The sequence below is a fragment of the Sus scrofa genome, chromosome 7, assembly GCF_054392235.1.
Source record: "Sus scrofa isolate SSC_HxYL_T2T_F1_AM1 chromosome 7, Sscrofa_HxYL_maternal_Yorkshire_Landrace_v2.0, whole genome shotgun sequence".
Taxonomy (NCBI): domain Eukaryota; kingdom Metazoa; phylum Chordata; class Mammalia; order Artiodactyla; family Suidae; genus Sus; species Sus scrofa.
In genome coordinates, this window is record NC_139389.1 from 21386883 (window position 1) to 21458971 (window position 72089).

The window sequence follows — 72089 nt, forward strand, 5'->3', positions numbered from 1 at the left end:
CTTAGAAGCAAAGGGAATACTTCCTCATTCTATTATGTCAGCATTACCATACCACCAGAACCTAATAAAGACATTTATACGAAAAAAAAAAAATTATAGGAGTTCCCATCGTGGCGCAGTGGTTAACAAATCTGACTAGGAACCATGAGGTTGCGGGTTCGATCCCTGGCCTTGCTCAGTGGGTCAAGGATCCGGCATTGCCGCGAGCTGTGGTCTGGGTTCCAGACGTGGCTCGGATCTGGCGTTGCTGTGGCTCTGGTGTAGGCTGGCAGCAACAGCTCCGAATGGACCCCTAGCCTGGGAACCTCTATGTGCCGCAGGCAGCGGCCCTAGAAAAGACAAAAAAAAAAAGAAAAAATTATTACAGACCAGTATTTCTCATGAACATAGATGTAAAAATTCTCAACAAAATATTAATAAATTGAATCTAACAATATATGAAAAGAATTATAGGAGTTCCCGTGTGGCGCAGTGGTTAACAAATCCAACTAGGAACCATGAGGTTGCGGGTTCGGTCCCTGCCCTTGCTCAGTGGGTTAACGATTCGGCGTTGCCATGAGCTGTAGCTGTGTAGGTTGCAGACGCGGCTCGGATCCCGAGTTGCTGTGGCTCTGGCGTAGGCCAGTGGCTACAGCTCCGATTCGACCCCTAGCCTAGGAACCTCCATATGCTGCGAGAGCGGCCCAAGAAAAATGGCAAAAAGACAAAAAAAAAAAAAAAAAAAAAAAAGAATTATACACCACAAATAAGTGGGGTTTATACTAGGTATGCAAGGCTAGTTTCAATTAATGTCATCTATTATATCAACAGCCTAAAAAAGTAAATCAAGTATAACAAAAAAAAATTTTTTTTAAGGCCTAGAAAAGAGAATCTATATGATCACATCAATAGATGAAGAAAAAGCATTTGAAAAAAAATTCAACAACCATTTATGATTAAAAACTCTCAATAAACTAAGAATAGAGGGGAACTTTGTCAACTTTATAAAACTATTTTTAAAAAATCTCCAGCTAACATCATACTTGAGAAATTTTCAGCTTCTCCACTAAGCTCAGGTACAAGGCCAGGATGTCCATTCTCACCACTCCTTTTCAAAAATGTATTAAAAGTCCTTTCTGGAGTTCCCACTGTAGTTCAGTGGGCTAAGGATCCAGTGTTGCTGCAGCTGGGAACTTCCATGTGCCGTGGACATGGCCAAAAAAGTGCCCTTTATCTCTATCTGATTTGTTCATAATGTGCTTGCTTCTTTTATTATTCTATGTGCCATCCCATGAAAGGCCACAGACATTGTAGCCTCAGTCCCACATGAACCCTATGCATGGCCAAAGCAGGTTCCAGAGAGCAAGAGCAATAACTTCGTCTCTATCCTAGTACTTACTACCAGTAATGAAATTACCTTTTTGAGTGTATTTCCCTTTACACTCCCGAGGCAGGAATCAAGCTTTATCCATCTTTACATCCCTCATACCAACACTGTACCTAGCATATGGTAGGTGCTTGACAATGTTTGCTGAACTGAAGAACTGTGCTGAAATTTGTATTGGGTTCATAATCCAGTTTTTAACACATTGGATTCACATATTCATTCGGCTCTGTATTAAGGATCTTACAGGTAATGGGATAAAACTAAATCAGGCCCTGTTTCCAAGGTACACTATTATGGGTAAAAGGCTGATACGGAAAAATGGGGTCAGTCGAGGTGATCGAGGCTTCAAACATTGTCTCAAACCGACCTCACCATACAGGCCCAGAAGCTTTCTTCCCATCTTCTCACATAATGCTCCTTCCCCTGTGTTCTCCTCTCACCCTTCGAGATGAAGAAAAGGAAAGTGATCTTTCCTCAAATTCAGTCTTCAGACCACTCTCACATTCGATCTTGTCTATTTCTTACCTCTCTCTTATTGCAATGTCGTCACTTCCACCTTGCTGTGTTCTGGCTGCTGTGACATCACAAAGGCTGTTCCCTGTACTACTGCTGGTTGTGTTTCCTTAGTGACCCTGGGCCTCCACCAGACGAGTCCTTGGTCCGGGTTGGGGGTGTCCCCTTATCCAGTTTGTGGCTCTTAGAAAATCGCCTCTGCCCCTCCTTGCACACCCAAGTTTCTGACATTTGGAGGCCAGGCTGGGCCTCGTATTTTATTACCAGGGCCCGCCAGCTGCCATCTCTCTCAGGATAATCGCGTTAGTGCCAAGTTCTTATGCGCAAAAGCTGCCCCAACTCCGTGGCTCTAGAATCCCCGATCCTGCATGGCCTCGAGCCACACAGCAGGTCAGACGGCCTGGAGGGAGCGTCCTGGTTTCCCCAAGCGCCCTTCGGTGGTAGAGACAGCCGCAGGTAAAAAGGTGAACCTCTGTCCCTACCCACAGCCCCGTCCTTCTTTAAGAATAAGGTCCACCCCTGCCAAGCTTTAGAACCTGCAAGGCCTGACCAGGAGCTAGGGGAACCTCAGATTCTCAGCGCACTCCTGGGAGCCAGGACAAAGGGCTCCCTGGTCCCAGAACTACGCCTGCGCGCCTCTAGCCTTTGCTGAACCCATTCTCCCCCTGCAGACTACATTTCCCAGGAAAGTGTGCGGCTGATCGGATTCACCCGCAGGGGTGTGCCTGGATCCGCCCCCTGTGATCCTAATTGGGCAGAAATAGGCGTGGCCACAGGGCAGCGGCGGTATCCCGGGGTTTTCCCAGTATCTTCCAAATTTACCTGACATCTCCGCTGTGACAGAGGTTTACGTGAATAATTTGCATGCAGCAAAGTTCTATATTACAGCACTGACTTTTTTCTAAGTAACCAAAGGACAAAGGCAGGTTCCTATTATCTTTTTACGACTTAAACTACCTATTAAAAAAAAAATCACAGTTCACACGAAAATTACTCTCATTTTATAATAACCATAGCCAATGATTATTAAGCACATCCTGTTTACCAGGCACTCTTATTATAAGCACTTTATATGTATGCTCTCATCTAAAAAAGCAAAAATCAGCCCTGCCATTAACCAGACTTAGATGACACTGATAAAGCCAGCCTACGTTTCCCCAAAATCATATTGCAGCTGTAGTGTCATAATGATCCTTTTTAAATACTACTTTCTTAACTATGACACCCCTATCTTTGCCTTGCTACTCCACTTTAAAAAAATACTGAGAAATATGGTTTGCTAAAATCATAGATTGTCAAACTATTTGACATTCTGTAAGGTAAAATGAACATCTCCCTCTTACCTGGAAGATCAGAGCTCTCTCTGACAGAAAAACAATCTCTATTTCCAAACCAGGTGCAGAACTTCAGATACAGCATTTTCAGAAACGACATCATAACTTTGAGATTTCTAATGAAAGAGGTCCCTGAGTTCATTTAAAAATCCAAATTGGGGGGTTCCCATTGTGGCTCAGTGTTTATGGAATCTGATTAGCATCCATGAGGATTCAGGTTCAATCCCTGGCCTTGCTCAGTGGGTTAAGGATTTGGCTTTTCCGTGAGCTGTGGTGTAGGTCGCAGACAGGGATCGCATCTGATGTGGTTGCAGCTGTGGCTGTGTCGTAGGCAGGCAAACTACAGCTCCGATTCCACCCCTAGCCTGGGAACCTCCAGGTGCTGCAGGTGCAGCCCTAAAAAGCAAAAACAAACACAAACAAAAACAACAACAAAAACCCCAAAGCCAAATTGGCCTTGCAGTGAGTCTATCAAAATGCTGCTTCACTCAATCCTACCAAAATCATACCCTTCCTTAAAACCCTACAATAACCCTGGTCCATCCTTTGTGAGATGCCCTATGGTTCTGCTGGTGATACTCTACCTGGTAGCAAGTGAATAAATCCAATTTTGTCGGACTACAGGTTTATCCTTGGTAGTCTTTATCAGATGTTTTGACACATTTTACTTCAAAACAGAAGCTCACAGATGGGAACATTATAATCAAATGATTCTTTTTTTTTTTCTTTTTAGGGCCGCACTTGTGGACCCAGGCTATGGGTCCAATCTGAGTTACAGCTGCCGGCCTATGCCACAGCCACAGCCACATCAGATCTGATCCACATCTGCAACCTACACTACAGCTCACGGCAACACCAGATCCTTAACCCACTGAGCGAGGCCAGGGATCAAACCGAAACCTCGGTTCCTAGTCGATTCATTTCCACTGCGCTAGGACGGGAACTCCCTCAAATGATTTTCTAATGAATGACTGAGGTAATTATTATTAATCTCATTTTACAGATGAAGAAATAGGTTCAGAGAGGCTAAGTAACTCACCCAAGGTCACGCACGTGGTTGGGCTACAAGAGCTCATATTGCTAATTGCTGTGTTTTCTGCCCAACTGCTTTCCAAATACTAAGAAACATGCCCAAGATGTTACTTGATCCTGTGATCCTAATTGGGCAGAAATGGGCATGGCCACAGGAGAGCAGCTGTATCCTGGGGTTTTCCCAGTATGGTCCAGATTTACGTGACATCTCCGAGGTGATAGAGGTTCACGTGAATAATTTGTAAATAGCAAATGACAAAACCATGGTCACGATGGTCCTTATATGATCAGTCGAGTTCTTTTCCTACTCTTCCTCATTGTGGTATTTTTTGGATGTGTATATTTGTATGTACACTCTAGCTCATTTGCCAGATTTTGTATAGACTTCTGTATATCAAAGATGGTATCTCTGAGATCCAGGACCCTCATATTTAAAATAGAAAATATACCAGGTGCCATCTGTTGGTAATGTATGGCCTTGATGTTTGTTGTTCATTCTTTCTTTAAACATTTTTTTTTGTTTTTTTAAATTAAAGTATAGCTGATTTACAGTGTTTCTTGTTCATTCTAACGGTGATGAAAGTTAAGGCAGCTAGTACTGAGACACACAAGTTAGCAATGCACAGAAAAGTACCGTGCCTGGTGTTGAAAAAGGGCTGTTGTGTTTGTGTCACTTAAAATGTCTTAGGCTCTTCAGTTCCTTCCTAAATGGATAAGCCTGAGGAACATCAGTAGATTTAGGGGACTGGCTCTCTACATTTATTGATTCTTGTATCTAATCATGCCTCTCATAGCTTTTGATTAAGAATGGACAGAATTTGAGGCTCACAGGGTATGGTGTTTTCCCACAGTAAATCTTGGAGATTGTTCCCTAGTGGTTCCTAAGGTGGTTGTGAAGATTAAATGATTTAGTAATGTAATGTTGCTAAGTACACAGCTTGACAAATGACACAAGGAGCATCTCAAGGAAATTGGGAATAGTTAAGGGAGAGTTAAATGGAACTCAGAATTAATTATCTAGGACCTCAGTAAAAACTTCCATGACTATTCAAAATAAAGCAAAATAAAAATACAAGCAATCCTACCTGGAAAAATTAGAAAATCACTGTCAAAATAAAACAGGCATGATTAAATTTTGTGACCTTTAATGCTGCAGCAAGAACTGGAAATATGTATATATATGTGCATACAATGTGTGTGCAGACCAAAAAAGAAATGGATGCTGCTGAACCTAAATCTGGATCCTGTAGATTTGCAAATCTAAATAAAGGTCTAGCTTTACAAACTTCTAAAGAATGTTATAGGTTTTAAAGAAAAAAAATATCTGAAAGAGAAATAATAGAAATTCCCTTTAAATGAAATTTTTTCAAATATTTGTTGATGTATAATTTTTAAGTATACAGGTAAAATGACTTGACAAATGTATACACTTGAGTAACCATCTCTCAAGTGATAAGAGAGATATCTCCCTACAGAAAGTTTCTCTGAGAACTATAAACCATTAATCAAGGAAATTAAAGAGGATTCAAAGAAATGGACAGGTATTCCATGCTCCTGGACTGGAAGAATTAATATCGTTAAAATAGCCATACTACTCAAAGCAATCTACAGATTCAGTGCAATCCCTGTCAAATTACCCAGGACATTTCTCACAGAATTAGAACAGATAATGCTAAAATTTACATGGAAGCATAAAAGACCCAGAATTGCCAAAGCAATCCTGGGGTGGGGGTGGGGGGACAAGCAGGAGGCATAACTCTCTCAGACCTCAGACAATATTAAAAAGCTACAGTAATCAAGTCAAAAAATACAGTTGAATCATAAGTCCTATAATGAAAAATTTATATAGTACTTTATTTGAAGTTATGTCACTTGGCAGTTGCTAACTGATTTTTCAAAAGAAAATGGCATTATTGACTTTTATATACTCAAACTGCCCAAAATACCAGTTGTTAGAACTATACTAAAATAACCACAATGTCATTAACCCACTAACAGATAGATTAAATTTAAGTTAATTGAGGTTTGGCTTGTATTTATTATCACTGAATATTGGCCTAAAGATTTAGAGAAATCATTTTTGTATATTGCCGCTATTTCTGTTGTCAATGTTTGGCTGTATTATAATTATCGCAGTGCCATATAATTTAGAATATATTTTAAGTTGTATTTGAACTTACACAAATTAATGGTCAGCTAAAACTAAGTAGACATGAATTTTAAGGAGGAAGCAGAGAAATTCTGTGAATTTACCTGTGAAGTAACAGCAAGAAGTAAACCAAATTTTCCAGTTCTACCATTTTTAGGTGATTTCTGGTTCTATTCTTCTATGTTATAGGTATTTCAAGGGAACTCAGATTTACTATCATCTTACCTTTTTACCTAAGGCCCAATCGCTTAAAAACAACATGATGCTTTGTAAACCAAGTGCCAAGTAATAAGAAACAGGCCTAGAGACATAGTGTATTTTGCCTTTCCTAACCTTCTACTTGTTCACTGGTATGTTCAAAGGAAAGATAGAATTCAAAGAGTACATGCCTACATCCTGTAGAAATTTATTTTTATGAATAAATCTTGAAAATCATTCTCTTCTCATATCTTTCCCCTTAGATAAAATCTTGAGGAGTTAGGGATGAGAACATAAAGAGAAGCATAGTGATGGAATTGCTCTGTTAAAGGGATTATTTAAAATGTATCCTCTTGCTTCCGTGGGTCCTCTGGTATTGTCTCTGTTATGGATGAGAAAACCCATATAATACAGGCATTCCAGACTTTTCTGAATAGAACTTAGAAATATAGAATTTGAGATGCTTTTTTTTTTTTTTTTTTTTTTGCCTTTTTGCCTTTTTGCCATTTCTTGGGCCGTTCCCGTGGCATATGGGAGGGTCCCAGGCTAGGGGTCTAATTGGAGCTGTAGCTGCCAGCCTACCAGCCTACCACGTCTGCAACCTACACCACAGCTCATGGCAACGCCAGATCATTAACCCACTGAGCAAGGGCAAGGTCAAACCCGCAACCTCATGGTTCCTAGTCGGATTTGTTAACCACTGCGCCACAACAGGAACTCCTGAGATGCTCTTCTTAATTAAAGGCATTTTCTCAATTTTATTTGGGCTCTTCCATTTCTAGTTGGGGCATTCCCATTTTTTAAAGTCTAAGAAAGCTTCTGTGGAAGAATACAACAAATCTGGCCAAAAATGTATTAATGATACAAGCACTTACTACAGAGTCTTTACAAAGCCCTAGTAAAAAGCTGTGAAGGAATATCAGAACAATACCTGTCCTCAAGTATCTTACAATATTTATTTAGTGGTCTCTTGCTTACAACATAAGCTTTCTCACCTTTCATGAAATGTCAAGTCTTATTTAAACTTTTCTTATGTTATCAAGGAAATCTTTGGTTTCTGATGATGACTGAAATTTACCAGAAGTCATTAGGACTCATCACATTCACAGAATTCCTAGACAGTGTGAGTTGGCAGAAGCTTTAAAGAATTGTACTTTGGCTGAAGGCTTTTCACACTGACTACATTCAGAGTCTTTCTCCAGTGAGCATTCTGATGTTTGGTGAGACTTGCACTCTAGCTAAAGACTTTGCCACATCCACCACGTTCATAGGGTTTCTCTCCAGTACGGACTATCTGATATGTGGTAACAGTGTGAACTCCAGCTGAAGGCTTTCCCACACTGGCTACATTTATAGAATCTCTCTCCAATATGAGTTTTATGATGTTTGGCAGGATTTGCACTCTGGCTAAAGGCCTTCCCACATTCATTACACTTCTAAAACTTCTCTCTGGTGTGTATTACTTGATGTATGGTAAGGTGTGAACTCTAGCTGAAGTCTCTCTCACATTCTTTAAACCTATAGAGGTTCTCTCCAGTCTGAGTTCTGAAGACTTTAGAAAGCAGAGTGGTCTCTTCAGGCCTTCCTGCAGTCAACACATTCATAGGGTTTCTCTCCATTATGAGTTCTCTGATGATGAGGCAGGGATAATCTTTAGCCAAAACTGTTCCCACACTCATCACATTCATAGAGTTTGTCTCCAGTGTGTATTCACTGATGCTGAATATGAGCTGATTAGTTTCAGAAGACTTTCTTACATTCTCTGCACTTAGAGGGTTTCTCCCCAGTGTGTATTCTTTCATGTTGGGTAAGTGATGAGCTCTGGCCGAAGAACTTCCCACACTTATTTTATTCACAGTTTCTCATCAGTGTGAGTTCTCTGATGTTTAATAAGAGAAGAAAAAGACTTTTTTTTTTTGGTCTTTTTGCCTTTTCTAGGGCCATGACTGTGGCATATGGAGGTTCGCAGGCTAGGGGTCTAATAGGAGCTACAGCCACTGGCCTACGCCACAGCCACAGCAACGTGAGATCTGAGCCATGTCTTTGACCTACACCACAGCTCATGGCAACACCGGATCATTAACCCACTGAGCAAGGCCAGGGATCGAACCCACAACCTCATGGTTCCTAGTCGGATTCTTTAACCACTTTGCCATGACAGGAACTCCTTTTTTTTTTTTTTTTTTTTCTTTTCTTTTAAGGCCTCATCTGTGGCATGTGGAAGTTCCCGGGCCAGGGGTCGAATTGGAGCTGCAGCTGTTGGCCTACATCATAGCCACAGCAACAGCAACGTGGGATCTGAGCCATGTCTGTGACCTAAACTATAGCTCATGGCAACGCTGGATCCTTAACCCACTAAGGGGTGCCAGAGATCAAACCCACATCCTCATGGATACTAGCCAGGTTCTTAACCTGCTAAGCCACAATGGGACCTCCAAAAGAAGAACTTCTGCTGAAAGTTTTCACACAGGCACTGCACATGAAGAGTTTATCTCCACTGTGGATTTTCTGATGCTGAGAAAAGGTTAAATTTCTCACTGAAGATATTCAATTATTACATTCAGAAGATTTCTCTCCAAAATGAACTAATGAAGGGTGAATATTTGGATAATTATTAAGAATAGTAACTGAAAGTTTTCCTACATTCTTTACATTTTTATTTTTTTTCCACACTGTATATTTTGTTTCATTAGTTCCGTATTCTGTTTGAAAATATCTTTAGTCATGTCACATTTATATGGTTTCTTTCCTACATGAATTTTTTGTTGTGTAATAAGAAATATTCCTATAAATTTTCTCTTGCCTGGTCCCTCTCTTTGTTGAGTATTTTCTTGCTAGCAATGGACATTTGATCCCATATTCTGCTGGTCTCCCTCTTGGCTCTCCAACCTACTTTTTACATTCCCCATTTTCTCCCAAGTTTAAGTTCCAAGGACTATCTTTGGTGGTTCTTTTCATTATTGCCCCCAAGCTTGTCTTATGCAGAAACATCCTGCTTTTCAATAGACTTTCTGGTCTCCAGATTATTTTCCCAGCCTGAAAGAAAAATTTTTAAACACATCTCTCTTGTGCTGAGTGACAGAAACTGGTGAAGATGAAGTGATATTGTGAAAATATATCCAGAGATACATAGGTTTTTACACACTGAAATATGTCTTTGTATAAACAGCACAGAGGAATGGGGAGGGAAAAAAGGTATACATAGGAAAGGGGGCCACATCAATCTAAACACATAATTCAAAATGTGAGGGAGGTGATCTGGTGAGACACATCATCAGAAATTAGACAGATGGACCAGACAAAAAATAAAAATTGTCATTCACTTTGTAGGGAAATAGTTGGGGGTGGGGGATAGAGGGATAGCAAAGAGAATACTGGAAAGCTGGAGACAAACCAATGGCTCAGATATTTTTGGACACTTATTTTACTTTTTACAGTCAAGTGAGAATATCACCTCCTGCTGGCTCTTTAATACCAGAATTAGGAAAGTCCAGTCTAAGTAAACATTTCTTTAAATGAAAGTACCAGAGTTCCTGAATAGTATAAAATTATGTGGTAAAACATGAAACTAAGCTTTGTGATCTGAAAACTCCACTGTGCAAAACAATGTCGTCTTCAGCTATCTGGCTTTTGTTGGGGGATTCTGGGGAATGTGGTAAGCCACGGTGGGATATGCTACATCTGCTTATGCTGTGTAGGACCACCTAAGTTTCAAGCTTGAAGATAGTTGGCAAATTAGTTTAGAAATTTGCAGGGTTTCTTTTTATTTGGTAGGAAAGCTCTCTTTCACTCAATCCCTAGTCCACTTGAAGCATGCATACGTATAATCCCTATGGGAAGGAATCTAAGAAAAAAATTCAGGTCTTTGTGCCTAAATTATGTTGAGTCTCCTGACTAATTGCATGGCTGGCATTCTTTCCTCACTGCAGCCATCTACACTCTCCCAATCTGTTCCCTACAATCTCAAGGTGACACTGTTTTGCACACAGTAAGGTATTATAACCATGGACCATACACAAGTCTAGGTAGGTGGTGAAGGCTGCTATAGCATTCCAAAGTGTAAGGGAGCCAGTTTTCTATCTTGTTGGTCCATCATGTATAAACTTGACCTCATAATACAAGATGGCTACAGGAGGACCAAAGGGATAAAGAAGGGCAAATATCAGCCATTTCTTCAAGAAGTTTCCCAGAAGCTTTCACCTGACACTTGTGCATATATCCCATTGACTAGAAGTTAGTCACATGGAACCCTCAGGAGCAAAAAAAGCAAAAAAAAAAAAACACCATTGCCTTTATTATTGCTGGATACATGGCTAGCTAAAATTCAGGGGTTCTCTTAGTGAGGAAGAAAAGGGATCTAAATATTGGGAGAAAAGCAGTCTCTATCATTGTGTTTCTCAAAATTCTGAGGTTTTTCAAATTCTATGCATCCTTCATGTCTAAATACAAATTTCATCTATCCTTTGAAATGTTCCCCAATCCCTGGCAGTCCATATACATATCTTCCATCTCAGAATTCCTGGAGCACTTTCTCTCTGCACCACTTCTTTCAAAAATACTAATTATTTACCGCCTAAGACAGCTACCATGGTATACTTTTATGTTTGATTTCTCATTTCAGATGCCACTTTCTGTAAAGGTGAAAATTCCACTTCTTCTCTAATATTTCCAAGAAAACATGTAGTGGATACTTAATAAATACTGCTTTAATTACTAAGTCTTCCATAAATGCATGGTAGGCAGAATTCTAAGATGTCTCCAAAGATTCCCACTCCTGTTGTATTAACTCTGTACAATCTCCTCTCTTTAAGTGTGAGTAGTTTCTGTGACTCTAAATGGGGCAGCCATTCCCTTGATTAGGTTACATTACAGAAGAGTCTATGGGAGCACACTGGATAGATTCTCCTTCTTGCTTTGAAGAAGCAATTGCCACACAATGAAAGGGCCATGTGACTAGGAATAAAGTACAGCCTCTAGTTGCTGAGGACAACATCCAGCCAATAGCCAGGAAGAAAATGGGACCTCAATCTTACACATAAGGAACTGAGTTCTGCCATCAAACTAAATAAACTTAGTCCCAGTCTCCAGAACTGTGAAAAAATCAGTTGTTGTTGTTTCAACAACTGAGTCTTGAGTATTTTGTTATGGCAGCCCCAGCTGACTAAAACTTTGTATGTGTATCTATCTGGATAAATTTGTCTCCTGTTCCTTGTAATAAGGAAAGAGAAAGCAAGCAAGCAAGCAAGCAAGCAAGCAAGCAAGCTTGGAGGAGGATCTCAAGCTTCAGATGAGATTGTGGTACCAGCTGACATCTTGATTTCAACCTGTATTAAACACTGAACACAGGAGTTCCCGTCATGGCACAGTGGTTAACGAATCTGACTAGGAACCATGAGGTTGCAGGTTTGATCCCTGGCTTTGCTCAGTGGGTTGAGGATCCAGTGTTGCGTGAGCTGTGGTGTGGGTCGCAGACACAGCTCGGATCCTGCGTTGCTATGGCTCGGGCTCAGGATAGCAGCTACAGCTCCGATTAGACCCCTAGCCTGGGAACCTCCAAATGCCAAGGGAGTGGCCCTAGAAAAGGCAAAAAGACCAAAAAATTTTAAAACTCCTGAACCCAGAACCTGGTTGAAACCTGCTCTGACTTCTGACCTAAAAAATGTGAGACAATAAATGGGTGTTGTTTTTAGCTGCCAAAAGTGTGGTGATTTGTTATGTAGCAACATTAACCTAACAGAAAAGGTTTAATGGATGGATAAATGTATGAATGACTTGAAGTAGTAGGTAATTACTACTTGAAGAGGTGATGGTATCATTGAGACGGAACTTTTCCTACAGAACCTACCATTTACCACAATAAGTCAAATAACTTAAGATTTGATTTCAGAATTATACATATAGGAACATAAATTTTAAGGTTAGAGAATAAAACGTTGTTAATGCTCTGAACTCTCTGAAAGGAACAAACTCACATTTGCCTGGTGTCCTGTAGTCAGAAACATGGTAGCCAGCCTCTCCTTTGGGCTCCATTTTGAAGGAAAGGAGAATCCTGGGAAGACAGAGATGTCAAAAGAACATGGAGTCCTGAAGACAAACTAATGATCAACAAGTCCCTCAGAAAAACAGATGTGGCCCCTACTTTCTCTCCAAAGAGAGCTATAAAAGGAAGGAAAAGGACAGATATAATTCCCAGTTCCTAAAAGTCAGAGAAAGGGATTCCCATCTCTATTATCTGAATGGATTGCAGGTAACAGTTATCTGGATGCTGTTGGGGGCAGGAACAGAGAGGAAAGCATGTGGACACAGGATATCTGGGCAAAGAAACACTAGGAGGTGGCATGCCAAGCTACAAAAAGGAAGATGAAAATATCAAGGAGAATCTCTACCTCAGTAAGATGCTCATGTAGTATAAAATGTTATATCCTTTTTGGAAAGTAATTTGGCCCCTCATATCACAGACCTGTTCGGCATTTCATTGCAGTAATAACTCTTAACAATTCATTATAAGAGAATCATTTTTTACAAAACAATCATTTTAAAAAAACCAAAAATACATCACAGATTAAAAGATGATCCTTGCAGAAAGCACTAAAATATCAAAAATTCCCAACAAAATAATATGCCATAAAAAATAATATGCCTAAATATGCCATAAAAATAAATAAAATTTACAGAGTATTGAAATAGCATCTTGAGGGAATAGTCCACCTCTATTAAAGTAATTATGAAACATATAAAATGCTTTTGATAGAATAAAAACATTTGAAATAATTATTATGACTATTCTATAATTATAAATGAGTAAAAAGTATGCATTTATCTAAGCAGGGAGTGGAAAGAAACACAGAAAATATACTTAATGTATTATGGAAATGAGATTCCAGCTGATTTTTCCCCTTTTTATTATTGTAACAAAGTTTATGCAATAATAGAAAATAAAATTACCTAGGATTTACTCTGTGCCTAAAGAAGGAGAAGGAAAACTCATGTTTCCTACTTTTACTTTGCAACCTGCCTTCTTCTAAGCTTATTACATTAGCGCATTTTTTTTATAAGCCATACTTATTTCCTCCTCATTTGGGTTAAATCTCCCAGAGATACAGTCTTTTCATTATTTTCTGAGTTTTGAGACAAACTTTAAACTCCTTGTTTAGGAGGATCTGGAACTGCTTCAGCACAAGTAATTTTACCATATCTCTGATCTGCCAGTGTCAAGGCTCTAAAGACTTCTGGGTCAAGTTTGTCTGTTGACTGATCCTGCACAATTGGCTTTTTCTCCACACAGCCATTCAGAAGATGTCTGAAAAGAACTGAAAGCTAAAACTTCTCTTCAGACTGCAGCTTCTCTTCAGGGGTGCAATTGCTTTGGAGGCTCACCTCCATTCCAGGCATTTGAGCCGTACTTCTAACTTCTGAAGTTATAAGCTGAGGCCTCTATCCAGAAAACCTGTGGCAGAAACACAATTGCAAGCATTTATTAAATAATACTCTGTAGAGAATTCTAGGGTTCCAAACTTTTAAAAAATGTTAAACTATTAGGGGGAAAGTTGATAGAAATTTTATCATATATAAATCAGATTGATGATCATAACAGTGGGATGTAAAGCTATCAAACGCTTCCTGATGTGATGCAAAAAGAAGGGAAAAAACCACAGATATTGGTATTCTTGTCAGAAAACTGAATCTAAATCTAATATAGTTTTTAGATATAACTTCCAGTTTGCAGAAATTATAGAAGACGGAGGAATTGTTCATTGACACTACTCACGTGTAATTATCCAAGTCCAAAATATAGTAAGTTCTACATGACAAATGATCCTGTTTTTTCAACAACAACAACAACCAAACAAAATGGCATGGGGGAGAAAGAAAGGAGACTGTCAGAGTATCTTTTCTTTTTCTGCCTGTCAGAAAATAGCAGAGTAAGGAACTCCAAAAGTCTGTCCCTCCATAAAAACAACAAAAACAATTCTGGCAAAAACTATCAGAATCAACTTTTTCAAAATTCTAGAAATTAGCCAAAACTTGAATCAACCATTGGAATGCTTAATTAGGGAAAATCAGCTGAATCTCAATTTAAAAAAGTGAGATATGTGGCATTCTACATTCCCTAGTGTGGCAGTGGCCTTGAAGATAATAGTCCTCACTCACAGTACAGGTACTAGTACCAGGGGGAACAGAACAGACCTCATCCACAAGACTCGTGGGGTTTTTTTGTTTTGTTTTTACCTGGCAGGTGGCTTCATGAAGAATGACTCAAAGAAAATATGAGAAGACTGAACATTTCCTAATTCACTGTATGAGGTTAATATTACCCTAATACTAAAGACAGCAAAAGAAATCATAAAAAAATCAAAACTACCTAAAAATATCCCTTATGAACCCAGATGCCAAAATCCTCAACAAAATACAAGTAAACTGAATTATGCAGCATATTTAAAATATTATGTACCATGGCCAAGTGGAATTTACCCTAGGAATGCAGGGTGTTCAACATAAAAAATCTGTGTAATACACCTTATTAACAAAATGAAGGGAAGAAATCACTAATTCATCTCAATAGACGTAGAAAAAGCATTTGACGAAAATCCAACACCCTTTCATGAATAAAATAAATAAATAAAACCATAAAACAAACTAGGACAAGAAGAGAACTTCCTCAACTTAATTAAGAGCATCTATGGAAAAAACGACAGCTAGCATCATGCTTAACAGTGAAAGACTGAAATCTTTCCCCCTAAGATCAGGAACAAGACAATGATGTTCTATCTTGCCACTGCTATTCAACATTGTACTAGAAGCTCTAACCAAGCAATTCAAAAAGGGGGGCGAGGAGCATCCAGATTGGAAAGAAATAAGTAAAACTATCTCTGTTCACAGATGACACAATTTTATGTCTAAAACCATAAAGAATCCACACACAAAAAACTATTTTTTTTTTTTTTTTTGTCTTTTTGCCTTTTCTAGGGCCGCTCCCGTGGCATATAGAGGTTCCCAGGCTATGGGTCCAATCGGAGCTGTAGCCACTGGCCTATGCCAGAGCCACAGCAACACGGGATCCAAGCCGCATCTGAGACCTATACCACAGCTCACAGCAACGCTGGATCCTTAATCCGCTGAGCAAGGCCAGGGATCAAACCCGAAACCTCATCGTTCCTAGTCGGATTCGTTAACCACTGTGCCACAACGGGAACTCCCACAAAACTATTCTAATGGACAATTTCAGTAAAATTGCAGGATAAAATAAAATTGAAAGATCAATTTGCAAAAGTCAGTTTATTTATATACACAAAAAATGAATAGTCAAAAAATGATATTAAGAAAACAATTCCATTTGTTAATAGTATGAAAAAGAAAAAACACTTAGGAATAAATTTAACCAGAGGAATGGACAAATTTTACAATGAAAGCTATAAAACATTATTGAAAGAAATCAAAGAAAACCAAAGTAAATGGGAAAACATATAGTTTATGGATTGAAAGATTTAATATTGTTTAAAAGGAAATATTCCCCAAATGATCTATAGGCTCAGTGATTCAAAAGTTTAGCTGCCTTCTTTGCAAATATGGACAAGCTGATCTTAAAATTCATTTGGAATTGCAAGGGACACCACATAGGGAAAGCAATCTTGAAAAAGAACAAAATAAGACACACATTTCCCATTTTCGAAATTTACTACACAGTTGTACTAATAAAAATATTGTGGTATGTGTAAAAGTCAATGGAACAGAAGTGAGAGTCAATAAACCTATGTGATTACAGTCAACTGATTTTTGACAAGGACTCCTAGACTATTCGATGGGGAATCACTTTTTCAACAAATCCATGCCCAAAAGAATGAATGTGGGGGAGTTCCCGTCGTGGCACAGTGGTTAACGAATCTGACTAGGAACCATGAGGTTGCGGGTTCGGTCCCTGCCCTTGCTCAGTGGGTTAACGATCCGGCGTTGCCGTGACACGGTTGCAGATGCGGCTCGGATCCTGCGTTGCTGTGGCTCTGGCGTAGGCCGGTGGCTACAGCTCCGATTCAACCCCTAGCCTGGGAACCTCCATATGCCGCGGGAGCGGCCCAAGAAATAGCAACAACAAAAGACAAAAAAAAAAAAAAAATGAATGAATGTGGATCCCTAAGCACACCATATTCAAAAATGAACTCAAAATGGGTCAAAGACCTAACTTTAAGAACTAAAACTATAAAACTCTTAAAAGGAAACGTAAGTATAAATCTTTGGGAACTTGGGTCGAATAATTGTCTTAAATATGGCACCCAAAGCACAAGCAAAAGAAAAAATATATATAAGCTGAACTTCAAAAAATTAAAAACTTTTGTGGATCAAAGACACTACCGAAAGAGTGAAAAGACAGAGTTCCCATTGTGCCTTTGCAGATTTAGAATCTGACTAGTATCCATGAAGATGCAGGTTCAATCACTGGCCTCGCTCAGTGGGTTAAAGGATCTGGCGTTGACATCAGCTGTTGTATAGGTTGTGGATGCAGCTCGGATCTGGCATTGCTGTGGTGCAGACCGGCAGCTGCAGCTCTGAGCCAACCCCTAGCCTGGGCACTCCCATATGCCGCAGGTGTGCCCTTAAAAAAAAGGGGGGTGGTGGTGAAAAGACAGCCCACACAATGTATACTGTACATACTAGACCCTTGGCACAGATCACGGGTCTAGTATATACAATATACAAAGAACTCTTATAATTCAGCAACAAAAAGATGACCAATTTTTAACGTAGTCAATGGATCCAAATAGTCATATTGCTAAAGAAGATACGCAAATGGCCAATAAGCTTATAAAATAATGCTCAGTGTTCAACACCATTAGTCATCAGAGAAATGTGAACCAAAATCAGATACCATTTCATGACCATTAGGATAACTATAGTCAAAATAATATAAATCAACAAATATTGACAAGGATGTGGAGAAACTGGAGCCCTTATACATTGCTGGTGGGAATGTAAAATTGTGCCGATGCTGTGCAAAAAGTTTGGCACTTCCTTGAAAATTTAGATAGAGTTACCACATGATCCAGCGATTCTACTCCTAGGCATAAACCCAAGAAAACTGGGGAAAAAATCCACACACAAGTCTGATACGTGAATTTTCATAGCAGCATCATTCATGACAGGAAAAATCCAAATGTGCATCAGCAGATTAAAAGATAAACAAAACGTGGTATATACATACAATGGAACATCCAGCCATAAAAACTAATGAAGTGCTAATAAATGTTACATGCACGAAGCTTGAAAGTGAAAGAAGCCAAACAGAAACAGCCGCATATTGTGTGATTCTATTTATATGAAATGTCCAGAATAGGCAAATTCATAGAGACAAAGTAGAAGAGTACTTGTCAGGGGAAGGGGAAAGGGTGGAATGAGAAGTGACTGCTCAATGTGTACAGGGCTTCTTTTGGAGTGAGGAAAATGTTCTGGAATTGGATAGTCATGATGGTTGCACAACACTGTGAATATACTACAAACTGCTGAATTACACACTTAAACAGTTAAATTTCATGTTATGTGAATTTTACCCAAATAAAACAAGAGAGGTGTAGTCCACACAACACAAAAACTTGCATATAAATGTTTATACGTGTTTTATGCATAATCTTCAAAAATTCAAAGTAATCAAGATGTCCTTCGACAGGTAAATGGATAAACAAATTGTGTACATCTGACTACTGTGGATCCAATACTATTCAACAATAAAAAAGAATGGGCTATTAATTCACACAATAATATGGATGAATCTTAAATCCTTTTTTTGCTAAGTGAAAGAAACAAATTGCAAAGGCTACATACTACATGATTCCATTCAGGCAAAACTAGAGGGATGGAAAACAGATCAGTGGCTGCCAGTAGTTTGGGGAAGGGAAGGTATGTGACTAGGGGAAGCACAGAAGATGTTTTAGGGTGATGAAACTAATCTGTATCATACTTTAGTTTGGATGCACAAAACTATGCATTTTTTCAAAACCAACAACTTTACAACATAAAGAATGATTTTAATAAATTAGAATTTTTTAAAACCCAACAGAAGATTGGGGGATCTTAGGATAAATTGCAAGCTGTGAAAAAAATTCTAATTGTGTTACAAATGTATGATATAATCTCGCTAAGGGGGACGGGAAATAAAGGGCATGATTTTATTCTCTTTGGAATAAAAACTGAAAACTATAAGACTGAACACGAAAGGAACTAACTTCACATAAGCACTGTACTCTAGCTGGTAAATTTGTTTTTCATAGGAATACAGAGCTAAAATTCTGAAATAGCTGTACATGTACAGTAGATAAGTAAATGGATGGTAGACTGTGAGTGCTGTTTCTCACTGTTGGACAGGGAAGTTACAGATAGGGTAGGAGGAAGGCTAAAATGATACATATAGTACTGAATTAGACATCAGAGACATCAGCATGTATTCATGTTTAGCCTAATATAGATATGGATGGATACAGAAATAATTATAGATATATACAGATTTTTTTTTTTTGGTCTTTTTGCCTTTTCTAGGACTACTTCCTGCAGCATATGGAGGATCCCAGGCTAGGGGTTTAATCGGAGCTGTAGCCACAGGCCTACACCAGAGCAATGCAGGATCTGAGCAGCATCTGCAACCTACACCACAGCTCACAGCAACGCCAGATCATTAACCCACTGAGGAAGGCCAGGGATCGAATCTGTGTCCTCATGAATGCTAGTCAGATTTGATACCACTGAGATATAATGGAAACTCCTAGACTTGATTTCTAATACCATTCAACTATAAAAGGGATCTGGGCTTTTAGGAGAAATTGCTGACTCTAGGACTGAGAAAAAGAAAATAACAAGATGGAACTGGAGCATCTTGTATTAACAGAAAGTAAGAAAATTATTTTAAAGAATAATGAGGAAATGGGTAGGGGGAATATCAAAGAGACATAGGAGCCAATCTAAAAGAGTTCCCAATGGCCAAGCTGAAGTAATTTAAGCAGCAGTGTGCTATTGTATTATAACACAAAGTATAAAATAAATATCAATGAATCCATATTGATATAATTGAATAAATACATAGGGGTGAAAAAAATGAATCTCCTTTACAGGGAATTCCTAATAATTTATATAGCTACTCTCCCCTGCAGGATGAAGAGGTATATTTCCCCTCCTCCCACTCCCTGAGTGGGGGCTATGCTTGGTGACTTGCTTCAAAGAAAAGAATATGGAAGGAGAGATAACTTTACTGTGGGGAAACCTGGTAAATAATACTTAAGCCAGGTGATCAGGAATGGTATCATCAGTGATGTCATGTTAACAGCATGTATGCTTGATGTGATGTGATGAGACTGGGACTTCTTTTCCTTGGTCTTCATATCCCAAACTTATAACCACAGTCTAATCATGAGAAAAATATCAGAAAAATCTTAACTGAGGAGCATTCTACAAAATACCTGACCAGGTCAAGTTCATCAAAAACAAGGAAAGTCTGAAAACTGCATAGATCAGAAGAGGCTAAGGAGACACAACATGTAAATGTAACATGGTATCCTGGAAAGAATCTTGAAACAGAAAAAAAAAAACTTGAGGGGAAGATAGTGAAATCCTAGTAAAGTGCAGAATTTAGCTCATAGCAATAGACTAGTGTTCAAATTGGATCTCAGATATACAGTTGTATTTAATGTCTTATGATCTTCTATCCTCTCTAGTCCAGGCACTTTTGGACAAACCTTTGTCCTCCTTTAAGGGTTTTTTTTGGTCAAGCTTTTGTGTTTGTTTTTGTGGGTATTTGTCTTATTACATTCCTGAGCTTAGTAGCTAGACAGATGTGATTCAAATCTTATGTTCTAAGATGTTTCCTGTAGTGGAGTAATTGGTTTGCAAAAATAAGTCACATTTTTCCACAACAAAGGGAGAGAATGGAACTCCACAAGACAAACTAATTTAAGTTGGTACAGTAACTTTGAAAATAAACTTGATATTAGCTATGTTAAAGATATATATCCCATAATTCCATTCCCAGGAAAATTCTCAACACTGATGCATACACAAGTGTCCTAAATCATGTAGGTGAATGTTCATAGCTGAATAATAGAACTTACTATTTGAAGCTCTATACTCATATGTACAAAGCTCTATACTCATGTGTGCTTGGATCTTTCAATCATTTTTTAAAATTAAACTAATAAGGAGGATAATTTCCTCCTCTTTAGACATACTACTGAAGGACAGAAAAAGAGAGAGAAGGGAAAAAGGAAAGAAAGGAAAAGAGAAATAATTCTAAAAATTATATATAGCTATCTCCAACATTCTTCTGAATTGTTTTCCCTTTCCTAGTTTGGTATGTGACTGCCACAGAAAAGCTGAAAAAGAAATAAAGTATGATAACGTTCTTGCTGGCACAAGTCAACAGTATCCATCTTCAATCCCTAAGGATACAGTTACAGTTCTTTCCTTGAATCTCAATTTCAGAGTCCCTCACTTCTACCACAATCCCTGAAATGGCTGTATTTTACTCATTCTAAGAACACCACACCTTTCCCTTTATTTATTCTCATTTTTTACCCTCAAGCATTTCAGTTTAATAAAGTACTAATAAAGTACTTTCTTCCCATTCAGAAATACATTTTACTTCACAGCCGACCACAAAATTTCCTCCGTGTGTATATGGTGTGTGTCTAACTGAGCCAAAGTTTCACAAAACAATTATTCCTACTATATATGTTTGCTATCTGTTACTCTTATTCTGTGTATAAGCTACTGTGGTACACACATTTGCCATTCTATTTATTTTTTAAAACACTTTTTGCAAGCTACTGAATTGGTTTCATAACTCACAATGCCAAAGTTTGAAAAACACTAGTCATTACATCCTCCCTGATCCTCAAATATTGTGCTTCTATGCAAATGCTAATCTTTCCCAGCAGGCTATTCAGAGCATTCCTTAGCACCAGAGGACCTGGTCCATCCGAAAATCCCAAGAGTCAAAAGTTAATCTCCTGAAATCTGATAAAGGGAGTTCGCTGTGTCTCATATATCTCCTCTCTCCTCCTCAACAGCATATAGTTAATTTTAAGTTAGTGCCTTTCTACTTTTGACCACACAGTAATGTTTTACAACACAGTACACACACTTGAATACACGAAACTTCATGCGACAAATACATGCCCTTTCTATGTATGTTGAACTCTGATATTTTCTACGATATTTGAAAAAATACTTCCATTCAGGAGAAACACTATTTCCATGGCTCTGGGACCTGAGGATTCAAAGAAACAATGAGAACTAACACACGAAATGAATCTCTGTGGAGCAGCAGCTCAAGGATACTGCAATCTTCAACCCCAGGTCCTATTTACTCAGGGATGCAACAATAATGGCTAATTTTTACAAAGCCCGTTTTAAGAATGTAAAGCAGGGGCTTGACGTTGATATTACAGAAAAAGCATGAGTCCCCCAAACCACTCTGGCAGAAAGGCATACCCAGTGTGTCCCAACCAATCTCCTGAACAGGGAGCGACACATGTTCCACAATGGGGAAATCTTCAGGGGAAAAGAGAATGAAAAGGACAGACAAGTGATAAACAAAGACCTTGATGTGCACACCCTCCTCCCAAAACTTCACCTAGAGGCCAGGTGGTTGCCAGGACACGTCGTGACCCATCCAGACGCTCCCGTTACTTGGTCCGGAGCGTTGTGGTGCCTTAACAACGCAACTGACAGGGGGCATTCTCCATAGAAAGCTTTTCCCAAACGGCAAAGCGTACTATCAACTAGCACTCCGGAAGACACTACTCAGACTGCCACTAGACACTAACCCTTCTAACCAACCCTTTCAACTAACGCGGGCTGAGGCAACCGAGCCAACGGCTGGCAAGGGGAAATGACGCAACAGAGGCGCCGGGAATTGCTGTCTCCATGACAACAGCCAGATGGTCTCAGCACTCAAGCCTGTGGCTTTTGATCTGATCTAGGAACCAAGTTTCAATCTTGGCGTGCTAAATCACCCTTTCTACTCGAAATCCCGGTCTTGTTTATTCTTCAACGCCTTCGGATTCTTGGAGGAGAATAACGCCTGCATTAGAAGAGTTTCAGGTTCAGTTTACGTTGTTTAGGAAGATAACCTGGGTACCCTTACCGAGGCCTATTTAACACCCAGAGCAGAAAATTTTTTAACACTTCCCTTTTTAATGAAAAAATATTTTCAGTAATAATCCTGAAATGGAATGAATAGTAATAATGGCTAGTGAAATAGTTCTAATTTTATTTCGTATATAATTACGCTTTTTTTTTTTGGCCTTTTTGCCATTTCTTGGGCCGCTCCTGTGGCATATGGAGGCTCCCAGGTTAGTGGTCAAATGGGAGCTGTAGCCGCCCGCCTACGCCAGAGCCACAACAACGTGGGATCCGAGCCGCGTCTGCAACCTACACCACAGCTCACAGCAACGCCGGATCCTTAACCCACTGAGCAAGGCCAGGGATCGAACCCGCAACCTCATGGTTCCTAGTCGGATTCGTTAACCACTGAGCCACAATGGGAACTCCGAATTATGCCTGTTTAAAAAAAAAAAAAAATTTAATATAGGCCAAAAAGTTTTAAAATAATGGATTGATGTATTTTTGGAAAAAGATGAAAATCTGTAACAATAAAAATGTAAAGGAGAGGCAGGTCTGTATAGGAGCACTGTATTTGTATGTTATTAAAGCTAAATTGGAACCATGAGGTTGCAGGTTCGGTCCCTGCCCTTGCTCAGTGGGTTAACGATCCGGCGTTGCCGTGAGCTGTGGTGTAGGTTGCAGACGCGGCTTTGGTGTAGGCCAGCGGCTACAGCTCCGATTAGACCCCTAGCCTGGGAACCTCCATATGCCGTGGGAGCAGCCCAAAGAAATAGCAAAAAAAAAAAAGCTAAATTGGTAATCAAACTAGGATATACAATTAAGGTGTTCATTGTAATCCCCAAGGTAATCACCAAGAAAATAACCAAAAAACCAGAGCATTGTGCCACAGTGGGTTAAGGATCCTGCATTCCCACAGCTGTGGCATAGGCTGCAGCTGCTGCTGGGATTCCATCCTTTGCCCAGGAACTTGCATATAATGCCGGTGTGAATGGAAGGGAGGCAGGGAGGAAGGAAATAACTAAAAAAAAAAAAAAAAAAAAAAAAAAAAAGACAGAAAAGGAGAGGGAATCAAAATGGTACAGTGCAAAAAAAATCAACTAAATACCAAAAAAGGGGGATAGTAATGGAGGAAATAAGGAACAAAAAAACATTAAACATACAGAAAAGCATAGATAATTGCACAATAAATGCCTTTTTAAATCAGTATTCATATTTAATGTAACTAGATTAAACTCTCCTATTCAAGACACAGATTGGCAGATTGGATAAAAAACAAGATCCACCTATATGATGTCTACAAGTGACTCATTTTAGATATAAGGACACGAAGAGGTTGAAAGTAAAAGGTGGAAAAAAATATTCCATGCAAACAGTAACCAAAATAGAGCTGTAATGGCTATATTACTGTCATAAAAAATGTTACAAGAGACAAAGGAAAACTGTGTATTGATAAAAGGTTCAATACAGCCAGAAGATAAATTATAAACATATGCACATAACAACAGAGTCTGGAAATATACAATGCTGAAAAAAGAAACAAAATTCTACAGTAATAGTTAGAAAAATTTAAAACTCACATTCAATAACAGAGCAACCAGACAGAAGACTAGTAAAGAAACAGAGAATTTAGCAACAATATAAACCAATTTTACAACAAATACTAAAGGAACTTCTCTAGGCGGAAAAGAAATGGCTACAAGAAACAAGAAAATTACAAATGAGAAGGCTCACTGGTAAAGGCAAGCATATAGTAAAGGTAGGAAATCATCCACACACAAATACATCAAGACCACCAATCGTGAGAAGCGGAGGGTATAAATGCAGGATACTGGAGATGCATTTGCAAATATATATACTTGCAAATACACACACACACTCCTATATCAAAACCTCATGGTAACTACAAACCAAAAATCTGCAATCGATAAACCAATTAGACCTAACAAAATATATATAGACCATTTCATGAAAGAACAGCAGAATACACATTCTTCTCAAGTGAACATGGAACATTATCCAGGATATAATATATATTAGACTACAATAAAAGCATTCATAATTTTTAAAAGATTGATAATATACATAGTATATTTTCTGATCAAAATGGAATGAAACTAGAAATCAGTAATAGCAGGAAAACTAGAAAATTCACAATTATGGAAATTAAACATAGTCTTTGTCTTTTCTTGAGCCACTCCCATGGCATATGGAGGCTCCCAACCTAGGGGTCTAACAGAGCTGTAGCCACTGGCCTACACCAGAGCCACAGCAATGTGGGATCCGAGCCACATCTGTGACCCACACCACAGCTCACAGCAACACCAGATCCTTAACCCACTGAGCAAGGCCAGGGATCGAACCCGCAACCTCATGGTTCCTAGTCGCATCGTTAACCACTGCGCCACGACGGGAACTCCTAAACATAGTCTTAAACAACGAATGGATCATAAAAGAAATCACAATGGAAATTAGAAAATAACTTGAGAAGAATGAAAATAAAAGCACAATACACCAAAACTTGTAAAAGGTGAAGCAAAAGCAGTGCTAAGGAAGAAATTTATAGGTGTAAAAGCAAACATTAAAAAAGAGTGATCTCAAATCAAAAACCTAATCATACTTTTACAGAACTAGGGGGAAAAAAAAAGCAAACTAAACCCAAAACTATTTGGAGAAAATGAAAAAAGTTAGAACAGAGATTAAATAAAATAGAAAATAGAAAAAGAGATAAAGTAAAAACAATTTCTTTTTTTCTTTGAAAAGATCAACAAAACTGACAGCTCATTACCTGGATTGACTAGGCAAAAAATAGAGAGACTCAAAGTACTAAAATGAAAAATGAAATGAGAACGTTACTACTGATTTTACAGAAACCAAAAGAAGTACAAGAGAGTACAATAAGATGTGTAACCTATGTGAAATGGACAAGTTTCCAGAAATGCAAAATCTACCAAAACTTACTAAAGAAACAATCTGAATATACTTATAATTCATAAGAAGATTGAGTCAGTAGTCAAAAGTCTCCCAATAAAGCCTTTACTGATGAATTCTACCAAACATTTAAAAAATTAACACAAATTTTTCTTAAACTCTTACAAAACATTAAAGAGGAGGAAATGCTTCCCAATTCATTACATGAAGCCAGCATTACCATGATACCAAAGCTAGAAAAAGGCACAAAGACAAAAACAACCCCTCCAAAAACACCCCCACAAAATTACAGACCAATATCCCTTATGAATAAAGACAGAAAAATACTCAACAAAATATTAGCAAACCCAACTCAGTAGTATATCTAAAAGATTGTACACCTTGACCAAGTGGCATACAAATATGGTTCAATGTACAAAATCAATCGATGTAACAGATTATACATAATTTCCACATCAGTAGAAAGAATTAAGCAAACCACATGAACATCTCAATTGATACAGAAACAGCAATGACAAAACTTAATACCCTTTCACAACAACAAAAAAAAAAGCTGTAAAAGGAAACTTCCTCAACGTGATAAAAACCACATATGAAAACCCCACAATTAACATCATACTCAATGGCTAAAACACTGAAAAACTTCTCAGCAACGAAAGATGCCCACTTTTGTGACTTATTCAACAAAATAGTTATAGGCAGAGCAATTAAGCAAGAAAAAGAAATAAAAGACATCCAAATTGGAAAATAAGTAAAATTATCTATATTCACAGATGACATGATCTTACATGCAGAAAACTCTAAATAAATAATCTATGAAAATATTGTTACAAATTATAAATGAATTCAGCAAATTTATAGAATATAAACACAAAAAATTCAGTTGTATTTCTACACACTTGCTATGAACAATCTGAAATGAAAATTAAAGAATTCTATTTGCAATAGCATCAAAAAGAATAAAATACCTAGGAACAAATTTAACCAAGGAGACAAAAGACTTGTACACTCAAAACTACAAAATATTGCTGAAAAAAATTAAGGAAGACCTAAGTAATTGAAAGACATACCATGTTCACAGATTCGAAGACAATATTGTTAAGATGGCAAAACTACTCAAAGCAGATTTGATGAATTCCCCATCAAAATCCCAACAATGTTTTGTTCCAACAGAAACAGAAAAACCCATCCTAAAATTCAGATGGAATCTCAAGGGGCTCTCAAAACTAAAATTATCATAGAAATAAGTTGGAGTTTTCATACTTCCTAATTTCAAAACTCACCACAAAGCTACACAGTAATAATCTAAATAGTATGGTGCTTCAATAGGAACAGATATATAGACCAATGTAATAAAAAAGAGCTGGGGTGGGGTTTTGGGGAGGGAACCTTCACATACACCTCAACTGATTTTCAGTAAAGCTAAGAGCATACCAGTGGGAAACGACAGCCTTTTTCAACAAATGCTACCGCAAAAACTGGATATCTGTGGGCAAAATAATGAAGTTGTACCCTTACTTTACACCAAATACAAGAAATAATTCAGAATGCGTCAAAGATCTAAATTTAAGGGTAAAGCTATAAAGGATAGGTAGGATCCTGTATAAAACACAGGTAGGATCCTCATTGTATTCACCTTTATGTCTCATGGTGGAATTGGAGAAGTGTCCTGCATTTAACCGCATTTAAGCATCTAGGCTGTGCAAAAAAAAAAAAAAAAAGCCTTTTTCTTCAGAGAAAGTGTGAGGTCCACCTTCATTAGAATTGTCTTGGATGCCTGGGACTTTCCTCAGATCGATGCGTAGGAAGCCTGGGAATCTGTATTTTATTTTATGTTTTGTCTTTTTAGGGCCGCACCTGTGGCATATTGAGGTTCCCAGGCTAGGGGTTTAATGGGAGCTGTAGCTGCCGGCCTACACTACAGCCACGTCTGCGAACTACACCACAGCTCACGGCAACGCCGGATCCTTAACCCACTGAGCAGGCCAGAGATCAAATCCGAAACCTCATGGTTCCTAGTCGGATTTGTGTGAATCTGTGTTTTAAACAACTCACCGGGTATGGTGTTTAAAACTATTAACCATTGGTTTGTACTATACTTTGTAGAATGTATTAACGTCTTCGGCGCCTGTCAAAGACCCACTTTCTCCGGCCTCTAGCATCAGCTTCTCAATCTCTCAACGTCACACACACCACGCAAATGGCTCTGCAAAAATCTCCGGGAAACTTAGAGCACCACAGGGCGATTCCGGACTCTCCCGCGCAGGCGCAGAGCCACGGCCTCCAGTATGTTGCCCACTCTCCTTAGCGTCTCTGTTCTCTAACAGGCCATTTGCCCCGGGAGAATTAGGTCCCGGCGGTTGATCAGGCAATGACTGGCCCCGCATACCGAGCAGGATACGACCAGGGGTCTGAGTGGAAGAGCGTCTGTGATCCCCAGGAAACTTGGTGAGCGAGGGAGCAGCGGGTCAACACAGTGGTTTCCCATTAATCCTTCCGGCTTCCTCAAGCCCTGCACACTCAGGTTCCGTCTAAGGGCGGGACCCACCCGGGCGGGACCCACCCAGGGTGTGTCCCAGTGCTCGGCCCGAGACGGCCGGTGAGTGGGGCACGCAGTGTCCCGAGGCCTGAACGGGTGGGCCTGGAGACTCTGGCAAGCAGTCGTGCGGAGACACTCGGCTCTCTCCGGGGAGAGGGCCGAAGGTGGCCTGGCCGCAGATCTGGCTGGGAGGTGCCTCCGCGGTTGGAACCCGGCGCGGTGTCTCTGCCCAGCGCTCAGAGGTCGCCTAGCCGTGGGCACAGCCTAGTCCCTCGGCTGCATTGACAGTGATAATTCCCAGGGTGAGCCCCTGGGAGATAGAAAAGATCAAAGTTGCGTTCCGCTCGGCTCCAGCTGGGCGAGGAGGGGCTTCTGTACTTGGGTGTCTCCCAGATGCTTACTGTGCGCCAGGCACTGTTCTAAGAGTTTTTACTTACATTAACTCATTTAATTCTCGCATTAAGCCCATGAAATGTACTATAAATATCCTCATGTTACAGATAAGAATATTGAAGCACACAGAGATGAAGTACCTTACTTGAAGTTACAGAGTTTGAGAGTGGTTATTTTATGGTTCTGGTGATGAGGGTTAGTACTTGAATATAGTAGGTGTTATTTGTTGGGGGAAGTATTGACAAATTCTGTGTATCAAATTTTGTGAATTTGTTGTGATTATGAGCCAATTTTTATGGACTCTGCTTTCTTAAGACCATCTTTTGGTAGGCCTCGAGACTTGACCACCTCCGTTTTAGGGTTGAACAGAAACTGCCTAGGCCTTCCTGCTGCCTTCTACATTCGTAAAGGAGCAGTTAGCACGATACCAGAAAGCAAAGCACCTAGAGAGGACCTATTCCAGAACCTTCAGCACCTGCTTCCTTCTGAATGAGATAATTTCTAATATTGAAGGGAGTAGATACAAGGGAAAATACTTCCTGGATCAGCAGTTGATGATAAGAGGAAGTGGCATGATTAAAAGAATTTCAGCTTAGGACAACAAGAGGTGATCGGAGCTGTGAGGGCTAGAAAGTTAGTTGTATAAAGAATGGGGTTTGCTGGTGCTGCTGTACTTTGTGACCACTATACTGGAGAGAATAATGATTTGGTAAGGATGCAGTATCCATAGGGCAGTAAGGTGATCCATATAACTAAAGTATGAAGAAGAGAAAAGGGAGAGGTAACACTGCACATCGTGGTGGAGGAACCTCTTGGATGAAACCTGGATAAGTGTATGGTCCTAACCTTGTGGAGATAGTGACCTCCTAGCCTCCCTAAAATAGATCTAGGGGGCTCCCCCAAGACTTTTGTCATATCTACCAGAACTGTCTTCCCCATTTCATGTGCATCCTCCAAAGGCAGAAAAAAAAATGCATCTGTCTACACTCTAGAGCAGCAGTACAAATCCTCTGAGAGCGTCTTTCCTTAAATGTACACCATCACAATTTAAAAGTTAATTCATTTGAGGTGAGCACAGCAGTAATATAATCTCTTTGTGTGTATGATATTCTTTATGATAAGCTTTGCCATTTTTACCTTGTAGCATTCACAGAAGCTTTGTGAGAAAAGATAAACCGGTACTGGTAATGCCATTTTATTTTTTTTATTTATTTATTTATTCATTTATTTTTGTCTTTTTGCCATTTCTTGGGCCACTCCCGTGGCATATGGAGGTTCCCGGGCTAGGGGTCCAATCGGAGCTGTAGCCACCGGCCTATGCCAGAGCCACAGCAACGCAGGATCTGAGCCGCGTCTGCAACCTACACCACAGCTCACAGCAACGCCAGATCCTTAACCCACTGAGCAAGGCCAGGGATCGAACCCAAAACCTCATGGTTCATAGTCGGATTTGTTAACCACTGAGCCACAACGGGAACTCCTGGTAATGCCATTTTATAGTGTGGACTAGATTTTTTAAAAAGTGAGTGACTTGCACAGAGATGCTTAGCTCTATGATGGAGCAGTATCTCCACCTTCTGTTTTGACTGTCAGGAAGAAGCAGGGGTCTACTGCCTACTCCCTTTGAACTCATCCCATGTGAGAAAATCGATAAACCAGCTGTATTATATGCCTTAGAACACCTAGAGAGGTTAGAGCATTTGTACTTGACCCAAATCCATCCTTTACCTTTTCTCGTTAAAGAACTGGGGACTAACCCAGACATAAATGTCTACTGTCATTTTCTTTGTGTCTTGGAGGAGGGGGAATTATTTTGGGGCATTTGTTTTACCTCTTAATACTTAGGGTTGCATTCACCTGGCCCAATATGAACAGTGCTAGATCAGTGACTCTGGATACCTTAGGATAAGACCTGTTATTCCCAGATTTGCCCTTGACCAAAAAGAAAACCAAGAGGAAGCAGAAGAGGGAAAGGCAACTTTCTATCTCACTATAAAATCTGTATGCCGTGTAAGTTGAGTCTTTTCTTTTTTGGAAGTTTGTGTCATCTCGCCAAATGGAGACACATTTACTTCTCTTTTCATAGAATGTTCCTTCTTAGGTAAGTGTGGTAAATTTTGTCTGATGGGACTATTCCCTGTTTGCCTGCTCATTGCTTTTAATATCTTACTCAGCACCTCTTGCTCTATTTCATCATTAGGTGATTGGCCTGTTTCTTGAATGGTGTCATCTAAAACATGGACCTTAGGCTCTCACATGTCTCTGGGATTTAGAAAAGTCTATTTATTCTAGTCTTATCCCCTCAGTCTAGGCAGATGGGTCTCTGCCTCAGAGTTGGGAATCTAAAATTAAATTCCAGGAATCATCTCAGACCAAACAATCAAGCCCAACATCTTCATTTTACAAATGAGGGTATATAAAGCCAGACTGGTTATTTTTCCTTGGTTTTTATTTAGCTACCAGTGGAGCTATGATCAAAGTCCAAATTACTTGGTAAATTCTTATACCATAGGGCCTCTATCTGATGTTTCACTGATGTATACCAAGGAAGCAACTTGCTTTGTGGTAGCACTTTAGAGGAGGCCAGGAAACGTAATCCTTAGTTTACACAGTTAAGGCTTTTAGTGTGGCTGGACTTATTTCAGCCTCCAGGATAGTTATTTCTCAGAGGTAGTCACTCTCTGAACCTCCATGGCTCTGGAGGGTCAAGATCATGCTGGTGTCCTGGGATCAGCAAGGTTTAGTTTCTTGGCCCTTACAGGCCACAGGAATGGAAAATGTGACCCAAGTATTCTTTCCCTGCCTGTTGAGAAGCAGTAAGTAGGATGTAGTATAGTGAGTTTGAGTCCAGGATTTATCACTTGACCTTGGGCCAAATTACTTATCCTTTCTATACCTCAAACTCTTCATTTGTATTGTGGAAATAACAATAGTACCCCTCTCACTGTTGTGAGACTCAAATGAGTCAATATGCATAAAATGCTTAGAATGGGCAGACCCAAGAGAAAAGACCAAAAAAGGATCTTTTCTAGAGGCGTCAAGTTAGGCTCCTTTTATAGTTGGGTTCTTTTTATTTTTTCAATAGAGAAACTTTCCCCCATGCAGTTTCTGTGTGTCTGTCACAGGTGTCACATATACAAATACATAATGCATAATATAATTATACATGTTGTGAGTTTATTTGAAATGCAAAAACAACTATATCTTGGGACTCTTGTCTACATACTACATAAATATATTAGTTAAATTATAGATAATCTTATATGAAATTTGCATATTTTACCAACTTCAAAGTATTAATAAGTATGAGAGTAAACTCTCAATTTCAAATTGATTCTCTCCTTTGAATTCTATCCTAGTTCTTTCTCTGTTCAGGAGATCCTTTCTACTTCTGATCTTTTCTATAGACCAAAGCACTAATGTTGAGCTTTCAATAGCCCTGTGTCTCCAGCACCAATAGCCTTGTGTTAAATCATTTCCAATCAGCAGGAATCCCAGCATGTGAATTGGATATAATCACCAAGTTGGAAGAAGAACAACTGAAGACATTGGATCTTCAGGGAGCTGAAGAGGGGAATGAAAGTGAACCAAAAATATCTATCTAGGTGAGTAGCATCATGAAAAGACTACCAATTTGAAACTTAGCAGACATGAATTCTAGTCTAAGCTCTTGCAATTTGTTGAGTGACTCACGTTACTCAATCTGCTTTCCATCTGTCAAATGAGCAAGCTGGCCTCAATGAACTCAATGTTAAGATCTATTAAGATGAGCTTCTATAAGCCTATGAAGTCTGTGGTTGTAGACTTGTTCAGAAGAATATCTAAACTAGTTGGAAGAAGGATTGGGGGATCAAGTGGAGATAGTAGTGTAACAGCATTTCTGAAATTCTGTTTTCTTTCATCTCCAAAAAAATGGTTGTATCCAAGCTTGATAGTCTTCCTCACTTTTCATATTTTTGTGGGGTTATCTTTTCTATCTTTGAGAGTCTTTACTCTTCTGATCCCTTTCCTTTCTCTCATTTACCATAACTAATTGGCTATCATAGCCAATAGCTCATTTTACTTTATAATCCCCTCTTCTATGTTCATCAATTGCTATCTCTGCTCATTTCCACTTGGGAATATTACTATACTACCCAATCCCCTACCCATATTTCTTGATGTCTCCATGCTCACTGCATCCACTATGAAAACTCTGTTATCTCTTCTTGCCTTGTTTACATCTCTTTCATTATCTATTTTTATTTTTCTCTTAAGTTGCTAGTGTGCATGAATAGCAAATTAGTTGGGTTTTTTATGATTTATTTTCCTTGCTATCCACACTAGACACAGGTGACATTTGTACTTTAAATGTCTTTCAGATAGGGAGATTTGAACTGAACCAAAGCACCAACACCAATCAGGCTATTTCTGAAGAAGCAGAGTTTTCAGGGGCAGCAATGGAAAGTCTCCAAGGGAGTAGTACCCAACGTTCTATGAATGAAGATGCCGGTAAAAGTGAGGGCCAGTTATCAAGGCAAACAAAATGTAGTACTATACAGAAGAAATCTTCTTTTGAGAAAACAGCCATCAGGAAAGTGTCAATGACTCTCAAGGAAATTTTCACTAGGGAGAGAGGCTCTGAATCCAGTGACTTTAGTCTAAGCTCAAAACTTAAAACACAACAGAAAATTCCAAAGGAAGCTAGGTCGCCCATACCTAGGAAAAACTCCAAAGATAAGTCAGACTTAATTAAACACCAAAAAACCTTTCCACAAAGGAAACCTTGTAAACACAGTGAATGTGGTAAAGCCTTTAATTACCAATCAGACCTTACTGTCCACAGTGGAAATCATGGTGGAGAAAAGCCTTTTGAATGCAATGAATGTGGGAAGACTTTTAGTCGAAGTACACACCTTATTGAACATCAAAGAACTCATACTGGAGAGAAACCTTATGAATGCAGTGAATGTGGAAAAGCTTTTAGCCGGAGTACACACCTTAGTCTACATCGGAGGATCCATACTGGAGAAAAACCATATGAATGTAGGGAATGTGGAAAAGCCTTTAGCCGAAGCACTAACCTTAGTCAACATCAGCGAACTCATACTCGAGAAAAACCTTACAAATGTAATGAATGTGGGAAAGCCTTCAGTGACCGTTCAACCATAATTCAGCATCAACGGATACATACTGGAGAGAATCCCTATGAATGCAGTGAGTGTGGAAAAGCTTTCAGTTGGATCTCATCTCTTATTGAACATCAGAGAACACACACTGGGGAGAACCCTTATGAGTGCAGTGACTGTGGGAAAGTGTTCAGTCGAAGCTCATCCCTTGTTGAACATCAGAGAATCCACACTGGAGAAAGGCCCCATGAGTGCAGAGAGTGTGGAAAGGGCTTCAGTCGGAGCTCCTCCCTTATTATTCACCAGAGAACCCATACCGGAGAGAAGCCTTACAAGTGTAATAACTGTGGGAAATCCTTCAGTCAGAGTTCAACTCTCATCAGACATCAGCAACTTCACACTAAAGAGTAATATCTGAGCTTTCATTAATATTAGCAGAAAAGCACACAGCATAACCTCCTACAGCTGAAAAGAAACATATATACTTGTTTGAATTTTCCTTCCCTACCAGTTAGCTATAAGCCAGTTTCAAGCTAGCTTGCCTTCCTTTTTGTAAACTACATCCTCAAATACGTGATCAATCCAACAAGGAGATGACTTTAAAAACCTAACGTATTAAATCTAATATTCTGAAGGGCTCCAAACTTATCTTAGACTACACAACTTCCTAACACCTTCACCTTATCTATTCCATGGAGCTTGGGCCTGAACAACTGGTGTGTGTGTGTGTGTGTGTGTGTGTGTGTGTGTGTGTGTGTGTTTTCATGTTTGCTGGCTCCAGTAGCAGGGAGCTGACTTCAGAATAGGACAAAAAACTTCCCACCAGTTTGGGGATATAGTCTTAAGGCAAATTCAGTCTCTGGACTTAACACAACAGATTTTTTTTGTTCCTTCCTCCCTCACCTTTCTTTGCTGCAGCATATTTTCCTCAAAGTATAACCCATAGTTATACTAATGTGCCTAACTAAACCTAGTGTTATCTCATCCCTAAAGAATATCCTTAAAATGTTACATTTAGTTCCTCCACTATCTTAAAAAAAAAGTGGCTGCCTGATTTTTAAAACTTCTTTTGTTTACAGACTTTATGAAACCTATACCCTCTGGTTCTGACTCTCACTACTCTTATAAAGCTGATCCATCAAGGACAAACTCTGCCTAGTTTTCAGTCCTTTTCCTACTTGACATTTACAGAATTGGCACTTTTGGCCATTCTTATGCCTTAAAATGTGAGCTTTTGGGATCCATGATTCTATGCTGATCCACACTTTTCCTACCTCCCAGCACTTCTCTGGTTAACAGTGATCAGCTCTATGACTTTGGGCAAGAGTTGGAAAGAATAATTTCATTTTATTGGCTCAATGCAGGCATGGATTCTAGTTTAATCTAAATCAGGAGGACTTGATTTAATAGTGCAGCTGTTTTAGTCTTTTGAATGGTGAGATAATCTCATAAATATCTTGTTCCTTTTAGTCCTACTTTGAATTATATACATTTGCCCTTAGGACTGACTTTCCTTCAGAGCACCTGGGATGCTGGCCTCTTGGTCTTCCATTTCATGAGACTGTTGTAAGGACTAGGTGAGTTTATTCATATAAAATGATGAAAACAGTGCCTGATTATATAGTAAGTGCTCAATAAATGCTAATTGTTATGATTCTGTTATTTCACATCTGCCTATAGTCTCTCATCCTTGAAGAGTCTGTAACTTCCACAGAAACGGAAAACCAGGATCACAATCAAATAAGTTAGAGGATATTTCTTCTAACTACCATCATAGGCAATGGTCATCTATTTTACTATAACTCTATTGTGTGTCAAAAAGAACTTAAGGCAGCTTATAAGATATGATAAAATAGAAAACCAAAAACAATACAAATCAGCATTAGAGAAAGGAACAAGCGCCTAGAAAATCAAGATCATGACCTATGGCATGCCATATATAGTTATTCAGGTAGGGATGCAAAGTGAGCATTCTGGCAATCAAAGTGAGATGGTCATTTGCTTACACTGTATTTGGAAGAGGAGAAAATGTCCATTCTTCAAGGAAGGCTTTGCTTATAATAGTTAAATTTAAAAGGAATTTCTCCATTGGTCTTCATGTAATTATGCCATGCGTTTGATAGCAAAAAATTACATGTTCTCTACAACATCTTGCATATAATATGTTTTCTAGTGAATAAATATTTAGTTCATAGTAGAAGTATCAGAGAGGCAAATATGAAGATTCCTTTTGGAGGGTGTAGTGGGGTTAGGAGCAGAAGAGAATAGTGTACATTAGATAATTAAGTAATTACTGGGTGCTAGAAGAAAAGCTCCTTTCACACATTTGAATAACTTAATTTACCACATTATGGGCTGAAGGAACTGAAATTTATAGATTTTAAAGAACTTACCCAAGGATCAGGATTTGACCCCAGTACTGGACCTCTTAAGTTGGGCCTGGTAAGATACAGAAGAGAAAGAACTGTGTGAGTAAAGGCATAGAGGTAGAAAAACACCCTGTTTGTTCCAATAGATGAACTGGACTGTTGGTGGCAGGGAGTTCAATGAAATAAAAATGAGAAAGTTTATTTAAATTGGATAAGTAGATGATGGCTGCCTTGAATACCAGTTTGTACTTGGATGTAATCGTCTAGGCAATGAAGGAATTGCAGGAGCTTTTTGATCATGGTAATAAAAATTTGGTTTGGGGGAAGATTAATCGGGTAGAGGAGACAAGGTGGTTTGGAAATGGGAGAGACAGCAGTAGATACTAGGTGGGAAGCTGAAGTATTAGAATACTGGTATTGGGAACAGCAGTGGTCAGATGAAGAGACAGTAAAGGAAGGATCCTGTGAAACTGGTGATTAGATATGGGCAAGGAACAAGAGGGACCATCAGTTCCTTAATTGCTGTTATTAACTTTCATGTAAGCTACCTATGGGCATGGAGGGAATACTTTCTGATACACATTCAGCATGAACACAAAACATTAAAAAGCTGAATGCCTGATATGATTAACTTGTATCCTTAAAGTCAATGCAGAACCAAAAACATTTGGGATTTATTGTGGGGAAGTTGGGTCAGAAGGTAAAGAGTTGATTAGGAGTGGAACACTTATTCTAAAGAAAAAGGGAGGGTCTTCCAATACAATCCAAATCACTGTGGCTCAGCTCACACTGAGGAATGTCTTCAAAACAATCTCTGACCTTGCACAAGCCCACATTGAGGTGCTCTGCATGGACCCTTTTCAGGAAGGTGGATTAGGAGCAAAGTTCCCTCAAAGGCCAAGTGCCTTCCCTGTCACTCCTTATGGGGACCCCTAGGCCATTCCTCCAAGTAACGGGTCAGAGTAGGGAAGGAGGGGCATAGGTAAGACCTCTAAGCTCTGCACTTTGGCTGTGCTCCTGGACTTTCATGGTGACAACTGAGTGGCCCAGCTACACCCAACAAGGCCAAGATGGCCACTCCTATAAGCCACTGGAGGGGGGCCAGCGACCAATCCAAATGCCATTTTTCCACTTCCGTGGAGACGTTCTGAAGCAGTATCGGCCAAAGAGCAAAGAAAGCGCAGGTGTGGTGCCGGCCAGGCATCTTCTGGAAGCGTGGTCCACCAGAGATTCCATGTGCAGAGCCTAGCCAGCTAATCATGGCTCTTCCAGGGAGCAGTACCTGAGGCCACAGTCAGCCAGGTAAGCCTGGTGCTTTGGGCCAGCAGGAGGATGGTAATCATTTCTTGCTCTAAGCCCTACTTGAAGAAAGGAGAGGGTTCCAAGGAGGCAAAATTAGGGAAAATAAATACATGGAGAGCCCCTTGACTTGTAGCCCTCAGATTCACCAAATAAAATGCCCATTCTCTAATTGATTTTTCCTCATCATCAGAGATGAGCCATGATTCCTCTATCTCTCATTTTTTCTCTCTGCTTTCAGGTGGCCTGGAACTAAAATCACAGTTTTCAATCTGAATAAATCAACATTATAAACATGACTCACAAGGGCTATAGAGACCTTTGTTAACCTCTTCAGCCTCTTCTCCCCATCTTCCCAGACTTTTGTGCTCTGCCACTCTGGCCTTCTCATGGTTTTTCAGAGCTGCCAAGCACTCACCTATGTTAGTCCTTCTGCTTGAAAACCCTATCTTGTTTTTTGGCCTATGTTTTAAAATATAGGTTTTATTATGATTCAAGTATGGTGAGGCCTACAGATAAGGAAATAAATTGTCACTGAAAAGGGTTGTTACTCACAGTTCCTAAAAGAAACATGCCTTGTCATGCAGGGCCACATTGGAATGCACCAGGTTTGGTCAGGAGGCTGAAGGAGTGGGAAGAAAACATGGGCAATAGCCTTTAATGTTGTTTCTGTGGAAAAGTACAAGTAAGAAAACATAAGGCAGGCTTAGGATTTGTTAATTTGACTTTTTTCAGGAGGGTGTGCGGGTTGCTCTGAGTTGTCTGGTACCTGGTCTTGGGGTGATAGGACCAGAGAATAGTGGCCTAGAGAGTAAAAGCCTGAGAGAGGAGGTGGGGTGGAGGTGTTGTGGGCTCTGGATTGGTTAGTTTGCATATGACACCCACCATGGGGCATGGGGAGTGGCAGTAGGGAGACAAGTTCTTTGATATCTGTAGGAATTAACTAATCCTGGGAAGAGACAGTCACTCCCAAGTCAGCTAGGCCCTAGATGCTAGAGAATACAAAAAATAAGAAAATACAGTTAAGACAACCAATTAAGTCCTCCTCATCCATCAGCTCTCAGCCCAAGTGTAACTTACTCCGGGGAGCCCTCATAGCTCCTTCAAAATTTCTAGCTTATATGGTTATTTGATTAAAGTCTATCTTTCTAACCAAACTTCCTAATTAAATCAAACATGAGGGCAAGTAATTTGTCTCTTTGGTTCACTGTGTGCCTCTAGTTACAAAAGAATGCTTGGCACACAGCAGTTGTTTAAGAAATATCTATTGAGGAGTTCCCGTCGTGGCGCAGTGGTTAATGAATCCGACTAGGAACCATGAGGTTGCGGGTTCGGTCCCTGCCCTTGCTCAGTGGGTTAACGATCCGGCGTTGCCGTGAGCTGTGGTGTAGGTTGCAGACGCGGCTCAGATCCTGCGTTGCTGTGGCTCTGGCGTAGGCTGGCGGCCACAGCTCTGATTAGACCCCTAGCCTGGGAACCTCCATATGCCGCGGGAGCGGCCCAAGAAATAGCAAAAAAAAGACAAAAAAAAAAAAGAAATATATATTGAAAAATAAATAATTGAATATCTCTGGGCCTTAGTCACTGTCACACCAAAATGAAAAAACTGAAGCGCCTCCCTTTTACCAATAAGTTAAATTCCAAAGGTCAGCAACTTAGAAATTATTTTCTAAAGAAATAATCCTTGGCACCTGGATTGCTAGGTCAAATTCTGTAGGCTTTTACAATGAATAACATCCCTGACGTGTTTGATTTACAAACCATCATAACAATGTGGGAAAATGTATTCTCTTATGGATATGAGAGCCCAACTCTTTATTCTCAGTGCAACTGGCTTCTATAGCTGCCATTCTGAAGTCAGCAAGGATTTGGAATGAGGACCCACCTGGTGTGAAGGGAGATGATACTAAGCAATTTGCTAAGACTTTACCTTTCCATAGAAATGTTTGTTCATAATCCTATACATGTTATAAATGAGAATAAACCATAATAAAACTTTTTTAGATGTTTTGAAATATGCAATGATCAACTTAGGACTCACAGTTCTCTCCAGGCCATGCAGAGGTCAAAGAGTTTCTGTTTACAAATTTGGGACAGCCTGAATTTCTAATACCTTACCTGACTCTAAAGTGTGCACCAAATCATTCTGCAGGAGATCTAACAAAGCTTCAACAGATACAAACTAGAAGAATGTTACCAGGAACATCATGTGGTGGTAGTCAAAAGAATTACCCATTAAATGAGGCTACTGGCCCCAACAGTGCCACTGTATACAAGAGTACCCTGCACACACTCAGTCATCTAGCACGAGTCTGTTTCCTCATTATTTCCACTTAGATCACAAGACTCCTCAGATAAGAAATTTAAAACAGTGTACATGCTTAAAGAGCAAAATGCTTGGTTCTTAATACCTTATAGCAATAAAGTGATGACTAATATTGAGAGCTTATTTATAAGTCATGGTTCTATAGCTTTATAGGAATTAATTCATTGAATTGTTACAAAACCCTAGGGAAAATGTCCAAGATAATATTATCCATATTTTAAACATGAGGAAACTGAGGCTGATAAATAATTTAATCAAGGCTACATGGTGTGCTGTGTTGGGGCTTGAACCTCAGCGATCTGTGCCCAGGGAGCACATTCTTCTGTTCTACATGCCTCCTCTACAAGAGAACACATCTTCAGAAAGTGGGCTAAGGAGATTAGTTAATCACATTGTCCCCTCCCCTGAACCACCAGAGAAAACCCAAGCACTTTCATACGAATTTCAAAGACTATCCTGGCACATATAGCAAAGCCTAACAGAGAGGCGTGGGCTGAATGACCTGACGTGGGGGTGATATTTAAGAGGTCCCACGAATTCCGCTGACTCCAACCTGAAGCAAGCTCTTTCTTTAAGGGGTATCTTCTAAGATTCCCGTTTTGTGCTTTTCCACCCTTTGGAGTCGATTTCTTCTTCCCTTGAATCTCATCTTTCTGCTATCCACATCCTTCTCTGAGATTTTGAAACAAAAAACTTAATACTAAATTTCCCTGGTAAAGCAATCAGAAATGACTTCAATCCCAGCATCTTTAGGATATAGTCCTTCATGTAACTTTCCTTCTTCTTCCCCAAAATCTCAGGCTAAAAAGTTAGATTTGTTTTGCCTGGGAGATTCCTGTTTCCCAAAGTACCAGGCAGGCGGTATTCTCAGCCTCTCGGTCTTAACCTATCCCTGCAGTGCTGCCCAGACCCACGAACTAAAATTTACTTGTTTCTGCTGTCAAACAAGGGCTCCAAACCTAGTTTTCAGACATAATATCACACAGGAAACTTCGTACACCAAAACTTCGCGTACAGCGCCCGGGTGTGTGCAGAGCCTCTTCCCCGCCCTCCGGATTCAGTCGCTGACATTATGCAGCTCAAAGTCGACGTACGGACTGGACCTCTCACCGTCGTTAGTAGCAAGTGAGACTGGAGCCTAGAGTCACTCCTGCCAAAGCTGAGGTGGCATCAGGAAGACGCCGCGGAGCAAACCACAACCAGCCAAGCGGCCCTCCTTACTTTGCCTCAACCTATGTTTGAGAACTACAATTCCCAGAAACCTCGGAGACTCGCAGTCCTCACAGCGCCCAGACTTCATTTCCCAGAAGTCTTCGGGCCAGCCCCCACCCGCCCTGAAAACGCTATGTGACGTCATCGACTTCCGGCCAACGATTTTTAGGCTGTCCCCGTGGGCCTCGTTTGGTCGTGGTACCATTGCCTGGATCTCTGTCACCTTTTTTTTTTTCCTAAAAATTTGATAAATCAGAGTTAAGGTTTTTTAACCCCTTTCCGTTAGATTCTATTCATTTAACATATGTATTTCACACCTACTCTGTGGAAATCTTCTCTTCTGAATTGTGGGCTGTGAGAGAAGATGAGTCACTTTCTTCACTGAATATTAATTCAGCTCATTAAAGAGGCCACAATCCTTCCTCAACACTCTCCCTGTCGTCCTACCACCCCAAGCCTAACACATACACGCTCTGAAAAGTATAAAGGGATAAAAAGCAAAGTGTAAGCACGGGTCCCATCACTCATAATCCCTGAACATAGGAAATGTTCTTTCAGCCTTTTTTTTTCCTAGTGATATCTATATAAGTATGCTAAATATGGAGATGGATTATGTTTATATATATTTATACGCAACAAAAATTTATAGTTTATATGTAACAAAATTTTACCATATACATTCATGTTGAACTTTTCCCATGTTAATATTTTCCAATATTTTTAAATGGTACAATCAAAGAACTAACCCTGTCCCAGCATCAGCATTTCTTTTCAGGCTTCCTTGACACCAGTGTTTTTGCTTAGAACCCTTAGCAAATGCTTCAGTCTGCTGTTGTCAGAACAACTTTATAAAATTGTTCATTTTATTAGTTGTGATAATGACATTATGGCTTCATTTAAAAGGAAGAAAAAGCCCTTATTGGTTAAAAAATACATGAGACAAATGATAAGATATCTAGGTCTTACTTAAAAATACTCCAGGAATAAATAAAAGTGGGGAGTCAAAGAAGGATTGCTAAACAAGATTGGCAAATACCGATTATTGTTTAAGCTTGGGTGAAGACTACGCTGGAGTTCACTTTTGTATTTTGTTTGTCTGAAATTGTCTTTAATATATATATATATATATATATTTTTTTTTTGTCTTTTTGCTATTTCTTGGGCCGCTCCCGTGGCATATGGAGGTTCCCAGGCTAGGGGTCGAATCAGAGCTGTAGCCACTGGCCTACGCCAGAGCCACAGCAACGCGAGATCCGAGCCGCGTCTGCAACCTACACCACAGCTCACGGCAACGCCGGATCGTTAACCCACTGAGCAAGGGCAGGGACCGAACCCGCAATCTCATGGTTCCTAGTCGGATTCATTAACCACTGTGCCACGACGGGAACTCCATGAAATTGTCTTAAATATTTTTTTAATGTGTACAAGCATACCTCTTGGAACAATATGGCCACATAATTCCTTCCAACCTCATGTTCAAGGGATCCTTTGACCACTGCCCAAATGAAGAATTTTCACCTCCATTGTCATCTCTGTAATGCTGACTGATTCCTTTTCCTGGTTACCAATCTTTTTTACTAGTTTTTTCACAGTACCTCTGAAACCAAAGCAAATCTTACCTCTTTCCAGAACACTCCTTTTACTTTCATGCTCTCCCAAATCTCAGTCTCCTCCTGATCTCTTCTACAGGCATGACTTTGGCATCAGGAACTTATAGCCTTCTGCTCTAATTCATGTCTCATTTCATTCTGGGTGACCTCAGTGTGCCTGATGGAGTGACTGCTCAGTAAATATTTGTTGAATCAGTCAATGTCCATGTGGATGAATCATGTAGCAAACCTTCTGCCTTCTACCTGGAACCCTGGGGTCTTGGCAGACAGGAATCCCCCTGCATCTGCTGCCTATGCTTTTCATCTCCTACTGGTGAATCTGATCCTTCCCTTTTTAATTCTTGTTCCAAAACTCCTCCTCCTCCACTGCCTTTAGAAGGTGCCTGCCATCTGCTTCCCACCCACAACCTTCTGTCCTTCACATTTTCCACACCCACTGCTTAGTTTCAATCCATTTCAACATTGTCAGAAACAATGGTGTTTCTTTCTGCCTCCTTTCTGACTTTGCTCTCACACTCTTTTCAGTTTTCAATCTCTCCTTTTCTACTAACTCATTTCATTATCACTTTAAACAAGTCTAGTAGGTCTCTTCCTATTTAAAAACATCCTAAAAAATAAACAAAAATAAAATTTAAAAAAATCCTTGTTAAATTCACATGCAGCTTTAGCCACCAAGATAATTCTTGAAATGGCCAGACTTCTATCCTTTAGACTGCTATGTATTTCTTTCATTCGCCACCTTACCATCCGCTTATTCTATAGCCCCTTAAACTTGACCTATCCCTTTGAAACTAAGCTGTATCTGCTCTTAGGAAAACGAAAACTGAAAATACCCCAATATCATTTTCACCAGATTGGCAAAATTCCTAGATTTGACAAGCATAGTCCTTGTCAAAGCTGTGGGGAGTCAATCTCATATGTTGCTGGTCACAGGGAGGAACCCCATGAAGGGGACTTGGGTAATATCTGATAATTGTGTATATATGCACTTATTCAAAATGACATATATACAAGGTAATTCATTTAATAGTTTGTAACAGCAAAATTTGATAATAACCTAAATGTCCTCCATCATGGAATTGGTTAAATAAATTTTGCCATCAATCAATAAAATACTATGTAGCTTGTGTTGGTCAATATTATGTGTCAACTTGGCTAGGCTATGGTGCCTAATTGTTTGGAATTGTGCCGTCAAACACTAGTCTAGGTAATTAGGTGATGGTATTTTGTAACAAAATTATTTAATAAAGTTGATTACCCTCCATTATGTGGGTGGGCCTCATTCAATCAGTTGTAGTCCCTCAGAGGAAAAACCAAGGATTCTCAGAGCAGAAAGAATTCACCTTCAAGACTGTAACATAGAATGTTGCCTGAGTTTCTAGCCAACTGGTCTACTTTTAGGAATTTTGGACTCAAGACTGCAACTTCAAACTCACTCACATCTCCAAACTGCTGGCTTATCCTATGGATTTTGGACTTGTCAGCCCCCACAATTTTGTGTCAATTATTAAAAATAAATCTCTCTCTATATATATATATGTGTGTGTGTGTGTGTATATTCTATTTCTCTGAAGTACACTAAATAATACACAGCTATAAAAAAGATTGAGGGAGTTCCCATTGTGGCGTAGTGGAAATGAATCCGACTAGTAACCATGAGGTTTCGGGTTCAATCCCCGACTGTCTCAGTGGGTTAAGAATCTGGTGTTGCCGTGAGCTGTGGTGTAGGTCGCAGACACGGCTCAGATCCTGCGTTGCTGTGGCTGTGGTGTAGGCCAGCAGCTATAGCCCCCAACTGGACCTCTAGTCTGGGAACTTCCATATGTCACGGATGCGGCCCTCAAAAACAAACAAACAAACAAAAACAGATTGAGACACTCTATATATGGAAAGATCTCCAGAATGTATTTTTTGAGTGAAAAAAAAAAAGTGCATAGCACTCTATATCTTGTGTTTAAAAGGAATTGAAGTAAGAATGAATATTTATTTATATTTACTTATATCTGCGCTAAAACTCCTGAAGGGTTCATAAGTGGTTGCTTGAGAGGAGGTTCTAGACAGATGGAAGATAGAAGTAGGAGTGACAAGTTTTTTATGACATTAAAAAAAAAAAAACAAAAAACAACCTTTGAGGAGTTACCACTGTGGTTCAGTGGTAACAAACCAGACTAGTGTCCATGAGGAAAAGTGTTTGATCCCTGGCCTTGTTCAGTGGGTTAAGGATCCAGCCTTGCCTTGAGCAGCAGGAGGTCACAGACACAGCTCAGAACCAGCTTTGCATGGCTGTGGCATGGGCTGCAGCTCTGACTCGACCCTCAGCCTGGGAACTTCCACATGCTAAGGGTGCAGCCCTAAAAAGCAAAAAGAAACAAATTTTGTGATTTTTGAACTATGTGACTGTTTTTACCTATTCAAAAACTTTAATTTCCTGAGGACTTCACTAACCCCTAATTGCAAATGTAGTCTTCTTTATATAAATCTTAACTTGGTAGCATGCTACAGCACACACCAATCTTTCCTTGGAATTTCCTCCTCTAGTTCCTCAGCATTTTAACGCTCTTAGTTCTCTGATTTGCCTTACCTCTCTTTCTTTCACTCTTCTGTTTCTTGAATAGGATATTCTCCAAAGTTCTGTCTTCAGCATCTTGACTCTGGCTCTCTATTCTCTCTTTCTGCTGAAGCTTAAGCTATTACCTCTGTACCAGATCTGCCTTTTCCACACAAATCCTTCCTCATGAGCTCAAGACTCACATTTCTGACTACTTCCTAGATGTTTCCAGACCCATACCAATATTCTGTTGGTACCACAAACTAATATGGTAAACAAACAAAACAAAACAAAACAAGCAAAAAAACACTCTCATCTTCAATTCAACTTTTTATACAGGCTACCATGTTGGGTGATATCCCCAGCCTTCAAGAGGGCATTTTGGTAGTCATAATGACTAGGGAGTGTTACTTGAATTTACAGGCAGAAGTCAGTGATGATAAACATCTTAAAATGCTTATGGCAGTCTGGCACCGTAGGAACTGTCCCGTCCAAATGCCAATAGGATAATGACCTCACCATCTATCCTGTCGTCTTGGTTCAGACTATGGTGTCATATATATCTCTTCTTTTTTCCTTACCCCTGCACTCAGCTGATCATCAAGCCCTAGTAATTCTACCTCTGAAATATCTCGTCTCCTTAGCTGCTGTCACTAGCTTAGTTCATATGTGGGCTCATAGCTACAACATTGTAAAGGCTTCTGAAACTGACCTCTACCTCTAATCTTCCTTTTCCTATTTTTCACATCACTGTCAGTTATCACCCCTAAAATATATGTAATAAGCAATATGACCCAAGCCCTAGCATGAAAGCCTACTTTTCCAGCATTCTCTCCACTTCTAATGTGTGGGGCACAACAGTCAATTCCACCTCCTCTGTGATCCCTTCTGGGGAAAGAGAAAGTCCTGAGAAATAACTGCCCTACTCAGAAGTTCCTATGATTCCACTCCCATGCAAAAAATAATCACCAGACTGTTAATTGGAATCTGCCTTCCTTCCATATGAAAATCAGTGTTCACTTCCTTCTGGGACTTAAGGCTAGACCAAGGATACAACATCACGTCCCAGTGGATAAAAGTCAAGTCTGGGACACAAGACACATGTGCTGATTCTCTGCATGTGCTCCCATTTGACCCAAGCTACACTGGTTAATGGAAGAAAATTTCCTAAAATCTGCCTGACTCAAGAGCATGTGAAGAAACCAGATAATAACTTACTTGATAGTTTTGTGGAAATAAGACATGCGTTTCACAAAGTGGCATGGTCTGGGAAAAGGCACAGGCTCAAGGAACACAATATTCTAGTTTATGTGGTACCACTAATTAGTTATATGATATTACATAACAAGGCCTGGGCCTCAGTTTTTCTTAAACAAAATTGGAGATAACTAGCCCACATGCCTCAAAAGCCTCCTGTAAGAAAATATAAATAAAAGTTATGAAAAATTAGGGAGATCCTGTTGTGGTGCAGTGGAAACAAATCTAACTAGTATCCATGAGGATGTGGGTTTGATCCCTGGCCTTGCTCAGTGGGTTAAAGATCCAGCGTTGCTGTGAGCTGTGGTGGTCACAGATGTGGTTCAGATCCAGCGTTGCTGTGGCTGTGGTATAGGCAGGCTGCTGTAGCTCTGATTCAACCCCTAACCTGGGAATTTCCATATGGCATGAGTGTGGCCCTAAAAAGCAAAAAGCAAAAAAAAAAAAAAAAAAAAAAAAAAAAGTTATGATAATTTAAAAAGCAAATACTACCCCAACTGTTATTTAAGTCCAAAACATTGTGAACCTTTGGACTAAGAAGTGAAAGAGTGAGCTATGTACTCTTTCCTCAACAATAGCAGCCACAGAGGGTCTCGCCTCAGATTCTGGGAGATTCTCCTCAGATTCCATTTTCCTCTCATGGGGTGGAACTTGCTGGGAAAGCCTGGCTTGGGCACTGGGAAAGTAATATTAGCAAAGTTAGCTCACATAGGCTGTGCTTACTGTGATCCAGGCACTATGCTAAGCCCTTCGCACATTTTGTCTTACCTAATCTTCCATAAAACCTCAACAGATGGGTATCATAGTGGTTTGAAAGGTGTTTTTAAATTCTTTGATACTTCCTTCAAAAGGTGGAGCCTAACCTTTTGAGTGTGGGCTGGACTCAGAGACTCCCTTCTAATGTACAGGAAAAAAGCGGAAGTGACGTTATGTGAATTCAGAGGCCAAAAGGCATGAACAGCGTTGTGGTTTCCTCTTTCCTTGCTTTGTGGGATCACTTGCACAGAATATCCCAGCCCACTGATTGTTGTGGTTATAAACACACACACCATACCTTCATGGGCCCACAGAAAAGTCAGGGTCAAAAATTACCCATTAAAGATTGTATTCATTGCATCCTTCTTTTTGTGACAAGCTGAAGGTCACTAACTTGCATCTACTTTGTTGCGTTCATCATACAAGTCCTGAGCAGTACTGGGAAGTCATTAGAGAATCAACCTGGTCTAAGACAGGAATTCTTAACTTGGCTGCAAGTTCTTCCTCTCTTCCATGAGCTGGCAACTGGCACCTGTCATTTCTGGTACTTCCTGTCTTCTGCCTTACTGTGCACAGTGCTCAGGCTTAGCTTTTCCAGATTCTGTTCTAAGTTCCTTGTGAGCTGAGATCTCATCAGTCAGTAGCTCTCTGGCACTGGGTTTATTTATTTATTTATTTATTTATTTATGGCAGCATCCGTGGCATAAGGAAGTTTCCAGGCTTGGGGTTGAATCTGAGCTGCATTCATAGCTACTTGCAACAACATACATGAAGCTCACAATCTGAGTTTAAAAAGCTAGATGCAGGAGGTCCCATCATTGCTCAGTGGAAACAAATCTGACTAGGAACCATGAGGTTGCGGATTTGATCACTGGCCTCGTTCAGCAGGTTAAGGATCTGGTATTGCCGTGAGCTGTGATGTAGGTGGCAGCTCAGATCTGGCGTTGCTAAGGCTGTGGCGTAGGCTGGCAGCTACAGCTCCGATTCAGCCCCTAGCCTGGGAACTTCCATCTGCCATGGGTGCAGCCCTAAAAAAAAAAAAAAAAAAAAAAAAAAAAAAAAAAAAAACTAGATGCAAAAGTCTAGCATATTACCAAAAAAATCAAAAACAGGCAAAATGAACCTATGGCATTAGAACTCAGGAAAGCAGTTGCCTTCAGGGAAGAAGTGAGAGGATTTGATTGGAAGGGTGAAGAAGAAGGGTACCAGGATGCTGGAAATGTTCTATTTCTTGACCTGGGCGATAGCTGTACAAATGTGTTCACTTTGCACACTTATATCTTATTTTCTTTCTGTGTTTAATAAGTTCCAAAACTGAATTCAGATTCCTCATCTTTTCTGTTAAACTGTTCCTTCCTTGTATTCCCCTTCTCAGTACCCGACAGCTCCTTTCTTCAAGTTGCTCAAAGCCCTTAAGAGCCATTCTGGTTTCTCCTTCTCTCACATTTTCAGGTCCAAACCATCAGCAAATCTTGACTGCTATGTTTTCAAAATATAGCATCAATCCAACTACTCCCTACCACTTATCATGACTATCTCTAAGTCACCATTAGCTCTTACCTGAACTATTGGAGCAGTATTCCAACTAGAGTTCTGCTTGCACTTGACATTCTATCTACAATCTCTCCCTATGCTGCAGCAAGTGACCCTTTTAAAACAATTAAAATTGGAGTTACTATTGTGGTTTAGCAGTAACAAACCCGACTAATATCCATGAGGATGCAGGTTCAATCCCTGGACTCACTCAATGGGTTAAGGATCTGGTGTTGCCATGAGCTGTGATGTAGGTCACAGATGTGGCTCAGATCTGGCATTGCCATGGCTATGGCATAGGCTGGCAACTGCAGTTCCAATTCAACCCCTAGCCTGGGAACTTTCATATCAGAAAAACAAAACAAACAAAACCAACCAACCAAACCAAAAAACCAATTAAAACCATGTGTCGCTCCCTTGCTCAATCCCCTCCAATGACTTACCATCTCATTCTGAATAGAATGCCAATTTCTTACCATAGCCATGAAGGCTCTGCATGAACTGTATGCTGTCTCTCTGCCCTCATCTCCTCCTACTCCCTCACAGCACTGCAGCCAGTGCTCCCAAACTGCCAAAGATGTGCCTATCTTTGGACCTTTGTGGCCACTAGTTCCTCTGCCTAGAACATTTTTTTCTCTCAGCTATCTGCCTACTTCATTCCTCCACTTCCTCCTGTCTGTGCTCCAGTGATACCTCATTAGAGAGGCACTTCCCAACCATCCTATTTACAACAGCCCCACAACTCCTGGTAGGGATTTCTCACAGAGGCTTCCTGTTGCTTAAGTGTTACTTATAACACTTACCACCAGTTGGCACCTTACACATTTATAATAGGATGTGAGCTCTGTGAAAGTAGAGATACAGTTTTGTCCCCTTCTGAACTAGAACAACTTATAAGGTCAGGTACTTCAAAAGCACTGGCTGCAGTTGAATGATTTTTAATGAAGAACTTCATGTTTAAGAATGAGTGACTAGGTTATATGATGTTTTCTCCTTTTTCCTCTTCCCTCACCCCGTTATTTGACAAAAACCTAGTCGAGTGGCTCAATATTTATAATCTGGTGGCAGATGTGGAAATTGTCAACATAGGACCTTGAGGAAAATGCTTGGTCTCTAAATGCTCAATCTTGGACACTGAAACATCCAAAGATACAATGAAAACATTAGAGGTTTTTGGTAAAATTCTTTGTCTCATAAAGGACTATCTGGCTTTATTGGTTTATTTCTGAGGTCCTTTCATTTCTGAACAGTTTGTCAATGGATGTTAAACCTCTAAGACAAACTGAATCCCTCTGCTATTTTTCTGGACTAATTTTAAGGAAAAAGGTGTAACTTTTAACTTCCAGTTCTCTCCTCCAGATTTCAACTTTGCTCGCCCTCTCAGTATGATGTTAAAGAAGTAATGTTAGTGTTATATTAGGTGTTTATGATTTAGAAATGAGAAAATTAAGGAAAAAAACTAAGAAACTTCAAACAACTTCTTCTCTCTGCTCTTAAAATAGGGGTAAGGAGAACATACACAGCTAAAGGGCATGTCAAGTGATAGGAAGTTCCCTTGTGGTGCATGTTGGGTGATAAAGGACAAAAACCTTAGTTCAGGAGTTCTCGTCGTGGCGCAGTGGTTAACGAATCCGACTAGGAACCATGAGGTTGCGGGTTCGATCAAGAAATAGTAAAAAGACAAAAAAAAAAAAAAAAAAAGCAAAAAAAAAAAAAAAAACGCTTAGTTCACCACAGTGGAGAAGTAGATTGGCATGTCTGAGAAAGTGCAGCAGTTGCAAATCCATCCACTTTGGGAAAACTCTGGGATAGCTAAAAGAGATGTTTTCGAGGTACTCAGAAAGGAATTATAGAAACCAAGATCATGTTACATTCTGGAGCCTCACTACCTACCCCTTCTCCAGGCCTGTATTACCTAGGAGTGATTAGTGCACATCCAAAGTCTGGGAATATAAAGGCATGAAATGTCAGAGTTTTTTAAATAAAAGAGGAATTAAATTTGACAGTGATCACATATTCTCTGTGCTCTGGGTTTGATCTGAGAGTATCTATGCAGAGATCAAATTAATGGAGCGAAGCCGGATCTTAAAGGCTAATGACAAGTTCCCAAACAAATTCTGTCCCTTCATATAGAAATCAGAGTGGTAAAAGGACAAGAGTCTTCCTGTCCATTCCAGACAGAATTTGGAGTTTTCCACTTTGGGATCTCCTTTGAAACAGGACCCTTCACCTGAATATAGAAACTTTATTTCCTAATACTGTGGAAGGGGTCAGATTCCAACCAAAGCTAATCCTATAACCTGAGACCCATTTCTCTCTGCTAGAGTCCACCTCTCTGTGATGGGATAATTAAAATAACTACATAATAGAAGTCTTGAGAAATTAAGAAATACCAAGATGACATTTCTTTTTCTTTTTCTTTTTTTTTTGTCTTTTTGCCATTTCTTGGGCCGCTCCCTTGGCATATGGAGGTTCCCCGGCTAGGGGTCCAATTGGAACTGTAGCCGCCGGCCTTTGCCAGAGCCACAGCAACTCAGGATCTGAGCCATGTCTGCAACCTACACCACAGCTCACGGCAATGCCAGATCATTAACCCACTGAGCAAGGGCAGGGATCGAACCTGCAACCTCATGGTTCCTATTCGGATTCGTTAACCACTGCACCACAAAGGGAACTCCCAAGATGGCATTTCTTTATCAATGTTTCAAACTACAGCAGAAAAAAACCCTGAGATTTAAATGGCTACTTAATTTCCTGAATTCTACCCATTCTTCACTGTCTGGCATTTTTCACCTAAGGAAGTGACAACATTCTGATGCAAGTCGCTGGCATTCACATATGCGAAAGTAATTTTTTTTTTTCACTTGTAAAAAGCCGTAGCACTCACTCCCCCAAAACCACCTTTGTTCTTTCCAGTGTGCACATTAGGGTTTAAAGAATAGATACCGAAACCTAGATCCCACTCCCTAGGCCAATTAAGTAGTCTCGGGGGAGGGGGTCTTGGCAACAGAATGTTATAAAGTTCCTACAGTGATTCCACTATGTAACCAGGGTTAAATAACACAAGTGTTAAACTGTATAAAGGGTCTCTGTAGTTGTGATAAACTTCTAGAACGTTAAAACATAATAGGAGAGAAAACAATAGGAAGGTTTAATATTTGCACTGAGTTAAGCTATTATATTCTCCTGAATTACTAATTTGAAGGTATTTTACAATTCTTTTTATTAGGAACCAGTTACTTAAACAACTTAAATGTGTTAGAATAGGAGCATAATAGATCTCCAGTCTAGTTACTTAAACACAGGTGCTTTCTATTGGCAAAACATGCATAAATACATACACTCTAAAATGGAACCTAGCAAAATGCTGATATATAATAATCCTATTCAAGAATATGTTGTAAATATACAAAAACTGAATATAAAACTCCAAACGACCTCTGAAATCACCTACTTCAATTCCCTCATTCATAGAGGAAACCGAAGCTTAGAATGGCTAAGTTTGTCAACATCACAAAGTTGCTTAACAATATAATTGGATTACTTCAGCCCAATGTACTTTCCATTCCAGAGAATGGCAGTGAAGAGTAAAAATATTTTAGGAGTTTCTCAATCCATCCTGATTCTCCTGGAACAAAAGGACAAACTGGAGTAAATGTATCCCCTGTGTTTATGATGTTCCTAGAAGTCATATACCAGGGTGCAACCGCTGATGTTTACTGAGAGCAGAACGATATCTAAAGGCTTTTCCACAATCGTTACATCCAAAAGGCTTCTCTCCTGAATGAATTCTCTGATGCTGAATGAGGTAAGTGCTCTGGCTGAAAGTCTTCCTGCATTCATTACAGTTGTAAGGTTTCTCCCCAGTGTGAGTATTCTGATGTTCAGTCAGATGAGTGCTCCGGCTAAAGGCTTTGTCACATTCATTGCACTTATAGGGCTTCTCTCCAGTGTGAATTCGTTGATGCTGAGCCAGATGGGAACTCTGGCTAAAAGCCTTTTCACACTTATTACATTGGTAGGGTTTTTCTTCTGTGTGAGTTTTTTGATGCTGAGCAAGAGAGGAACAATGTCGAAAGGCTTTGCCACACTCAGCACACTCATAAGGCTTTGCTCCTGTGTGAATTCTCTTATGTTGTGTAAGGTGTATGTTCTGGTTGAAGGCTCGCCCACATTCATTACACTTGTAAGGTCTTTCTCCAGTATGTATTTTCCTGTGCTGAATAAGGGATGAGCCATAACTGAAGGTTTTCCCACATTCATGACACTGATAAGGCTTCTCACCAGTGTGAATTCTTTCGTGTTTAGCAAGAGATGAACTCCGAATAAAGGCTTTCCCGCATTCCTTACATTCATAAGCTTTCTCTTGGGTATGAGTCTTCTGATGTTGATTAAGGTTTGAGAGATAACTGAAAGCCTTTCCACACTCACTGCATTCAAAGGGCTTTTCTCTGGTGTGAATTCTCCGATGTTGAGTAAGGGATGAGCAGTAACTGAAGGCCTTCCCACATTCGTTGCACTTGTAAGGCTTTTCTCCAGTATGAATTTTTAGATGTTGAGCAAGGGATGACCAGTAACTAAAGGATTTCCCACATTCAGCACAATCATACGGTTTCTCCCCAGTATGTGTTTTCTGATGTTGAGTGAGGTTTGAGTGCTGACTAAAGGCTTTCCCACATTCATTGCATTCATATGGCTTTTCACCAGTATGAATCATATGATGACGTATAAATGTCGAGGGCCCATTGAAAGCCTTCCCACATTCGTTACATTTATAGGTTTTCTCTCCAGTATGAATTTTTTGATGTTGAGTAAGGTGTGTGCTCCTGGTAAAGGTTTTATCACATTCATCACATTTAAAAGGTTTTTCTCCTGTATGAATTTTCTGATGTTCCATAAAGTGGCCTCTCTGGCTAAAGGCCTTTCCACACTCATTACAAGTATATGGTTTCTCACCAGTGTGAATTCTCTGATGCTGAACAAGATGGGTCCTCTGACTAAAGGCTTTCCCACATTCATCACATTTATAAGGTTTTTCTCCAGTGTGAATTCTTTGATGTTGAGTAAGAGATGGACCCTCAATGAAGCCTTTTCCACACTGATCACATTTGTATGGTTTATCTCCAGTATGAATTCTTTGATGGTTAATAAGGTTTTCGCTCCGGCTGAAGGCTTTTTCACATTCATTGCATTTGTAGGGTTTTTCTCCAGTATGTGTTCTCTGGTGGCGGATAAGAGCTGAACAATAACTAAAAGCTTTCCCACATTCATTGCACTTACACAATTTCTCTTTTTTAACGCGGTTTAAATTCTGTTTGACACTCGTTTTAGTAGAGGTCTCTTCTGGAGATATTTCTTTTTGTGTTGAAAGGTCTGAACTCTTATTGATGCTTTTTTCAAAGTCATTATTTACATGGTCTTTCTCCAAAGTAGGTATTGTCTTTTCTGTTATTTTTATTTCCTGTGACAGTGTCTGTTCATTTGCCTGCTGCCTTTCTAGACTGCCTTCAGATTCCCAAGTTTCTAAGAAGTTGGAACTCCAAGGATCATCCCTTTTGTGCTTTTCTACTAATGCCTCTAGAGATGGCTCTTCTTCACAAATGTCCAGCTCTAGGACTGATAAGCTATTTTCTGGTCTTGTCTTCCAGTCTGAAAGAAAAAGAAAATGTTGGAATTCTCTGAATTGGGAAGAAAAAATAATTTTGTTCTGGAAATGACCTAATGAAATTAAAAATAAAGCCCACAGGAAATTCTGAGGATTTTCATATACAGCTCTATTATTTGGGGAGAAATTCGGAAAGCAATAACAGTAAGCAAAATATGAGAGTAGCAAGAGAATGTCTAATTCATTTCCATATATAATCTCTAAGAACCAGTAAGGGAACTCCACTTAAGACGATAATAAATTTAGAAAGTGATCATAGAGATAGTTAAGAGGAGGCAGAGATGGACTGAATCTAAAGGAGGCAATCTGAACTGGGATTCCTTGTCAATGAACAGCAAAACAAAAATCTAAGAACTATGATTTCAAGACAAGAAAAAAAGAAGACATGACTAAAGCTCCATGGTTTTTAACCTGGAACACTGCAGGAAGAGCTATATCACTGCTAGAAATGAGAAAGTTGTAAATAGTAGAGGAAATAATTTAGGTGGAGGAAGGTGACAAGTGCAACTCTAGGCATTTTAAGAATTAGGAAGAGAAATGGAAGAGCAGACCATAATGGTGTTTGTGGGGATGGAAGGTGACAAAAGTGGCAGAATAACTAAAACGTTCAAATATAGGATAGAAAGTATCAGCTCAAAAGAGGAAAGAAAAGAAGAGCTACGGTCATAAGAATGTATGTGAAAAAAAAGAGCAGAGATAGAGGAAGATCCTTGAAAGTATTTAGAGTAATGGGGCAAATAAAATATACTAATGAAAGAAAGCTGTTTTTTAGCAAACAAAAGAATATAAGAAAAAAAACAGAAAAGTGAGTTACACTGCTCTATTGTCTGCTCTGGGATAGTTTGTCCTGTGCTGAGAAGATAGATGACAGGGTAATCTAGTCAATGCTGGCAGATTCAGTAAAGAAAAAAAGGCTGTGTTTAAACAGCATTTCTTTGGTTCCACTGGTAGTGTGAAAGTACAGCAGATCCTCAGAGAACTAAATCTCCTGTGATGCCAGCCTGGTTACTATCACCGTCACTTTCACTGAAAGCATGAAGGACAAGGCAGAGACCCAGAGCTGCCTACCATCCTCTCCATACCTGGTACCATGGGTAATGGTAAAGCACACATAAGTATACATAAGTGTAGGCAGCCTCCTAATAGCAGTACTTCTCCAGCAGGGACAAGAAGATCAATGCAACAGAAGTTTTGGGGAACAGCCAATCTCTGGCTAGGCCCGCAGCAACAGCTCCAATTAGATCCCTAGCCTGGGAACCTCCATATGCCTCGGGTGAGGCCCTAAAAGGACAAAATACAAAAGACAAAAAAAAAAAAAAAAAAAGGATACGTTCTCATCAACAAAAATGACACGAAGAAGGATATATCTGTACAGCAGAGAGCCCTAAAGAATACCTCCTGGGGAGTTCCTGTTGTTGCTCAGTGGTAATGAATATAGCTAGTATCCATGAGGATGTGGGTTTGGTCTCTGGCCTCACTCAGTGGGTTTAGGATCTGGCATTGCTGTGAGCTGTGCTGTAGTTCGCAGATCTGGCTTGAATATGGCATGACTGTGGCTGTGGTGTTGGCCAGCAGCTGCAGCTCTGATTTGACCCCTAGACTGGGAATTTCCATATGCCACAGGTTCAGTATATGGAAAAAAAAAGAAAAGAAAAAAAGAATACCTCCTGGAAGTACTTCGTAGTGAAAGATATGGAGACCATGGAGTCAGATGCTGTTGAAGGCAGAGTGTGGAAATGGCTTATTTCTAGCCCACTTGGAGTTCCAGGTGCAAGCAATAAACATACAACAGACTGTGACCAACATTATCCACACTGTCATATTGTCCATGCACTAACCAACAGAGTTACCAGAATATTAGGGGTGGGACAATGAATGAAGGACTGGAGAAAATTCCAGAAGGCCATACTCAACAGAACCATCCCTACTGCAGGAACCATTCCTAATGCATTCTTACTTTACTACATGCCAAATACGGGCACTGACCACAGTATTCCAATACCTCTGTGCATGGAGAGGTGATAAAGGGTGCTGACATCCAGGCTGCAAAAGGACAAGATAGACTAGTGAAATAGAATATATAACAGAGTACAATCACAGTTTGGCAGAGGCTAAATCGCCAAGATAGCTTAGAGAGGATAGCGTTAAATAGGATAGGAAAATGATGCAGACAAAGCCCCAGGCTAATGGCCACCTCAATGTAGGTAGCGTCAGAACTTCAATTACCTCTATAGACGCATATAAAACTGTAACTTATTTTTATGGAGATAAAAGTAGACATGTCACCAGCTAAGAATAAGTCTGCTCCAAGTGAAGATGAGGGCAGATCCAAGGGCTAGTTTACCAAAACTACCATCATCGGGTCATATTCCAGCAATAAAAAAATAAACAAAAGAATGGAGCTTAATATTTTAAATGATTGACTTCTGCCTACTGACCAGATCATTGGAGCTATTTATATTAACTATGCAACATGAGTTCTTTATTATTATTTTTATCTAAATAAGTGTCTCTTTGATTATGACTAAAGCATCTTTTGGGGAGTCAAGGATTTACCAATACACACTTAAATATTTTTAAATTGTTTTCTATCTGTTCAAGTTACGTTTTTTAAAAACTTTTAAATCTGTAATAAAACCTGACAACTTGTTTTTTTTTCCAAAATGTAACAAACTGTAAGCACAAGTTAATAAAGCTATTTTTAAAAAAAAAATTTTCTCAATTGTGTTCCATGAAACTATCTTCTAAGAGAAAGATATTAAAGGTGTAGTATTAAAAGAAAGGAATTGCGGTTAGGAGGATGGGAGAGAGAAAAGTTACATTCTGTGCAACCCTGTTGGAAATTCATAATGCCCAACTACATATAAAAAAAAATTCTCTGAGTGGTCCTCCAGTAAGAAACTTGCTAAAATTTTAGCTAATCCAGCACTTCCTAAATTTGAACATGGCATGCATTTTTTTTTTCTCCCCATAAAAAAGGACTTCTACTCCTAGCTCATTGAATCTGGGGATATATTACTTAGCTAGAGTGACTAAATTTATATATTTATATATTTTTTTTCAGCATCAGATCTTAGAAAAAGTCTCTCTGTGCAGTTTGGAAGTTGATGGTTAACAAGTAAGTTATTCATAATTTCAAGGGTTGTCCAATAAACTGATAGTGAGATTAAGACAGGAATAGGTGAGTAAAAAAAAAAATGAAGGCTACAGGTATGGAAGTCCCACTTTTGCAGAGTTTGGCTGGGAAAGCAAAAAGGCAAAATGGATAGTGTTGAGTAAAAGTATTTAGAAATTTAGGTTGCCTATTTCTGTTTGAAGGTCCTGGGGATGGAGTCTTTAGATCCCAAAAGAAAACTGTAAGGGCTGAAAAGTGGGGTGATAATTATGAAATCAGGACTGCAAAAGAGGTTGGCAAAGGACAGAATCCAGATTCCATGACAAGAAGCTGCCTTTAGAAAAAACTGGGAAGGATATGTCCTTTGAAAGGAGTGTAAAAATTAAACACATATTGAGACATTTAGTGTTTTGACAAAACATAAGAGGCCAGATGTCTTCCCATTTCTCCACAGGAGACTAAAGAGAAGCAAGTACATCTACATTTCAGATATAAAATCCTCTCATCAGGCTGGTGGTCAGAGTTAATAATTTAATTATGCTCATCGGCTGATATCCATTACTTACCTCCAAAGGTACCTACTGGAATGCTGGGCTCCACTATCCATGGCTCCGTCCCTTGCTCTAACTGGGAAATCACATCAGGTTTGGAAACTTGGAGTCCTGCTCATGGAGAGTAAAAAGAAAAGTTATTTCTCTGCAGTAAGAGAAAAGCGCCATAACAGAGTTCCGTCTCACCACTATGTCTTTAGAGGAAAGGATATGTAGATAAATCAGATGGGAGTAAATAAGCTTCAATGTTACACCTTCCCAGATGTGGTATAACTTGAGAACTGATCTGGGTTCGGAAAAATTATAAGTTTGTCATTCTACTTGCTAGAGAGCAGAAACCTTTTCAGAACCCTTCAAAATTTAGGAATCTTTGTTCTAACTTAAAGGCAAAACTCACCTAAGCACAAGAGAACCCTCCTTCTCCACATCCCCAGTTAACTCAGAGAAGCCATCCTTACCAATCGAGACCAGATGTGTGTAATTTTCCAACGTCACATCCCTGAATAAGTCTCTCTGTACAGGATCCAGCTGTTTCCATTCTTCCTGTGTGAAGTCCACTATTACATCCTTGAAGGTCACTGATTCCTGGAACACCAAACAAATTTCTGCTTAGCCATAAAGCATTTACCTAGAAAAGGAGTAAAGTTAGCAATACTGACAGAAGTAAGGCATGCTATGGGCTATCTGAAAAATGATATTGATATTTCCTCTTTTGTAAAATGATTATAAAAATAGAACCCAACGCATAGGATTATTGCAAGAATTAAGTGAGAACTGTTCAACATTAAACACTAAATTGAGGGTCTAGCAAATAACATGTGTTCAGCCAATGGTGGCTATTGTTGTTGTTATTGATCTTCATCATCATCATCATCGTCTCTATGTTTAAAGACATATCAAGCATTAAAGCATACCTACAAAGTACTAAGAGTATATCTACCTACCAACATTACTACCTACAATGTGTAGGAATAGCCAAAAATGTTTTTGAAAGAATTTGGGGAGTTCCCATCCTAGCGCAGTGGAAACAAATCCGACTAGGAACCATGAGGTTGCAGATTGGATCCCTGGCCTCGCTTGTGGGTTAAAGATCTGGCATTGCTGTGAGCTGTGCTGTAGGTCACAGATGCGCCTCGGATGCTATGTTGCTGTGGCTGTGGTGTAGGCCCACAGCTATAGCTCCTACTAGCCTGGGAACCTCCATACGCCAGCAGTACAACCCTAAAAGGCAAAAAAAAAGAAAGGAGTTCCCATCATGGCGCAGTGGGAACAAATCTGACTAGGAACCATGAGGTTTCGTGTTCGATCCCTGGCCTCGCTCAGGGGGTCAAGGATCCAGCATTGGTGTGAGCTGTGGTGTAGGCTGTGTTGTTGTGAGCTGTGGTGTGGCTCGGTTTGGCATTGCTGTGGCTGTGGTTCAGGCCAGCAGCTATAGCTCCGATTAGACCCCTAGCCTGGGAACTTCCATATGCCTCAGGTGAGGCCCAAAAAAGACAAAAAGATCCCCTCCCCCCCCAAAAAAAAGAATTTGGAGAGGAGACTTACCCTCCCACATTTCAAAATATATTAAGCAATATATCAAAATATACTGAAAGATCAGGATAAATTAAAACAGAGTGGTCTAGGGGTTCCCTGATGGCCTAGCGGTTAAGGATCCAGCCTTGCCACAGCTGTGGCATAGATCTGATCCCTGCCCAGGAACTTCCACATGCTGTGGCCAACAACAATAAACAGAGTGGTCTAGCATGGAATAAAACTCAAGGAAACAAAACAGAAAATCCTCAAATACAGCCATGTTTATAAAAACTAAATAGGATTAAGCAACTTTCAAATTAGTTTTAAAAAGCTGGATTATTCACAAAATGGCTGCATTAAAAAAATGACTGTCTATTTGAGAAAAAAAATTAAGGTGAGTTCCTTATTTAATGGCATATACAAAAATATCTGCTGGATTAAGACTAAATTTTAAAGAGAAAGTAAAAATAATAGTACAATTAAAAGGCAGAAAAAGTTTTATAAGCTTGCTATGTGGAAGGCAAAAATTATAAGACAAAGAAAGAGACTGACAGATACAACCACATAAAAATGTAAAACTTCTGAAGAAAACCATAAACAAAATGAAATACTTTGAGTTCCTACAAATACTTGACAAAAAAGATAAAAGATAAATAACACACAATAATAACAAAAAAAGGCCAACAACTCAAATAGGCAACTCACCCAAGGCATCACTAATAAACCATGAAAAGATGCTCTTCTTCATGAAACATATAATAGAACAATGAGATTTCAGATTGGGGAACACTGCTGAAAGTGCTCACATGTACAGTGGGAACAGAACAATAATGCAATCCATCTGAGGGACACTCTGCCAGGATTATCAAAAGTTTAAATGCATATATTATTCAATCCAGTTTTATACCTTGTAGGAATTTACTCTTTAGAAACACTTCAGGCTATAAAGACATATGTAACCAACTATAATAGAAAAAATAAAAATCATTGTGAAAAATAAATAGACATAAAAATATCCTCACAACACTGTTTGCGAGGAAAAAAAAAGCAAACTTAAATGTCCATTAATAGGACAGTGGTTAAAGAATTTATGGTACAACCATACTAAAGCAGTTTACATAGCCATTTTAAAAATAAAGTATCTCAGAGTTCCCTGGTGGCTCAGTAGGTTAAGGATCCGGCATTGTCACTGCTGTGGCTCCGGTTAATGATGTGGTGTGGGTTTGATCCCTGACCCAGAGAACTTCCACATATTGCAAGTATGGAAAAAAAAAAAAAAAAAGGATCTTGTATTGATTAGAAAATATTTATTGTAGTTATAACAACATACATGGTATTATCCCATTTTTATTTTTATGAATAGGAACACGTATAGGTAAATGCACAGAGAAAAAGGTAAAAAAATCAACACTATCAAATATTATCAGTAGGACTGTTTAGTAGGACTTGGAGACAATGCAGGGGAACTTCCTTTTTCTTTATTTACTATGTATTTGAAACTGGGTCAGTTAATTTTATTTTAAAATGTATAAGTGAATTATTGGGACTTCTAACCAAAACAGAGTAACTGGACAAGCTCTCCCAGTGTAAACTATAAAGCTTACAGACTATAAACTTACAAAGCTTATAGGCTTATAAACTATAAAGCTTATAAACTATAAACACTTGTTTTTGTACTTCAAAGAACAGAACTACGACCCTGAGAGAAGGGAGACAATCAAATGAGACCCACTGTCCATTCAGTTAGTTTCCTGTCTGGAGGTATCTCCAGACTACAGAGCAGGGAGGCAGAACCCAAGCAAAGCCCAGTGGTCTTATGAATAAAGGAGCCAAAGGCGGCAGCTCAGGACTATGGAGGCAGATGATTTGCAGGACAGATACTGGAAAGAAGGGAGATATACAGAGGAGGAACTCCAAAAACCTGGTGTAAATACAACTGCCACAGGCAATATCAAGTTACCAACACGGCATAACTGAACCCAAAGTTAAGAAGAGATATGCACAATCAGCTCCCATAAACAGTTCCAGCATGCTTTAGTAGCACGGCAAGTTTAGCCTGTGAAGAAAGAGTTAAAGCAGCAAGTCTGGTTTGCTTGATCCTTGCTAATCTCTAGGGACACTTGGATCCATGTTTCTGAACCTTAAACAAGCTCTGAAAGCTGTTTATACAGTCACCGATTGACGATGTTATTGTGTGCTTGGAGAACTGGCAGGATGTACCAGACTGTCAGCATTGTTTAAAGTACATATAAAGATTTATGATGCACACATGGTGCCTAGTGTGAGGTCTGCACCACGGCTGGGCAATAGCGAGTACATGTCAATGTGAGCAGCTACCTTCAAGAAATCTGGGCAGCAAGACTCAAGCAGACATTTCTCATGTCTCTGTGGACAACAGCTAGAGAGAAAGTGCATCTGTGTGATCATCACAGAGGGAAGACTTGGAAGTCTATACTTGATTTCTTTTTTCTTTTCTTTTCTCTTTTTTTTTTTTAGTCTTTTTGCCTTTTCTAGGGCTGCTCCCGCGGCATATGGGGGTTCCCAGGCTAGGAGTCCAATCGGAGCTGTAGCCACCAGCCTATGCCAGAGCTACAGCAACACAGGATCTAAGCTGCGTCTGCGACCTACGCCACAGCTCACGGCAACGCTAGATCCTTAACCCACTGAGCAAGGCCAGGGATCGAACCCGCAACCTCATGGTTCCCAGTTGGATTCGCTAACCACTGCACCACAATGCGAACTCCTATACTTGATTTCTTTGAATTCTACTTATGAATATCTTTTTTGCTTTCAATCCTGTTTTGTATCCTTTGTTGTAATAATCTTTATCGCTGAGTTAATGCTACTGGGCGGGGAGAGTCATTTTAGTAGAGTCATTCTAGGAAATCACTGAATCAAATTAAGTGTGGTCGTAGGCTCCCAGGAAACACAGTCCTAGAGTAAGGCTATGCTAGATCAGCCCTAACAAAGCTGTTCAAAAACAAATCTCAAAAGGATCAAGTTGTGGCCAAGATGGGATTAATAAGGATTGGATTTACCCTCCTGCATTAAATACCAAAAAAATTCCAGACAAAATGTATGAAATAACAGTTTCCAAGGCACTGAATCTCAGATAACAAAGAACAGGATCCCAAGGAACAAATGAGGTGAGCCCTATAACTGCTCTGGCTTACTGCCTTTAGAGTTTCCAGGCAGAGATACAGGGATGGGGAACTGAAGAGAGTATGGAAAAGTCAAGGTGACTAAAGTTCACAGGACAGAATACTGTAGGAAAGAGAGCAATACAGGAAAGAAGCAAGGAGAATGCAGAAGTTCCCACCAAGTATTCAGCAAAGTACCATTCAATCGTGGGTGTGAAGAGACTATAAGAAGAAGGGAAAGAATCATCCAAAGGATTTAAGGGAACAGCACCAGTACACTAAAAGAGCTGAAAACAGAGTCTCTCCCCATCAGTCAAATTGGAAAACTCATTAAGCGCTGGGTAGAATGATCAAAAAGATCCTGCCTCAGTAGTGGGGGAATAAATGGCCTTAGATTAAATGCTGCTCTAGGTTCACCAAACAAATCTTAAAGCAAGACAAAAAAGGGATACATTATTTCAAATAACTGCATCCCATAAAAAGGCTCAAGAATATTACAAGAATAGAAAAGTATGCAGAATTCAGTAAGATAAAATTCACATTGTCTGGCTTTCAATCAAAGACTACCAGACATGCAAAGAAGCAGGAAAATACCATATATGAGAAAAAACACAGCATAACGAGAAAAAAAAAAAAACAACAATCCACTGAAATCAAACCAAAACTGACATACATGCTAGAATTAGCAGACAAGAACAATTAAAGTTATGACTGTATTCTATACGTTCAAACATTAAGTAGAGACATGGAAGATAATTTTGAAAGACCCAAACAGAACATCTAGAGCTAAAGATGAGAATATTCTGAAATGAAAAATACACTGAATAGTATTAACAGCTTAGTCAATGAAAAAAAAGATTAGCAAATACAAAGACACAAAAACAGAAACTAATAAAAATGAAACAGATAAGAAAAGAAATAATTTTAAAAAAGAAATAGCATCTGGGAGCTACAGGACAACTTCAAGTGGCCCAATATATGTGAAATTGGAATTTGGGGGAAAAAGAGGAGAAAGGAGGAGAAAAAAATTTGAAGAAATAATAAGCTCCTTATTTTCCAAGCTTGATGAAAATTATAAATCCACAGATCCAAGAAATGCAATGAACTGCAAGCACAAGGAAAACAAAGAAAACTACACCAATACACATCAGTTACCTCAAATCTCATGATTAAAAAAAGAAGAAAATAGGAGTTCCCGTCGTGGCGCAGTGGTTAGCGAATCCGACTAGGAACCATGAGGTTGCGGGTTCGGTCCCTGCCCTTGCTCAGTGGGTTAACGATCCGGCGTTGCCGTGAGCTGTGGTGTAGGTTGCAGACGAGGCTCGGATCCCGCGTTGCTGTGGCTCTGGCGTAGGTCGGGGGCTACAGCTCTGATTCAACCCCTAGCCTGGGAACCTCCATATGCCGTGGGAGCGGCCCAAAGAAATAGTAAAAAGACAAAAAAAAAAAAAAAAAAAAAAAAAAAGAAGAAAATAAAAGGAAAAAAACAAAAACAAACAAAAAAATCTCATGATAAAGAAAATCTTACAAGTATCCAGAGGAAAAAAGAAACACAAAGAAACAAAGATAAAAATGACAGTAGCTTTTTGTTGGAAACAATGCAAGCAAGAAGACAATGGAGCAATGCTATTAAATAATAAAAAGAAGAAAAACTGTTAAACTAGAATTGAAAAACAAAGGCAAAATACCTTTTCAGACATAAAAACTTGAAAGAATTCATCACCAAGAAACTGCAGTAAAAGAAATCTTAAGGAAGTTCTTCATGCCCAAGAAAATTATACCATCGTGGCTCAGCAGTAACAAATCCAACTAGGATCCATGCAGATGCAGGTTCGATCCCTAGCCTCACTTAGTGGGTTAAGGATCTGGCATTGCCATGACCTGTGGGGTAGGTCACAGACTTGGCTCAGATCTTGCATTGCTGTGGCTGCAGTGAAGGCCAGCAGTTGTAGCTTCGATTGGACCCCTAGCCTGGGAACTTCCATATGCCACATGTATGGCCCTGAAAACCAAAAAAAAAAAAAAAAAAAAAAAAAAAGATCTATACCGAGATATAAGAAGTTAAGTGATGAATATATTAGTTAAGCTGGAGAGGCAGAGCTAGGAAGGTCGCTGACAGATAGGAGCCCAGAATGAATTGCCAACATTGGTTAGATCAACATACCCCACAGCAAAAGAATACATAATCCCTCTTTAAGGAGTGCAATGCCATTTCAGGAAATCCCAACTTACCTGAAAACTAGCTGATGGGAGTGAAGTACGTCCCCCTTGGAGAAGGGCAGACTCTGGAGAGGACAGATCTAGGGGAGGAAAAAGAAGCCACAATGAATCCCATCCAAATTAGCTGCTCTCAGCAATCTGTAAAATCCACTTGTTTTTTTTCTATATTAAAATAGCAGGAACTATGCCATTTCCTTCTCAAAATCCAAAAAATGAAACAAAGTAATTGCTGATTAGTACTCTGATACTCTCATCTGTAGGCTTAGGAAGTAAAGCATTACTTTTAAGATTCACAATTCTGTCCCTAGATACTTACAATCATATGGATCATACAACTCAATCTACATCGTTCTTCATTAAGTGAGGCAAACTATTTCTGTTGCCTTTTCTGCTCTATAAAATTACTTTCCAAAAGTCTTCCCATGCCCTTTGAAACTTAGCTATTAATGCAAATTAACGGCCACAACAACATACACTTATCTATACTACCTACCCACCAGAATGTCTAAAATTAAATTGACGTGGTCACTGCTAACCACTGGCAAGAATACAGAGAAACTGGAACTTCTGTACAGTGCTGTGGAGGTATAAATTTACCAACCATTTAGAAAAACTGTTTGGCAGTATATACTAAAGCTATACATATGTCAGCCCTATGACTCGGCAATTCCACCCCTATAAATATACCCAGAGAAATGAGGAGTTATGTCCACCAAGACTTGTACAAGACTGTTCATAACAGATTTATTTATAATATCCCCAAACCTGAAACAATCCAAATGTCTTTCAGCAGAATGGATAAACTGTGATACATTCATACAATAGACTATTACTATGCAATATAATAGAATGAGCTATTGCTTTACCTAACATGGATGTATCTCTTAAACAATATTTAGCAAAATAAGCCTAACACAAAAGAATACATACTGTTATGAAGACATTTGCAGGCAAACGTCATTTTATTGTGCTTCACTTCATTTGCACTTTGCAAATTCTGTGTTTTTTATAAATTGAAGTCTTGTGGCAATGCTATGTCCACTCAGTCTATCAGCACCATTTTTCCAATAGCATTTACTCACTTCATGTCTCTGGGTCCCATTTCGGTAATTCCTACAATATTTCAAACTTTTCATTATTACTATATTTGTTATGGTAATCTGTGTCAATAATTTTTGATGCTACAACTATATCTTGCTAAAGGCTCAGATGATGGTTAGTATTTTTTAGCAATGAAGTATTTTTTTTTTTTTTTTTTTTTTGTCTTTTGTCTTTTGTTGTTGTTGTTGTTGTTGCTATTTCTTGGGCCGCTCCCGCGGCATATGGAGGTTCCCAGGCTAGGGGTTGAATCGGAGCTGTAGCCACCGGCCTACGCCAGAGCCACAGCAACGCGGGATCCGAGCCGCGTCTGCAACCTACACCACAGCTCACGGCAACGGCCGGATCGTTAACCCACTGAGCAAGGGCATGGTTCCTAGTCGGATTCGTTAACCACTGCGCCACGACGGGAACTCCAGCAATGAAGTATTTTTAGATTAAGGTATATACTTTTTTTTTTTTTTACACATAAAGCTACTGCATACTTAATAAACTACAGTATACTGAAAGCGTAACTTTTACATGCACTGGGGAACCAAGAATTCTTGTGACTCAGTTTACTTTATATCTGACTTATTGAGGTGGTCTAGGACTGAACTCACATCTCTGAGGTGAGCCTGTATATTAAGTTCAATATCAGACCAAACAGCGAGTTGCCATTGTGGCGAGGATGAGGGTTTGATCTCTGGCCTCGCTCAGTGTTTTAAGGATCCGGTACTGCCACAAGCTGCAGCATAGGTCACAGATGCAGCTTGGATCTGGCATTGCTGTGGCTGTGTCCGTGGCTGCAACTGCAGCTCTGATTTGACCCCTAGCCTGGGAACTTCTGTATGTGGTAGGTGCTGCCCTAAAAAACAAAAAACAAACAAACAAAAAAATCTAACAGATCTATGGTGATGGAAGTTAGAATAGTGGTTACTTTTGGAGGGTTACTGCCTTAGCAGGGATGAAAGAGACCTCTGGGGCATTAGATACATTCCATATCTTAGTGTGGGTGGTGGTTATACTGGTATATAAATATAAGTATTAATCAAGTGGTACACTTGATTTGTGTACTTAATGTAGTAACTTACACATCGATAAACAAAACAAAAACAAACTTTGCTCTTGGCAAGGTCTATTCAGAGTAATGGTTGACAGGAAAGTCCAATTCCCAGAATGTAGAGGTAGCCATAAAAGGAACTATTATTCTAGACTTAGCTTTGACCAGTAATGGAAATTTGTTTTGTAAAAGAAATCTTGAGAAAAAAATGAAGGTGTTAGTTGGAGTTTTTAAGAATAAAAGGAAATGTACATAGACAGATATGTATCCAAGACTTTAACTGCATCAAGAGAAATGTCTTAGGTAAGATGTTTTGATTCAAAGTAGCAGAAACCAGGAGTTCCCGTTGTGGCTCAGCAGTTAACCAACCTGATTAGCATCTGTGAGGACACGGGTTCGATCCCTGGCCTCACTTAGTGGGTTAAGGATCCAGCATTGCTGTGAGCTGTGGTGTAGGTCCAAGACACAACTCGGATCCCACATTGCTGTGGCTGTGGCACAGGCTGGCGGCTATAGCTCCGAACAGACCCCTAGCTTGGGAACCTCCATATGCCACCGGTGCAGCCCTAAAAAGACAAAAAACAAAACAAAACAAAAACAAAAAAGAAACAAAACAAAGTAACAGAAACCAATAAAACCAACAACAGTAACAGCTATAGAAATCAACTATGTGCCCAGCAATAGTAAATGCTCAGTGTTGCAAGCACTACCATGACTTCAAGGGACAGAGGCTCATGAAAGTTCATCCTAACTATACAATTGTAAAAAATCTCCAAGAGAAAGAAAAACGAAAAAAAAAAATGAAGCCATTTTGGTTGATTTAATTCTGAAGAACTTAGAATTAAAAAGAATATTTATAAAAGACATAAGGGGCAAAGAGCTGAGAAGGGAAGAAGTGATGTCATCAACAGGGTAGAATAAGAATTTTCTACTATCTTCACCCACAAAGAATACTAATTTAGACAATGACCCATGGATGAGAGTGTCTTTGTGGAAGTCCAAGAGTCTAGAAGAGACGTTCCAGCATACCACTGGAGCAGGGGGAAAAAAAATCCAAGATGGATGCATTGAAGATGATAAGAGAAAGAGTTTACTTTACCTGCATTACCCCTCTTCCAGGGAGGCAGAATTCAGTGCCAAGAAGGCCTTGTTGGCCTGAGATTTCTCTCATGGGAAAAAGTGAAAGCATGTGAGCACACAGCTTCCCAAGGAATGTGGGACACCACCAAAGAGACCCACTTCTTTCTCACATCATCCAGAATATTGAGGTGTCCTAAGTGAACAGGGATAAGACAGCAGCTGGGAGAACAGCAGTAAGGGCTTTCAGACGGCACATCAAAGGGACATGGATCCTACTAACCAGTTCACAGACTCCATAAGGAAGCCTGCCAAAGGACCACTGGGCGTGCTTCACATGTGGATCCCCCCAATTGGCCCATGGGCACATGCAATGCTCCTTGCACCTAATGTACAAACCCTCCCCCCACCTCGTGGTCACCTTCTTGTGCATACCCTATTGGTGGTGAAAGTAAGCTTTTCTAGAGCTTACTATAGATAGTGAACACCCGCAGAAAGCTAGCCTGACTGTGCATGATTTGGAGAAAGCACTAAAACCCGACTGTTCAGCCTTGCCAAGGGAAAGCAAATGGGAAGCTGGCAGCACCCAGCCTGGCTCTGCAGGATTAAGAGAAGGCACAGAATCTTAAGAATCTAGAACAAAAAGTATGGAGCAGACATATCCATAAAAGATCTGAAAAAGCTTCAGAATCCCTAGCAGAAATGCTGATAGAGGGTATTTCTCTCCCAAAGCCAATCAGTTAAAGACTGAAGGAGGTGACTGCATCAGTGGTGTTTCTATACACCAAAAAGGAAATATCTGCAAAGGAAATAAAGAAAATAACCCCATTTAGAACAACATCAGAAACAATAAAAAAACTTAGAAATAAATTTAATCAAGGGGGTGAAAGGTCTGTGGAATGAAAACTGTAAGACACTGATGAAAGAATTTGAAGGAGACACAAATAAATGGAAAGACATCCTGGGTTCATGGATAAGAAAAATTTATATTGTTAAAATGTCCATTCTACTCAAAGTCATCTAGATTAAATGCAATCCTTATCAAAATTCCAATGGTACTTTTCACAGAAATAGAAAAAATAATTCCAAAATTTGTGTGGAGCCACAAAAGACCTCAAAAAGTCAAAGCAATCCTGACAAAGAACAAAACTGGAGGCATCATACTTCCTGATTTCAAAACAATATGGTATTATCATAAAAAGAGACACAAGGACCAATGGAACAGATCTGAGAGCCCAGAAATAAAGCCCCCTATTTATGATCAACTAGTATTAGACAAGGGAGCCAAAAATATTTAATGGAGAAAAGACAGTCTCTTCAACAAATGGCAGTAAGAAAGGATTATCACATTCAAAAGAAGAAAAGTGAACTCTTATCTTGCACTAATCATGAAAATTAACTTGAAATGGATCGTTGAAGATTTAAACAAGACCTAAAACTGTAAAACTCCTAGAAGACAGAAAGAAAAACCTCCTTTACACTGGTCTTGGCAAAGATCTTTTCAATATGACACCAAAAGCACAAGCAACAAAGGGAAAAATCAACAAGTGGGACTATGTGAAACTAAAAAGCTTCTGCCCAGCAAAATAAAGCATAAAAAAATGAAAAGCTATGAAATGGGAGAAACTATTTGCAAATCATATATAAGGGATTAATATCCAAAGTATATAAGGAACTCATACAACTCAACAACATAAAAACAAATAATCCAATTTAAAATTGGGCAGAGAACTTGAATAAACATTTTTCCAAAGACATACAGATGGCCAACATAAATGAAAAGGTCCTTGATATCACTAATCATCGGGGAAATGCAAATCAAAACCACAATGAGATATCACCTCAGACGTATTAGAATGAATACTATCAAAAAGACAAGAGGTAAGTGTTGGTGACCATGTAGAAAAAAGGTAACCTTTGTCCCACTGTTGGTGGGAATGTAAATTGGTATAGCAACAATGGAAATTTATGTGTATATACCACATTTTTTTTTTTATCCATTTATCCACTGATGGATACTTAGGTTGCTTCCATGTCTTGGCTACTGCAAATAATGCTGCAGTGAACATGGGTATAAAGATCTTTCTCTGAAAAAAAAAAAAAAAAAATCAAAAGGCACAGTGGTTAACGAATCCCACTAGGCACAGTGGTTAACGAATCCCACTAGGAACCATGAGGTTGTGGGTTCGATCCCTGCCTTTGCTCAGTGGGTTAACGATCCGCTGTTGCTGTGAGCTGTGGTGTAGGTCGCAGATGTGGCTCGGATCCCGCGTTGCTGTGGCTCTGGTGTAGGCTGGCAGCTACAGCTCCAATTAGACCCCTAGCCTGGGAAACTCCATATGCCACGGGAGCGGCCCAAGAAATGGCAAAAAGACAAAAAAAAAAAAAAAAAACCAAAACTCTCTCTGAGATAGTGATGTCATTTCCTTTGGATACATACCCAGAAGTGGGACTGCTAGATCATGTGGTAGCTCTATATTTAATTTCTTAAGGAATCTCCATATTGTGTTTTATAGAAGTATACCAATTTACATTCCCACCAACAGTGGGAACATACACATACATACACATACGTACAATGCAATATTATTCAGCCATAAAACAGAAGGAAATCCTGTCATTTAGGACAACACAGATAGACTCTGAAGGCATTATGCTAAGTGAAATAAGAAAAAGGAAGACAAATACTGCACGATCTCCCTCATACGTGGAATCTAAAAAGGCCAGACCCAGAAACAAAGAGTAAAATGATGGTTTCCAAGGGCTGTAGAGTGGAAGAAATGGGGAGATGTTGTTTAAAGGGTACAAACTTTCAGTTATAAATAAGTTCTGGAAATTTAATGTACTGCATGGTAACTATAGCTGACAATACTGTATTATACACTTGAAAGCTGCTAAGAGAATAAATCTTACATATTCTCGTCACATGCACACACATAAAAAAGCAAATATATGTGGTAACAGATGTGTTTAACCATATTGTGGTAATGATTTTGCAATATATAGGTGTATCAAATAATCGTAACAGACAACTTACACAATGTTAGGGTCAATTATATCTCAATAAAGGTGGAAAATTTTTTCTCAGCAATGTTTTATAGCTTTCAGTATACAGAGCCTGAGTGTTTGTGTTGGTTTATATTCCTGTTTCACATATTGGATGTTATTATAGACCTATTATTTTTATTATAACTTCCAATCGTTCATTGGTAATATAATGAAAGAGCTATTTTTTTCATTATACTTTTTGTTTTAAGATAATTGTAGATACACATACATTTGCCATAAATAAAATAGAGATTCTTTGAACTTGTAGAAAAAAGGAGCTGAGGGCAAATAAGGTATAGCTCAAACTTAATAAATAATATAAATAATGTTAAGGCTTCTAATGATATTAAACAAATCCAACAAAAAGACTGTATGATAACAGGTTTAACCAAACCCTAAGTCTATAGTGATATATCACAGGGCTCTGTCCTTATCATGACCTGTTCAACAACAGGTAGGAAGAAATAGGAGGAATATTCATTAAATATGCTAGAGACATAAAGTTGGAAAGGACAGTTAAACACTGAATAACCAAATTAATATTCTTAATTATTCTGATAAACTGGAACATTTGGCCAAAAAAACTGAACACTCATAAATGTGAAGTCCCAACATTAAGGATAAAAACAATTCTATTATACAAGGATGACAAAAACCTAGTTCACCATAGTTTATGTAAAAAAGATCTAGGGCTAACAGCATATTATTGCTTAATTTTTACTTTTATTTATTTATTTAGTCTTTTTAGGGCCACACCAGTGGCATATGGAGGTTCCCAGGCTAGGAGTCGAATTGGAGCTGCAGCCACTAGCCTCTGCCACAGACACAGCAACCTGAGATCCGAGCCTCGTCTGCGATCTATACCAACGGCTATGGGCAACGTTGGATCCTTAACCCACTGAGCAAGGTCAGGGATTGAACCTGCATCCTCATGGATACTAGTTGGATTAGTTAACCCCTGAGCCATAATGGGAACTCATTTGCTTAATTTTTAAAAAGCAAATAAATTTGATGCTAAACAGCAGAAATATAATCCATATCAAAAAT

At 39.4% G+C, this 72089-nt stretch overlaps 2 protein-coding genes and 1 long non-coding RNA gene across 13 annotated transcripts in view; 1 reads left to right on the plus strand and 2 right to left on the minus strand.

Moving 5' to 3' along the window:
- Positions 1-7056: 7056 nt before the first annotated feature.
- On the minus strand, positions 7057-40904 carry LOC102159855 (uncharacterized). 4 transcript variants are annotated; one of them, XR_014809839.1, is made up of 5 exons: positions 40654-40904; positions 36055-36100; positions 13970-14039; positions 12154-12641; positions 7057-8562 (listed from the first exon to the last, which is right to left on the minus strand). It is a non-coding gene; the product is annotated as an uncharacterized LOC102159855 (long non-coding RNA). The 4 variants fall into 4 exon arrangements; XR_014809840.1 differs by lacking the exons at positions 7057-8562; positions 12154-12641 and adding an exon at positions 37885-37951 and having other exon boundaries at positions 13900-14039; XR_014809838.1 differs by lacking the exons at positions 7057-8562; positions 12154-12641 and having other exon boundaries at positions 13783-14039; positions 40671-40904.
- Positions 27884-35328, plus strand: ZNF391 (zinc finger protein 391). Of its 2 annotated transcripts, none has more exons than XM_021099817.2 (3): positions 27884-28069; positions 32040-32158; positions 32915-35328. In XM_021099817.2, the coding sequence occupies exon 3, from the start codon at positions 32993-32995 to the stop codon at positions 34070-34072; it is 1080 nt and encodes a 359-aa protein (XP_020955476.1). In that variant the 5' UTR covers positions 27884-28069; positions 32040-32158; positions 32915-32992; the 3' UTR covers positions 34073-35328. The 2 variants fall into 2 exon arrangements, with proteins under 2 accessions (XP_020955476.1, XP_013832955.1); XM_013977501.3 differs by having other exon boundaries at positions 32043-32158.
- A 10873-nt stretch (positions 40905-51777) lies between the features above and the next one.
- ZNF184 (zinc finger protein 184) overlaps positions 51778-72089 on the minus strand; it is a 21899-nt gene continuing 1587 nt past the window's right edge. For 6 of the 7 annotated variants that reach the window (XM_013977500.3, XM_013977499.3, XM_084967672.1 and 3 more), the window contains 4 exons: positions 64790-64857; positions 58361-58487; positions 57918-58013; positions 51778-54220 (listed from right to left, as the gene is read on the minus strand). In XM_013977500.3, the coding sequence (XP_013832954.2) occupies positions 52260-54220; positions 57918-58013; positions 58361-58487; positions 64790-64857 (2252 nt within the window). In that variant the 3' untranslated portion in view covers positions 51778-52259. Of the gene's footprint in view, positions 54221-57917; positions 58014-58360; positions 62007-63920; positions 64024-64789; positions 64858-72089 lie in introns of those variants that run through there. The other variant, XM_084967673.1, reaches the window with a different exon arrangement.

Coding starts and splice junctions, on each gene's coding strand:
- ZNF391 (XM_021099817.2), top strand. CDS start 32,993: ATGGAAAGTCTCCAAGGGAGTAGTACCCAACGTTCTATGAATGAAGAT.